We start from the raw sequence: 69,751 nt of genomic DNA, 5'->3' as shown, positions 1-69,751 counted from the left end.
AGTGCTATGTAAATATTACAAATCCTCACAGGGAGCTGACCTGGGGAAGACAGCTCTCTGATGATTAAACCCCAGTGACAATACGACTGCATTCCTACATCTGTCACAATACTACCTGCTGATACATAATGAGCCACGCTAAAAGAACTTGCTCTTGCTGCTCTTCAGTGCAGATAAAATGTCTATTTGTAGAATGTAATTAATCTCTTCTTCAGAATCAGGAACCTTAGTGTCCTTGGTAACAACATGCCAGTGACTCAGAGAGCGTCTCTGGCTTTTCCTTCTGATTTTGGAGCGAGTTACTGAAAGTGACCCCAAATTCTTGCACTGCAAAGGAGCACAAGTGGAAAAGCCAACAGTATCTGGAGGCAGGGATAGATTTTACCCACCTTTCTGGTCTCTGCAGGGTTGCTTTGGGAGCTTAGGGAGGTCCTTGAACTTGTTTCAGCCATGTTCCCTATGATGAGACAAGGTCTGTCCCAAGATCTGGTCCCCAACCCATTGAGAACAAATTCCCTTTTACCGCGGGGTATAGCAGGGCAGAGAATAAACTGTCAGAAGTGCAGGGGCACAATCACAGGATGAAGCTGCTCCCTCTTTTGCCTGGATTCCCCAGCAATAAGTGCTGTGTACTCTGTGTGTATGTGTGACCATGCCTGCTGCCCCTGATTGCTTTCAAGCCTGCAGGCTTATTTCAGCCAAGTTTGGCAGGGTATGGAAGTTCAAAAACATCAATTCCCCACCAGGTAGCAAACATGCAAAGCCATGAGCACCAATGTGGCAGAAGGATGCAGGGAAATGCTGCTGGCAGATTCCTGGTCCCTCTGAGGGTTGTGCTTGGGCATGGCCTGCTCCTCCAGCCCACCCCAGGCTGGATGAGATTTGTGCTAAAAAGGCAAAGTTGCTCCAAAGCAGCCAGGGGCCATATCTGCTTTCTATGAATTTCAGTGGGAAGAACCAGTGCTAGATGTTGCTCACTGACCCAGTTCCAAAGCCCAGGGGAAGCATGGGCCGTGATACGGGGACAGCTGTGTGGAGAGTGGGTGATGGAAGACTTGCATGATTTATTTATTTCCTGGGAAATAAAAAGGAACAAGAAAAGAATTGCTGGATAAAATCAGCATATTCCAGGCTAAACCGTGCTGCAGCAATTCCATGTGGGACTGGAGCTGAGCTGCTTGGTCCCCTGTAAGGGAGATTCATTCCTGCTGCTGCACGATGCTCTGCAGAGCCAGGGGGACGTGGGGAAAAGGAGGGTTTGATGTTACTCAGGGCTCTGCTCTTCAGTGCAAAAATGCCCTTTTCTGGAGCAAGTTTTCTGGAGCACTTCCCTTTAGACAGGGGCTTCAATCAGCACCACTGCCCACAGCTCACCCCATCTCTCTGTCCCCAGGCACTCCGAGGGAGAGGAGGAGATCAGGAGAGAGGCTGGCTCTGACCCTCATGGCTCGTAACAGCGCTTTGGAGCACAGGCCAGGTGGGATGCAGCAGTTATCTGGGATGATGCAGCTCCGAGGAAACTGGGGGAAGGACATGCAAAAAGCCTGCTTTTCACCTTCAAGTATTTTAATGGTGATTTTTTTTTTAATGTTTGACCAGGATTTATTGGTTTTCCTGCCTATTGGTGAGGCTGTGAAGTCTCAAGAAAAGTGTCTTGGTCTGGAGAAAGAAAAAACCTGGAATGGCTGGATTGGAAGGGAAAACCCCATTTTCCCATTACTTTCAATAGCATTTCAGTTCCCAGGTGAGGGCACACACAGACATTTCTGTCTGGCTGCCTGGATGCCAGGAGTATCTCATAGAGACAGAAAAAGCAGGAGAACCAGGGTGATCCAGCTGGGATGGGGTGCAAGGGGTGGGTGCAGGTTGCCCAGAGAGGATGTGGATGCCACAGCCCTGCAGGTGTTGATGGATGGGTTGGATGGGGCTTTGAGGAATCTGGTCTAGTAGAAGAGGGTTGGAACAAGATGGTCTTTAAGGTCCCTTCCAACCTCAGCCACACTGTGATTCTATGTGGGATTTGGGACTGATGTGTCTTTGTGTCCTGCTCAGTGACCCCAGGGCTCAAGGGCTGGCTCTGGGGTGTCCATGTGCAGCTCCCAGCAAAGGCTGGGTCACTCACACACCACTGTCTTGGCTGTGGGAAGGAATCTTTGCATCAAGGGTGAGGGGACACTGGATTGGGCTATGGGGAGAAACTGGGGCCAGAGCTGTCTTTCTTAATCCCCTCCTGGGCACTGCTGAATGCCCAGGGCAGCTCAGGGACTCACTATGCCCTGCAGGCAGCTCCCCCAAGGCTTCTAACCTCAACTCTCAACAAACAATTAATCACAATTCACCAATTAACCATGACTCCTTCTCGTCCTGCAGCTCCCCTGCACTCTGCAGCCAGCACCGAGCACATCCCAGCCTCGGCACCTGCTGAAGCCCTCAGAAAACAACCCGTGACAGCAACAAACCCACATCACCCAGCTGTCCTCCCGCAGCTCAGGAAGGGCCAGCCTCTGGGCTAAATGCTGGGCCAGGAAGGAAATTTGTCTGTCTGAGGCTGAGCTCTGGGTCGTGGCCAGCAGCCCCAGCTGCGGGCACAGAGCGATCGGGGATCCTGCTCCCAGCCACGGGGTTCTCACGTGCTCTGCAGCTTTCCCATGGATATAAATCCATTAATAAAAGATCAGTGTGCACACAGCTCACTGTAGATGACAGCATTAGAGGCACATTGGCTTCTCCTAAGCACCAGTCTCGTGCTGGGTTTATTTGCTCCGTTTGTGGCAGGGGAAGAGTTGCTTTCGGCATTCAGAGATGACTTGTGTCTGGGAGAAGTAGCAGGGTGAGTTATATTTTTGGTTCTATTTAGCCACAAGAATTTGGGTTTAGAATAAAGAGAAATATTCCTGTTTGCTGCCAAACTGAGGCAGACGATTTCTTGTGCAAGCCTTCGTTTGTTTGAGGACTTGGTGTCCTGCTGTAAAAATAAATGCTCTGATGGGAAAAGTCTATCAGGTTGTGCTGATCAGTCATTGGGAGCAGTGGGCTCGCAAACATCAGCTTCAACCTAGCTGGAAAAGCAGCTCCCAAAGCTTTTGCAAATAGATATTAGACAGAAGGAGACAGGTCTTTGGTTTTTTGGTGAGTGAAGTAGTCAGAGCTGAATCATGGGCACAGCTGTGCTGGCCTCGCCATGGCTGGCATGAATTTTCAGTGCCAAATACACCCAGTGTGCACCCAAACCAGGCTGGTTGCTCCTTCTGAGAGCCAACCACCTCTGACAGCCACAGCAATGGGGGAAGGAGAGAGGCTGATGGTGGGGAAGAAACCTGGGATGTGTCTCCTGCCCAGGATGTTCTGGTTGATGTCAGCACCCTCTCCCCATCCTGCAGCTGTAGGGTCCCCTCCCTGCCTCAGGGGTAAGGCCAGACACACGGACAAGAGCTCCCAGCAGCTTGGTTCTCCATACTGAGAATTTCACAAATGTCTATAGCGTTTTCCTAATAGAGTTTTTCCCCGGTAAGATTATAAATTAAGCTTCTTCAACCTCAACTCCTGTTAAACATTTTTCTTTCTTCTTTTTGGCAAAAGAAGTATTATGATCAGGAGGGATAAAAATGGTTTTACCTGGAGCTACCTTCATTTTACAGCAGATTAAAGGCAAGATACAGAGTCAATAATGCCAGGAAGGGGGGTCAGGGGATGAATACAATGCAGTGCTGAAGGCAGCACAGAAAAGATTGGAATCTGAAAAGACAAAAGCTTACCAGGATTGAACCTCAAAAGCAGAATCAGCTCTTCTGATTATATGAATCACCTGGATTCCCCTGACATGCTGGTATTGCTGTAGAATGGCTTTTATGTATTGATTTAGGGGAAAATAAAGGTCAAGGGCTTAGCTGCAGAAATGCTGTTCAGTCTGGGTGGGCAGAAATGAGCAACAAGGAGGATCTGCAAGGTCAGAAACAGGACGGAGAGAAGCCCCAAGAACGATGGGTACGTGCTGGGGCTATGAGACCCCCAAAGACTGGAGCACAGCCTCACTGAGGGGAGCCCACTGGAGCCCTGATCTGCAGGGTCAGCCCAGGCACAGTCATTCTGGGTTTAGTGAAAATCCAGATTTCAGTCTGGACCTTTCCATCAATAACTCTGAGCTCATCTGGACTAGCACTCAAAACTCCCAGAAAGGACAACGTGGGCCCAGATGGAAATGGTGCCTGCAAATGTCACAGTGCTGCTGGGACAGGGTCACTGCCCTGCAAACCTGGGTGTGCAAACAGCGCTTGCTAAATCAGCTGCAGGGCAGTGTTGTAGATTTGGGGGGATAAAGGTTTCCTGAGCCATGGAAGGCCAGCCCTCCTCCTGGGGACCTCTGAGAGGGTGGATTTCGTGAGAAATGTTCTTTATTTACTCAGCCAGCCACAGCCAGCAGCTGAGCTCAGAGCGGGTGAGTGCCTGTAGCCAGCGGCTGCGCAAGGCTTGCTGGCCATGGCGAGCTGTTTGCTGTTTGCACTGAGATTTGGGATGGTCCCGCAAGGCCTTTGGTGGGTGGGAGTGGGAATTTGCTTAATTCCTTCATTGTGTCCTCTCTGCTGGCCAAAACCACCCTCCACTTCATGAGAAACACAGAAAGGGTGGTGGCAGCCCTCACAGGTCAGGAATGGTGTCACCAGTGTTTTTCCAAGGGATGCTGATGGACATGGTCCCCGCATCGTGGTCCCACTGTTGTGACCCCACTGAGGAGAAGCTGTTTGTTTGAGGAGGAAGGAAGGATTGTGACATCTCTGCTCTTCTTCTTTCCATCTCTGTCCCCACTAAAATACAGTTTGGGAAAAACTAAAAGGGGAAATGAAAGGTTGAGTGGACTACTCCAGCTGGGGGGTGGAGGTGGTGTGGGACCAGCAGTCCCACACAGTCTGGAGGAGGGGGTGAGGCTGTGGGGCCTTGCTGGGCCCCGCTCCCCGGGGTTTATCGGACTGTCTGTTTTCATCATTTCTCTCTGAGAAGGGAAGTGGACCACACAGCAGCAGAAAGTCTGGAAATCTGTGAGAGAGGCTGTTCCCAGCACCTTTCCCTCTGCTGTTGCCCCTGTATACAGTTGGCTATGGAGGATGTATGGCTCTGTATTGCTCCAACTCAGTGACATAATGCCTCAGAATTCAATTCCTTCCCAATTAAATTCCTAATCACAGCCAGCATGTGCACTTTCCCAGCTCTGACCTTCTTGTCTCAGTTGCATACGTGGTCTCTCTGACAAACCAAGCGGACCAGGACTGGGGTCATCTCATCTCAACTGCCCTGTCTGCTCCATCCCCTCCACATCAGACCCTTCTGTCTCTCCTCTGCTCCCACTCCTGAGGCATCCTAAGACTGTGTGTGGCCTATAACTTATCCTTTTCACAAAAAAAAAAAAAAAAAAAAAGTCAACCAAAAAACGACAGTAGAAGCAAGTAGAGGAAATTGGTTCAAGTTTCTTAACTATCTCATGGAACAAAAATGCTTCATGAGGCTGTTCAGGGAAAGAGAGGGTCAAATGTCCCTCATTAATGCTGATTTACTAAGAGGGCTGGGAAGTGGAAGGGGGAGACAGTCCAGCTGCCTGTCTCAGTGCACAGGGGTCCTGCTCTGGGATCCAGGCTGGGATGGGTGGGCTGGACCCCCAACACAAGACTGGAGTGGTGGGATTACCAGCAGAAGGTACAGTGGGGTGCAGGCTGCTGTGCACCCACACCCAGGGAAGACCCAGCCCACACTCGCATGGTACTGAGGCAGCACAGCTCCCTCGGCTCATGTAGAAGTTTGGAAATTTCATGGCTTTCTGAGGAAAAGAACAGAAGTTGAGTCCATTCAACTCCCAATTAAAACTCCAGAGGAAGTGCAGAGAGGCAGGATGTAATTACCCGTGCTGGAATCCCAGTTTGGAACAGGAGGCAGAGCTCTCCGGATCAAATTAATCCCTGGTGTAACTCTGCCGAAGTTACACCAGGGCTATAATTGGCCTGAAACATTTTAACTATCTCATTTAATGTTATTCATGCTCTGCTGGAGATGAGAATGTTTATCCTAAATGAGGGATTCTAATGCTCTAAAGCAATAATAGAGTGTGAGGCTTATGTGGTTTCTCATTTACAAGGATGCTGGGGAGGCCAGATTGCCACAGAAGATGCAGTAAATCTGGATTCCCCAAATCTTTAGCAATTTCCACAGCTCCCATGGTGGCTGGCTGTGCCATTGGCCTTCCTGCAGTGTGTTCACCCTCCCCACACCCAGGCTACTTTTCCATCTCTTGGAGATACTGGGGGCTTGTACCCCATACCCAGACAAGGGCAGGAGATGTAAAGTGATATGAGAGGGAATGGAAAGCACTGAGAGAGGCCTTCCAAGATTAAAGCTTCTATAAATCAGCAGCAGTGAGATTTTCCAGGGACAGACTGATTCCTGTGATGCTAAAAGAGGGGATTTCCATCAATGAGGGCGTCTCCCTGAGTCACTCCAGGGAAGCAGCCTCCAGGCTCCTGCAGAAGGAGCAGGGTCAGTGCTGCAGGTAGCTCAGCAAGCACACAGAGCTGGACACCCCACAGACAGTGTTTCCAGCTGCCAGCCCTGGGTTATCCACCAGGATGATCCCAGGATTGTTTGAGCTCCCACGCCAGAAGAGACTTGAGCATGTCCCCTGCAGTGAGAGACAGCAAGCACAGCCCTGCCACCCTCCATGAGGAGCATCCCCCAGGATCCACGACCTATGGTGGCGATGCCATCAGTCAGCCAAGCACACATCCTGCCTCTTGCAAAGCAAAGCCTGCAGGTTACATTCCTCCTTTTTCCCAGCTGTGCTCTGGCTGGTGCCCCCCTGCCAGGGATGCCATTGGGCCCCAAATCTCTGCTGTGTGCCCTGAGTCCCCCCTGACCCAGCCCTGGCAAGTACCACTCGCAGTGGGATCTGCACCACCATTACCAGGCTTTTGGAGATTGCAATTATCTGTCTTTAAATCACACTTCTAATCCCCAAGTTGCTTTTGAGTCAGACCCCTGGTCTTTCCCTCTGCTCTCATGCCAGTGGAAACCACAGAAAAGGCAGATCTGTTTGTTCTGAAGCAATTTTTCAATGCCCTGTAGCTTAGAAGCTCAAGCATTACAATTCATTCCGGCTCCTTTCTGCTCCTCAGAGGATATTAGATCCTTCTTTTGATACTTCCTCACTCTTTGTAGATGTTACCCTAGTTTTAATTTTCAGGGCTTCAAGACTGTTTTTAACAGTGCTGAGCTTTCAAGTTGCTTCCTTCAAACTTTCTCCAGCCATGCTTTCTCAGAGCCTAAATAGCTTTGATTATTCCCAGATGTTTTTGGTTTGTTAACCCCAGAATAGTATTGTGTAACAGCTTGGAAAGAAGACTGGCAGCAGGGGTCCTGAGTTCTCTTTCCTTGTTCACCAAATCACTTCCCAAGCAGGACATCTATGGGATTTCACCTACAGAAGGAATATCATTAGCTGCAAAACTGAAGGTGGCTGAAATCCTCCTGCTGCTAAGGCTAACCCTCTGAAGGCATGGCTCATTTTTTTCAGCCAGTTCCTCCTTATCCTCTGTGCTGAGATTTCCAAGCAGGATGACATGTTGGGCAGCAAATCTACAGAAAAGCCTTTGAGCAGGCATTCCTGAGGCTGCCAGGCTGCACTTAATGGGAAATTGCTCATCTCCAGGCCAGGCTGGGCTCAGGCTGTGGCCACCCCTACTCGCCAGCCACCCGGCTCTGCTCTGCTGGGGCCAAGTTTTCCTTGGCCGGGGAGGATGCGTGCGTATGTCCTGACAGGCCAGAGAGTGGGGAGTGAGGAGTTTTACACGACTGGCTGTGCTCCTAACAAACCTCTGCAGCCCTCCTGACCCCAGCAACCCTGCCGCTCCCATGTTTGAGCCATTGCATTGCTAAACACTCATAAAAAACATCCCCATTCCCATTAGAAGAGAGCCAGGGTGTATCTGATCTGGCAAGAGATTCTTCTCAACCATCCATAAATCTTCCCAAGGTCACCCCAAATTCCCCATATTTCTTGGTGCCTCCACCCACTCTGCTGGATCCTTGCAATTCCCTTTCTCAGCCCCGTGCTCAGCTCAGTGAAGCCCAAGGCTCCTGGGAAGGATGTGAATACATCCCATGGCATCTGCATCCCATATGCAGAGGACCACACCTAGGCAGGGCAAGGAGCAGCAAAAGAAAGAGGAAAACAAGAAGAGAAAAAGAATAAAAGCATTAAGAGAGAATATTTTTTTAGCTGAGGGACAAACCAACCTACCCTGGCATGTCCCCATGACAGTGGTGTGGTACCCAGCCTTGCCACCTTGTACCAGCTGCAGCTGGAAAAGCAGGTGAGAGACAAACCACCACTATTCAGCCCTGGGACAGCCAAACTGACCTGCTGTAGGAAGACCCTGCCCCAAGGAAGACACCCATGCCTCTGCCTGGGATGCTGAGTGTCTCAAAAACCCATTTCCATCCCAGCTGGGCACAGCTTGTGCTGAGTAGATGTGCCTCAGGCCAGCCCCGTGTGAGCTGGTGGGACCAGGGCTGCACCCAGAGCTGCTCAGGAGAGCAGGGAGGAGGGAGGAGGATCAGCAAGACAAGCTGTGAGTGAAGAGTGTCAGTGCTTGGAAAGTGCAACCAATTTGCTTTTAGTACAGTTCATGCCTCTCCAACAGTGCCTAGAATAACAAATTCCTTCCATCCTCCAAGCCTGAATGCTGGAGGAAGCTGCTGAGAAACTTAATTGATTAGCTGGATGCGTGCACAGAAAAAAATTGCTCAGCATCAAGGAAATCACTGTCTTGACAGTTAATGCAGATGCTGGTGGAAGATTAGAAAGACCAGCTGCAGCTTTTTATCACATAACCCCTTCTTTTAGTCTGGGAACAAGGCAATATGTGTTTTGATGGGATGACCCATTTTGCAGTGGTGCTGAGGGGCTGGAGTATCAGGGCTGTGTCCCCAAACTGCACCCACCCAGGGCTCACTGGACCCATTACCAGTCCTGGCATCTTCAGCTGCTGGAAGGGCAAGGAGACAAGCTTTGGGCTCCTCTCACCCCCACTCTCCAGCCCCAGAGGTTCCTATCAACCCTGGCAGCCTCTGAGCAGCAGGAAGAGATGCCCTGAGAGCAATTTCAGCATCAAGGGTGCAGAGGACAGAGCTGAGCACAGCTGGAGGAGCTGAGTTTCCAGGTGCCTCACAGCATCCTCTCTAGCCCTTGCAGAACATCTCCCCGTCTCAGTCCCTGCCGAGGCTTGTTGCTTTGCTCTCAGCATCTCCAGCTCTACCCCGCCTGCCACAAGGTCACCACACAGGATTGCTTTCTCCATTTGGCAAAAGAAAACAGGAAGCCAAAGGCCTGCAGGGGCTGTGAACTTGCCTGTCATGTTCTCTGACAGTACCAAAACCTTTTGCTGCTTGTGTTTTTCCCAAACTGTCGCTGCTTGTCACACCCCTTGTTTAAACCTCTGATCTTGAAAGCTTTCCTGAGCCCTCAGCAAAACAAATGGAGAGAGCATGGTCTGTTCTCCACAGGGATCAGACACCACCTCAAAAGCAATGAGACTGACAGTGTCAAAGCATCCCAGAGCAGCAACAGGCAGAGCCAAGCGTGCATGCCTGTGCTCCAGGGCTGCCAGAGGTGGGAGGAAGCAGCCTGCTAACCCCAGCTTCTTCCTCTCCCTCAAGCTACTCAGCTCCTGAGGTATTTGGCTCAGGGAAGGATAAAAGAGGAATGAAAGGGCTCAGCCCTCCTGTTTGCTCTCTGCTGAGCAGAACTGCTCTCCTGTCCCCCGTTTCCCCTGTTGCTGCTATTTGACCTGAGCAGCCCAGAGGCATCTTAGTCACGGTGCATTCCTAGCACAGCATCGGTTTTCTGGAGCAAAATGGGAACAGCTGCCAAGAAACAAATCTTCCTCTGACGCCTGGCACTTTTCATGGGTGGAACAAAACTTCTTGAAACCCCAGGGGAAAAACCACCAGATCTCAGCCACAGTAAACTTCATCCCACTCCAGCCCATCCCCTTCAGGGATTTTGCAGCATGAGGGGGCTCAGACAGAGACTAATGAACATTGTGATCACATCCGTACAGCACCACTTTGAGAGCTTTGAGTGAAAGAGGAGGTGAAGAGAGATCTGCTCTTTAGCTGAAAGCAGTGCTGTGGGGAGCAGTGCACTCTGGCTGAACCCCCCAGCATTCAAGTCCAGCTGTGTCCGATGTCCTCCTACCTGCCCAGGTCTGTTGTCACTATTGTAACCGGGCAGGGTAGAGGCAGGCAGGTGGTGCTGATATGGAGCACATTAAGTTCACACTTGGCTTGCTGTGAAAGAGTTTTTGAGGCTTGTCAGGGCTAAGAGAAGTTTGTCCCCAAGTGCTGTGAGGAAATCTGGTGCTATCAGAGTCAGCCTGACGAGGAGGGAAGCACACAAGGGGTTGCATGGGCTGAGTGTGGATTGCATGTGGAGGTATTTGTGTCCATGGGATTTCTGTGTGCTCAAATAGCAGAGCTCCCAGATGAACACAACCCTTTCCCCATGAAGGTTAGTATCTCTCCCAGGTGTTAACCAGATGTGGGATAGAGCCTGCAATAGTCTCCCTGCCATGCTCACCAATTTCTTCACAGATTGCTGTGGTTTGGCAGGGTTGGGAGCAGGGAGATAGTCAGAGATAGAGAATTTTAGAAGAAAATGGAGAAGTGTCTCTGGAGGCCTGGAACCTGCTGAGACATACAAGCAGCCTCAAAGCACATGGCTTCTTGCCCCTTTCAGCTGAAGGAACAGCACTTGGTCTGTGTTCGCTCACATGTTGAATGTGATAGATGGAATAAGGACAGAAATATTGGCAAGTCAGTTTCTTGGAGGGCTTATGCCAGCTGACACCTGCTCCTTGCTGATAACAGAGTTCCACCCTCAGTCATGGTGCAGAAGGCAGCCTTCATACAATATGAAGGCAATATGTTTTTCTTGTTCACTCTGATTGAGACTGAGGCTTATCTTGAAATCATCCACTGCAGTTAGTGCTTAGCAGTCTCAGTCTGACAGAAATGGGTCTGATGGAGGTTCAGCTTCACCTTCTCAGTGATCATTTTAGCAGAATATGCAGGAGCAGGCTCAGTTAGCAGCACCTCTAGTTCACTCAGATCAGGGCAGCTTCTCTGACCATGAGGATTTTTAGGCATGGAGCATGTAGAGTTCACAGCTAGGACAGGTACAGCGCTGATCTGCTAAAGCCTAAGGCAGCAACACCAGGTTAGCCCCACTTGAGATGCATTAAGGTTTCCTGTGAAGGTAACATGAAGTTCACATTGCAACACGCATCACCTCCCTGCTCACTGAGGTTCCCGGGAGATTGCCAGGAGTGCTTCAGAGAGACTGGAGCTGCTCATTGCAGGCAAGTCAAGACAGTGCTTTAGCTTGTAAGCTGGAGATGACAGAGAAGCCCAATCCTTGAAAAATCAAGAATTCCTTTGTGAACCAGGCTTTCAGGCCAGGTTTACACAACAAGCCAGTTCCAACAAGCCTAGACTGCAGCTTCTCCTTCTGTTTCTTGGCTAGCCCAGGCCGTTCTGCTACAACAACACAAGCAAAGTCCACTGTCACAAACACCATCTGCTGAAGAGGAGGAAGGTTTCACACTGTGTCAGTCTCTTTTATCTCAGTGTAGGCTCTGCACAGGAGCTGGCTGAAGTTAGAAAAGCAAAGGAGACCCCAGCAACAGCTTTTCCTGGTGCTGTCTGTGGGCAGTTACTGATTTGAGTAGAAGAGGACTCCAGGGAGGCAGGACAGCACACAAGCAGCTGGTGCATCACATCACTCTTCAGGCTTTGGTTAAAAATAGCATCAGAGTTTCCCCCCCAAACTACATGAAGTCCCAGGCAACAGGAGCAGCCCTGCTCAAGAGCTAAGCCAGCGCAGCTGAGCTCAGTCTTTTTGTTTTGGATCAGGTCACTTCAGAAACAGAAGCAGCAAGAGCCAGGCTGGGACAGGCTGTATGAGGAACCATCATTTACATCCTCCTCCCATATCTACAGAGGAACAGCCACCCACACCTCAGCAGCAGCAAGGCTTCTTTAGCCACCCAACAGGTACTTGAGCTTCTCTGGAAACAGCATCTTCAGATCACAGCCCAGCAGCATTGTCAGACTGAACAGCTGAGGCAGGAATGTCATTCTAGAGGCTGTAGGGCAAATACGGGAGATCAGAGCACATTTCTGTAGCACTACAGGTTGCACACCCTGGACAAAGCAACTCAGAGCAGAGAGCAGCCACCCAGCCCTGGGTGCTGAGGGTAACTATACCCCACAGCTGGGCATGGGGCTGAGCAGGATTGGGCCAGAAGGACACCAGGGCAACACAACACTGACCAGGAGCACAAAGTCCTTCCCTGGCTGGACAGAAGCAGAGCAGGTAGGACTGGGCAGAAGCAAGCCTTAACTGGGTGCTGCGGACAAGCCGAGACCTCAGGCAAGTTTGTGGGGAGTACAATCCTCCTCTGCTCCCCAGAGACCTGTTTCTCATATGTCTTCCTCATGGATGACTCCTCTTTTTCCCAGTCCAAAGCCTCCCTCATGCTGAGCAGGATGCCCTCCTTTCCCTGAGAGCCCACACAGATGATGGTCCTGCTCCAGGACCAATGCTCCAGGGTTTGGGATCTGGGACCCAGGGCAGCAGATCTGCAGGGAGGCTGCAGAACAGACATGGATCTCCAGCAGCCCACAATGCCCAGTGCTTCAGATCAACTCCCTCTCATCCTGGAGCCAAACAAGGATGCAGCTCCAGCTCTTCAACAGCAAAAACCTGAATTAGTTGAAGTCATGGTGCCAGCTGTGTATTTAAACAGGAATTTCATAGTGCTTCTGCTGTGGTAATGCAGCAGGTGCTGGCAGTGCTGCTAAGACAGATGAGGAAGGAAGGGCAGTGGGCTGGACCTGGGAGAGGTGCTCAGGGAACAGGGGGGCTCCTGATTCCTGCCTTGCTCACATGTGGGAAAGGTACCCCAGCAGTCAGCCAGCTCATAGCACCTTACTACTTTGAGCTCCCTGGCTCCTGCTGAGCTTTGGCCACCACAAATCTTAGGTCTGGGAAGGAAAACATCACTGGGAGCAAGTACTCACAGCCACGGACTCCTGGCTGAGGTGCCCTGGCCATGAACTGGGATCCTATGGCATGAGGCCCTGACCAAACACAGACATCAAAGGTGGGGCTCATGCCAAATTGCAGCCTCTTGAAAGAAGATGTTTGAGAAGTGATTATGAATTTGGAGTCTCCCAAAGCGGCCTAGCAGCTGGATCTTCAGGATGAGTAAAACCCTGCCAAAAATTAAGATCTGTTTTTGCAAAGCTGAAACAGCAAACTTGTTTGTCTTTCCTCCTTCCCCTCACAACCACGTTGTTTTAAACATTTACAGAGACCTTTATACTGTTTAAATAATGATTGGGGTGGAAGGGGGTTGTTTCCAGTTTTTTTGCCAGCTGCTCCAAGTCAGCAGCACTTCACATGCAACTTCTGGAAAACCAGGTGCTGCTGTTTGTGACAGTACCACCCACGCTGTCCTGGCTCCCCCTGCCTCACCTTGCCTGCCCCACAGCTACTCCAGCAGAAGGGACCCCCGTGACCCCCCTAAACCTCAGTCCTGACCCCCCCTAGAAGAAGGGGTTACCCTGAGACCTGCTGCAGCAGTTCCCTCCTCTGCAGTGTGCTGGGTGCAGCGCCTGGTTTGTGGGATAAAGGGGCGTACGTCCAGCTCCCCATACACACCCCAAGCCCCCAGCAGCGCTTCCGAGGCAGCCACGGCGGGGCTTTCTCCCGCTGACCTTGGGAGGAGAGGTGGAGGAGGATGCCGGAGCAGCTGAGCGCTCCCGTAGCCGAGCACAAGCGCTACGGAAGATTAGCCGTCTCCCGCGGAGCGTGTTCTCCCGCCCACCTCCCTCAGCAGCGAGGAGGTGACAGCTGAGGAAAGAGAGGAGAGCACTCGAGAAGTGCAGGGGGGAGACGGCTAAAGACAGACCGACCTTGCAGCAACAGCACCGCAGCAGTGTGCTGGTAGCTTGATCAGAAAGAAAGGCATGTGAGCCTCTCTCTTGTAGGCAGGTCTCCAGGAATCTGGGGGTTGTGTTGGGCCAACTGAACTTTATTTGCAACCTGTGGGGAAAGGGAGCGAGGAAGGCTGTCCAGGAGAGCTGGAGGCTTTCTGCAGGATGTTTGGATTGAGTGAAAGGACAGAGAAGTGAATATGAGACATGCTGTGGAAGCAGGATGTGGGATAGAGAAAATGTTTATACAGTCAGACTCAGGCTAATCCATGGGAGGCTTTAGAGACCATAAAAGCCATCTGCAAGTGGATAGATCACATTCTGGAGGAAAACAATGGTTTAAAACAACACTACTCTCTTTGATCTACTCTGAAGAAATCACACTTGTGAGCCTGAAGACAAGGCTAGGATAAGCAGATCCATGAGTTCTGCCCTTACAGTGAGGGTTGACGGCAAAGGCCATTTATGGTCTCTTCCTGTACAGGAACTTGGGGCCACCAAACAAAACCATCAGGAGCCAGACATAGAGCAAACAAAAGGAAGCTGGTCCTCTCCTCCCCACGGGAGGGAATGGTTGTTACAGATTCACTGAGCAAGTTCGTGGGAAACAAAGTTACTGAAATCTCTGTTCCAGAGAAGAGAAGAGAAGAGAAGAGAAGAGAAGAGAAGAGAAGAGAAGAGAAGAGAAGAGAAGAGAAGAGAAGAGAAGAGAAGAGAAGAGAAGAGAAGAGAAGAGAAGAGAAGAGAAGAGAAGAGAAGAGAAGAGAAGAGAAGAGTCATTAGCAGGGGCAGTGAACTCACCTCTAGCTCTCAGAATCTGCACCCCTCAAGTGGTTGGTGGCTGGAAAGGTGCTGGGAGATGTATTGTAAGTAATCACTGCTCCTGCATTCCCTAAGCATTCATTTTGGACATCTCTTGGAAAAATGACATGAGTCTGGGTGGCCCTTGGTCTGATGCCCTGCAGCAGGGCTCCTTCAAGCAGATGTTACTGGGAAACTGCTCAAGAAATCCTTTTACAGGCAGCAGGAGGAATAACCACTGTCCTTTAACCAGCTGCCCTCTGTCATCTTGAAAAGCCTCAGCTTACCTTCAGACTTGGTCAAATTAGGCATTTGGCCTGCTTTCCCTGCACAAGGGCAAGAAAAATTAACCAAAAGGTCCTGAAATAATGTGACCTTTCATCATTTAAACATGTTTTTTTTTCCCATTAAGCAATGAAAGCAGCAGAGATGCTATTCTCAAAAGAACCTCAAAACAATTATCTCCTTCCTCTGGAATAAATGGTGGGAAGCAAGAGGTGAGCTGGAGATATGGCATTTGCAATTCTCCTTTTTCCATCTGCACAGGAAGAAATGTTGATTTGCATTATGTTCTGACACAACTGCTTGACCTCAGTGCAGTTTATGCTAATTACTTGCAAGAAAATGCTTGTTTGCTCCATGCATGCCCAGCATATTTCTGGTATCTGAGCCTGATAGATGAAATATTGCTCCCAGCACAGTGCAGATGGGGATGGCTGAACCAATGGCTGGTTGGCCAAGGTAATCCAAGCAAACACAAACACTGCAATAAAAGAGGGCCTGAGAAGTTTCCCATTCATATTGCCTGGGTATTTTTATACCAACTCACTCCCTTTCTGCTTACCGTGCTGTAATTGCTCAGGCTGACACAGAAAATAGGGAGAGGATCCATCTCTTTGCCCAAAGCAAGGACAACTCTCCTTCCCTTGCTCATCTAACTTGGCCTAAAAGGAAATCTCTCTCCTGGTCTCAGTAGCTTTACAATGTTAAAGTTTTCCTGCTAGCTTTGGGAGCATTTGTGTAGCTGTACACATCTTCTATCTCCAGGTATGCTCAGAGGGTGTCTGTTTCAATTAAACATGCTCATCCATGAAGAAACTGGATTCCTGCTGCTACTGTTCAACAAATGCATCAGTCTGGCCCCAGGATTTATCTGTGCATGCACTGCCATTGGAACATTTTGTGTGTGTTCTCTGCTCTGGTTGCTTCTCCAAGGAGCTGGGAACAGAATCTGGCTGGCTCTGACAAGATGGTCACTTTGCCTGGCTGGGACACAGACCTGAAGGATCAAAAGTGTTGATCAGCTTGTCTCCATCCCACTGACACAATCTTCTCAAGATCCATTCTGTGCTGCACTCAAAAAACAGTACCTTTAGACTGGCTTTATTGTACTGTGCTCAAAACTCAGTTGAGAAACAGGGGAAGAAGCAGGAGGAACAGCTGAGTGAACGGAGCTGCAATTCCTTCTGCACCATCAGGAGAAAGGGGAACATTTTCTTTTCTCAACCTGCAGAATCCATGCCAGAGAAGCCACCCCTTGTTTGCACAGATATTCTGTAAGCATAAAGCTCTTGTTATTCAGTGCACAGGCCTCCAGTTACAGCAGAGCATTCCTGAGCCTGCTGAAGTTCTACATAAGCACACGAGACATGCTGAGAAATGGGCTTAGGTTTAAACGTGTATTTAATATTAAATGAAGGCTTAAGAGCTTTGCTGCCTGGAGCAGGGAAGGATGTTTTGTTTGCAGCGTGCCTTGTCCTGTGTGGGAAGACATTGCTTGTCTGCTGCTGAGCTCCAAAGAGCCTTTCTGCCATTTCAGGGGGCTGATTTGAAGCAACTGACACCAGGATTTAGGACCTTGTGGCAGGCTTTTTTTTTTTTTTTCTAATAGTACAAATCTTTTGTCTCTGAAGTCTGGCACTTGAAATAACAGCAAGCAATCTCCACCCAAAAGGACTGTTTTTTGTTGGGCACCCAGCATTTCTGACAGAAACAAGCATCAATCCCTGCACCTCAGCATTTCCTCGTGCTCTGTACATTGAAGCCTGGCAGGGGGCTGGGGTCTGCCGGGGGGGAACTGCCTTTTAATGGGTTCAAACACCCTGACTGCTTCCCCCTGGCCATATGTCAAAGATAACCACAGCAAAGCGTCTCTGAACCCCCAGATGTTTTTTTTCTCCAGGCTTTGTGGAGCCCTGTCTGCAGGGTGGGACCAGGGCAGGCAGAGGGGAAATCGGGAGGAAATCAAATTACTGTCAATAAGCATGGAGAGTTTCTCCCTGGAGGGATTTACAGGCAGCTAAGAGAAGAAATTGGTGGAAAACTGAGAGATGACTTTGTCCTTCAATCTGAGCATGGGATCAAAGCCCAGCCGAAGATGGAGTGGTTCTGTCATTGATTTCCATTTGTTTTTCCATCCTTCCCTCCTCTGTCAGATACTGATCTCTCATATGATTTGTGGGAGGAAGCAATCCCCTCCAAATCCTCTGCAGCAGCCCCCAAAAGTTCATGTGTAGAAGATCTACGTGCCCTTTTCATAGCTTTTCTAACTTGTTCAACCTTTCAGAGACTGGAGCAAGAAAATACCATAACTGAGGGAGATTGGCCACAGGAAATCTATCCAAATTATGTCCAAACTGCCCTTGGGAGCAGCACTGCAGCTGCCCGAGGAAGGAGAGTGTGCTCAAACACAAGCCTCAGACCAGGCTGTAACTTCCTTCACATCTCGGAAGGTTCACAGACCCTCAGAAAAGCCACCACATCCTGGTGACCTCGGGGATGCTCGGCCTTATCCTGCAGCTCCCAGTGAAGGTTCCATGCTGGAGATCTGTGGGACATGGTCGCCCTCTAAAGGGAAGAGCTGAGAAAATTCAATTAATTCCCATACGGGCAAAGTTGCAGAGAATTAGGAAAGCATGGGCATGGGCGAGGCAATGGCTTTCCCTCTTCACCCAGCGTCTTTGTTCTGACTCCAAGACATCCTTGGAACCATTATCCGTGCACTGCAAACATGAATTATTACTGCACACTTAGCTCATGCTGTTCTCTTGAGTTTTAATTGTTGAGTCCATTCATTACTTGGTACCTGGCAGAGCTTATCCTTTTATAGGCACACACGGGCTCTGTGGGCTGAGCGGCTTCCACCCAAAAATCCAGATAGTGGCAAATCCCTCAGCACATCCAAGTTACATCTTCTCTCCTTCTGGGATCTGACCTCTGCTTAAAGGGGATTTTAGTTGTTTTGTTTTTTAAAACTTGCCTCCCTTGGGGCCTTGAAGGGCTAATTCTAGTTGATTTAGATGGGTTATATTTGCTTATTTAGGAAGCTGAAAGCATCCAGGCAGATCGCCAGCCAAATCTTCACAGAGCAAAGGCTGCTTCAACGAAGGCTGTGTTAATTACTGCTGTTCTCTACCATCATCTGCCCTCCTACCAGGCCAAACACTCCTTCCACAGGCTCCTGTGGGCCAGGGAGACTCTTGTGTCCTCATGGCAGAGCCCAGGACTCTCTGCAGGCGGCTCTTCCCAGCATTTGGGGTTTCTGCATCCAGGGGGGCACAGAGGGCTGGGGAACACCACAGCCAGCTGCTGGTGTTGGAAGCAGCTTATTTACAACAGCACCCTTGTATCTCTCTGCAGCTTTCTTGCACTTTTGTTTTTAAAGCCTCCTGCAGCCCGTTGACTTTTTGAAAGAAGCTTGAAGAAGTAGCACAGGCCGTTCTGGAGAGCAAAGGCCACGTGGGGATTTGGCAACTGTCCATGAGCACACCTCTGATCCAAACACCCCAGGGGACCGCGAATCCTGCGCTTCCCAGACGTTTCAGGGGTGACGTTGGCACTCAGAGTTGGCTGCTTTCAGGTTGGTTTCTTGGCCTTCCATTCCCATTCACTCCAGCTCTTTACCACAAGGATGGATAAGCCTTCGGGGCAAGAAAGTAGACATCAGCAGTTCTTATGTTTCTTCTCCTTGTTTCTGTTTGCATTTTGTTGACTTCATACACAAGCTAAATAGAATCCTCCATGGTTTCATATGTAAGTTATAATTTCATTTATATTTTCATATGTAAGCTAAATAGGATCCTGTGGATGTCACATCAGGTTTTAACAGCAAAGGACAATCACAGCACATCCTGGAGGCATCACACATTCAAAGTGTGGTACATATATTTACAAACTAATCTTTGACTAATCCCCGATTTCCAGCTAATTAGCCCCTTCCCCCATGAGTTAATGCATGTTCAGCCTTTTGAAGCATTCTGCCTACTAAGAACAATTACACGTGTTTCCCTAATGAACAGGGTACATGAATAATTAATAAATAATTAGTAAATACCATTAAAGAGTGGGATGAGGGAGGCAGGAGCGCTCTTTACTCCTGAGGGACGGGACTACACTTCCCGTCAGCCCCCGCGCTCATCGGGGGCCGAACTACAGTTCCCATGCGCCCTCATGGAGCAGGACTACAGTTCCCATGAGCCCCCGCGGCCGCCCCGCTCCCCGCTGTTTCTGAAAGAGCATGGTGGCGGAGCTGCGTGTGGTGAGTGGGCCCGGCCGCCATCGGCCGCCATCCGCGGGCACGGCGGCCTCGAGGGGCGCGGGGACGGGCGGACGGTGTGCGGGGAACTCCCGTGCGCTGCCGGGACCGCCCGCAGGGCTGCGGCGAGGGCTCGAGGGCTGCATGGTGGGGCGTGATAGTGGCCGCCTCGCCCGCCATGGTGGATGGAGAGAGCAAGGCCGGGGGCTCTGGGCCCCGCGGGCTCCGGCCCTGCCGGGAGGGGCTGCGCCAGGAACCGCGGGCTGGCCCGAGCCGTGCTCAGCGTTTTATGGGCAGCGGGTGCGGCGCTGGCGGGGCTGTCTCCCAGCACCCCGAGGCGGGCGTTCAGCGGGCCGAGACCCCGCGCACCGGTGGGGCCGGGGAGCCACGTGTACCCGCAGGCGTAGGGCTACCCTGGTGAGGAGCGCGGCAGCCACGAGGGCAAGAACGGATTTGCGATTTGGGATGGTCCTCTACTCTTCAGCTGTTCTGAAAGCTGAGCTAGTGATGATAAAAGTTATCCCTGTCTGAATTTGATCTTTCCTCTGTGGAAGCGGAACTCTGAGGCTCAGTGTTAGAGACACAAAGGTAAAGGAATGATTTATTACCTGAACTAACTCTGTCCCCTTTCTCGGTTTCAGAGCATGACACCGTGTCAAGAAGGGGTGAAAACACTCCCCTGGCTGGGGAGCTGATTTACCCACAGTGCACCTTCACAATGGTGAGAAACAGCAGCATCTGTCTTGGCATAGTCTGGGGGTTTTCCTCCTCTTGAGGGGTTATGGAAGAAAAACTCGCTCTGCTGTCTCAAATTATACCCTCCTGCATTCCTGGGGCTCCTGGGAGGGGATATGAAAGCCAAACGGCTTGATGAATGTAATTAAGCCAATAAAGGCTGTAGCTTTGTCACAGCTGCCACCCCAGTGCGCTGCCCTTTGCTGCCATGGAGCACAAGCTGAAAAGCAGCACGGATTGAATGGGAATTTTACTGGTGTTGGTGCCCAGCAGAGCACCTGCTTGTCAGCGTGGTCAGAGATGAGCCAGAGTAGAAGGATTAGAGGTAGGAGGGATTGGATGACAGCCTATTATGGAGACATTTGACACAGCTCATCTCATAACTGTGTCTGTCACAGAAATAGACCTAGTGACAGAATAATTGCTCTGTTTGCCTGCCTGGAGGTGTTCTGGGACAGTTTCAAACTTGCATCAGGTTGCTGGGGCTGGGGAGGTGCAGCTCACCTGCCCCAAAGGGTCGTCCTGTGGAGGACACGCCCTGAGGAATCTTTCACCTGAGGGGATGTGGCTGTCCCAGGTCTGATAAATGCATTTCTTAAGATAAACCCATAGACAAATTATACCATGGATGGATGTGCAGGGAGCGAGTTGGGCTGGGAGGTTTCTGGAAGATGAGAAGAATGTCAGGTTGGAACAGCTTAAAAGGGTCCAAACCACCGATGTCTCAGAGCTGGTGGGGTTTTTCCCTAAGCAAGGATTTAAATAGCATCCACTTCTCAAAGTTTCTTGTCTGTGAATGAGACAGCCCCCTGGCAAACATGCTCCTCTGTGTCTTGAGGGACAGGTTTCTGCTCTGCTAAGTTTGTGAGACAAAAGTTGCTTATCTTCAAATGGAGAATTTCTGTCTAATTCTTGCTCTGTGATCCAGTGCTGGGGTTTTTTTCAGGTGGGGTGAGGAAAAGACGACCAACTTTACTTAAAGTACTTTTGCTAACAGTGTTCATTGTAACTTTGTACTTAGGAGGAAATGGCCCTGCAGAATCCTGGGGCTGCTGTTGCCCAAAGACAGCTTTGGCCAGAGGGCAGCTGCTATGTTTGGCTTCAGGCTGGTAAGAGAATTTAATTCTTCAGTATTGTGTGTTGTTTGTTTTTAATTCATTAATTACATGCCAGGCCTGTGGGCACATTGAGTCACCTGGTGAGCCTAATTTCTGAAGGTTTACCAGGAAAAATCCCAGGGAGAGCAGCTTTGTATCTGTACTGTGTGTGGTTCTGGGGAACATGAGGGGTGGGACAGACACTGAGCCTGTGATGTGCTGTTATCCCTGTCTGACACTCAGCTTGAGGAGGAAAATGTCCACTGAGGCTCAGGTACTTCCCTTAGTGGATCCCCTGCCCCTCACTCCACAGGTGTGAGTGGCACCAGCATGACAGAATCTGTCCCCTGTCCTGCCACCCTGTGCTGTGTGACAGCAGCCAGGTGCAGACACAGCTGGAGAGCTGCTGTTGTCATAGCACAGTTTAGAGCTGCAAAGAGTTTTCAAGTTCCTAGTGCAAACAGTGACAGGTTGAAGGGCAGATAAGAAATGCATTTTTTCTCTTCCTTGATGTACAGTCACTGAACACACAGGCTGGAACAGCACTTTGTCTTGGGCAGCTGACAGCTGCCTTCTGCTAAATGATTTTATGCTTTATTGAGCAGAATTTCGTTTTGTTTGCAGAAGGTCAGTAACAGCTTCTGACAGGCTGGCAGAGCTGGTGACAGGGAGTGTCCTCAGGATTGTGAAAGGGGACGGAATGGCACACAAATCAGGCACCTTGGGTGCTCTGACAGCACAGCTGTCTCCCAGGCAGGATCAGGCACTACGACAAGCACCTGGAGCTTTCGGCTTCCAAGGTATAACAGGGAAAAGAAAGTGGAGAGGCAGCCTGATGATAAATGGGAAAAGAGCTACTCAGTGCTTTGAGATCAGAAGGGCAGGAATTGTTTCAGAATGGACTTTTTTGGAAAACAGTTACAGCCTTGGTTTGTGGTTTCTCACAGATCTAGAAGGAAGATTGTTCTGGACGGGATGTCACAAATGACTGCTGATATGTCATGTGAAATGGCCACCTGTGTGTAGCCACAGGCTCCTCCACACTGCTCAGTGCTTGCTGCAGCCACACCATGGGTAAGGGACCACTAAAACCAAAAAGGATTTGGGTACTAGTGCCATTGGCCTGGGTGGGAGCAAGGTTTTGTCTCCTGAGACCTGTACTCCAGGTTAAATAGTGCAAATCAGGAACTTTTCAGCTGCTCTGATACTGTTGGTTTTTTTTTTTTTTTTTTTTTTGTCACCAGGACCTAATCTACAGTTGGCTGGTGGAAAAAGTGCTTCTCTGCTTTCTTCTGTTCCAGAATAAAATAAGTTGTGGCAAATCTTATGAGTCAAAGTTGGGGTTTATTTGGTTATTTCTGTAAAGGCTGGAGTCCATGCTCTTAAAGGTGTTTCCTAACTGTAATGATTCTGATTCTTCTTGGACAGGAATGGTTTTGTGTAGGTATGAAGGATTTTGGATTAAAACCCTTCCTGAAATGGCAGTTGTGAGCTTGCCCTTCATAGCAAACCTGATAACACAAAGACTTCAGTGTCTGCAGATTCTGTCCCAGAAGTAATTCATGGGAACAGTGTGACAGAACTAACTTATGGCTAAGGTCTGGTGCCAAATGGTTCTTGTGGTGTGCTTGGGAGTACAGCCATGAATAAGTCCTTAAAATGGAGTTAACTCCAGCTCCAGGCTCCACCCTTGGCTGGGAATGTCCCTTTTTAAGAGGGGAAAGCAAGGTGCACGTTGTGGTTCCCAATGTTTAGTTCCTGATATGCCTGTGAACTGGATTATTCCAGGCAGGATTGCAGCACTGTGACACCACCATCGTGATCATCTTGCCCTGAGTGTCATGGTGCTGCTGATGTCACCTGAGGCTTGGCCACAGCTGGTTTGAGGAGGTTTCAGAGTGTCTTGGCCAGGAGATGTGAGGATTAGGCTCATTCGTGTCAGGAAAGGTTTTGCTGAGTGTTTGGGAACACAAAACAGGCCTGACAGGCTGCTGTGGTACCAGTGTAAGGTGGCTCTGATGGGAACAAAGGTTAACTTGAGACGTGGGAACACAAGATGGGCCCCAAGCTAGAGATTACATCTGGAACAGGCTTGGAGCCTAACCTGCCTCTGTGAACCAGCTGGAAGCAGCCTGCTGAGAGCTTCAGGGGGTTTGGAGGTTCCCTGGCTCAGGGCCAGGGTATCTTTTGCCATCTCTGTACACCAACCTCATACAGTAAATAGCATTCCAAGTGGAAAAGGGCTGTGCTCAGAGCTAAGTCTTCAGTCTCCATAATTTAAACTGGTTTCCATCCCTATCTGCCTCTGGAGCTGTTCCCCAGTTCAAATCTCTACTCCCTGATACTGCTTCTCTGCTGTAGGAGGTAAAGGGGGGAGTCTCACCCCAACCAGTTCATCAAAACAACAGAAACATGTTAAAGAAAACAATCATTCAACATTTATGTAATTAGACAAAGTGGGAAAGTGTCTTGGATTACACTGCTCTGTCTCCAGCCCCCACCAGCTGCAGAAGCCTCTCCCAGTGGGTCTCCCTGAGCAGTGCTGGTGTATGAGGAACATCTGAAAGGTTCAGGATCCTCCCCTCCCTTGGGGTTTAGGGAAGGAAATTAAAAGAGTGACCATCACTTTGACCCACCTGGTGTGGGGCTGCCTCTCAGAGCACCACAGAGTCCCTGTGCAAGAAAAGGCTGACAAAGCCAGTGCCACACACACATGGCTGAGGCCAGTGCCACCTCTGGGCTGCTCAGAGCCTGGACATGTTCCTGGAGTCCTGGCTGAGCTGCCTTGACCCTCCTTGTAGCTGATGGCTTTTGAGCCCCTTACTTGCCAGAAAACAGCAGACCTCAAGAAGGGGACAGTGACAGGGCCCACTGTGTCTGTCCTTCTGTCTGTGCCACTGACCAGGGAGGCAAACAGATCCTTCTGGAATGGATCACATCTACACACAGCTGGCTGGAGCTGTGACTTTCTGCTGTCTTTCTGGAGAGAAGTGTTCTCCAGACATGTCACCTCTTGTCACCTGAGCTCCAGTGCAAGGATTTATCCTGCCTGCTGTGGTCCCACCATGGTGATGAGCATTTAAGGTGAAGGACATTTTCCAGCATCCTCTTCCAGCATCACCCTGCCCCTCCTGTTCTCCACTGCTGCCCCAAAGCCACATCCATGGGGCTGGCAGGGCACAGCCATGTGCTGTGCTGCTTCTGGCTGCCCCAAAGGCCACGTTCAATCACGCTGATCCCTGAGGAAAGCAGCATTCCTCCACCAGCTTCAGCTTCCCCGTTATCCTCACATCACTGCTGGCTGTGGTGCAGCAAGCCTGCTCCGTGGGCTGGCTGGCCAGCTGGGAAGAGCCCTCAGGAGGGAGAAGGTGACCCTCAGGAGAAAGGAGAAGAGCCACAAGAGTCCTTGGACTTGCCCCTGTGGGCAGCCTCCTGGCCTCAGCGCTGGTAGAGGGTGATGATCCCTGCACGGTGCAGGCTCCTCCACAGCGCTGCCTCCAGCATCATGTCGTGGTTGGCATAAAACACCAGAGGTTTCTTCTCCACCTCGTAGTAGTGGTCTGAGAACTGCTCGTAGTTGGCCGTGATGAACCCGTAGGCACTGACCTGTGGGGAAGGAGGTGGGGCAGACAGAGGACAGGCTTCACTCGGGTGGTCCATCAGGACTCGGTGGACTTGGGTGGACTCCCTTCAGGGACAGGGGACATGTAGGACAGCCACCAGGATACACTAGAACCCCACAGCAGCCAAAGGGGGGGATTCCCTTCTCCCCAGGGGAACAGTGGCCCTGTGGCCCCTTACCTGGTCGCAGGTGTGGAGCGCGGTGAGGAGCATGAGGGCGCCGGTGCTGGGCATGTACAGGGAGCCGTACTGGGTGTTGAGGAGCTCTGACCGCAGGAACCTGACGGGACACGCTGGCTGTGGGGTTGGCACAGCCCTGCAGCCCCCAGACCCACACCCACCCAGGCCTCTCCAGTGACACCAGTGCTCAGTAAGGCAGGAGCACTGAGTGAAACACAGGGCTCAGGTGGGTTCTCTGATGGCTGTTCTCATTTGCTCAGAGGTAAAAGGCACCTCTCTGCTGTTTGGAGCCACCCCAGCCTGGGCACCTGCTTTCATGAAAGACAGGAAAAGACCATCCCGTTGGGACCTACCTTTGCTCCTGTTAGAGTGGGACAAAATGTAATTTGTTTTGGGGAATGGGAGCAAGGTGAGCACAGGGAGACATAGGAGGGGATGTGAGCTGTGCTGCAGTGAACAGGAATGATAGGGGAGAGATGCCTCTGCCTTGTGTGCAAACAGCAGGGCAGGGCTGGTTCCAGTGTCTGGGGGAGACTGGGACTGCTCTTTGATGCTGGGCAGCTACTGGTCTGTACTGGAATGAGCAGAGAGGGGAGGGAGGTGGTCTGAGCCCAGCCCAGAGCAGAGACAGACAGCAGCCACAGTGCTCATCACCCTCACCTTGCTGTCAGGTACTGCAAGAAATCAGGATGCAGCAGCTTGAACTTCTCTGCAGATGTCTCCAGTCCAAAATACTTCTGTGGGCTGTAGCAAGGTAAGGAGAAGGGCAGAACTTTGTCATGGGAGTCCTGGAACTCCCTGGGGGTTTATCCCAGGAGGGACAGATGTAGGGTGAGGACAGGCGAGTCATGCCTGCATCATTGGGGTGCTGGGAGGATCTTGGGGAGCTACTCACTTGTCCCCCTTGTCCGAGCCCTCGGGCACTGGGCTGCCCTGGATGGCCGATTTCAGCATGACGTAGTCACGGACATCCGAGGGGATGAAGATGTACTTCAGGTCCTGCAGCAGGGACACAGACAAGGCACTTGGAGGGAGGTTTAGGGACACAGCCTACGCTTGCAGGCGAGGACTGATGGGTTCCCGAGATGGGGAGAAGGTCTCAGAAGCAAGCTCAGCCTGAAGGGACAATTTGATTCAAGTCCCCAACAAGCCCTCAAGTCTCACCTTGCCCTGGGGTATCTGGGTGAAGCCATACTCCTCGTAGGAGATGAGGGAGTTCTTCATGGTGTTCACTGTGAAGCCGTAGAAGGAAACCTTGGTGCCGACGTCCTCCTCGAAGCCCTTGATCACGGCACCATTGAGCCTGCAGGAAAAGCAGAGGACACGTGTCCAGGGCTGGCATCTCCCAGCAGCCCCATGGCTCCATCCTGCCTGGGATTCACCCTCACCTGAAGACCAGGTCGTGGCTGTCGATGGCCTTGCCCTGCCGCGAGCCGTTGAGGATGCCACCATTGCCCACCACGGCACAGCGGACACAGCCCCCGGGGAAGGCGGCCCTGTCGAAGAGGTGCCGGTTGGCCGAGGCGTTGAGGAGCTGGAGGGTGCTGCCCACCACTGGAATGGAGCAGGATGTGACCAGTCAGCAGGGAGAAGGTGTGTGCCAACCCATGTGAGCACGTGCAACAGCACGCACAGAGCTGGCACAGCACAGCCAGGAGCAGCACACAAGAAAACTCACACCACCCGCGTGCAGGAGAGGGCTGCAGGTGGCATATGAGGGCACCAGATAGGCCCCCCTCTGCCAGCTTGGTGTCACCTCCTCGTACCTCTTATCTCCCCATGCTCCTGACCCTGCTACAGTGACCGCCCAAGGCTGTGCAAGGCACAGGGATGCATCCAGATATCTCCAGCCCCAGCCCTGCAGATGCTGCTGCCCGTGCTGGCCACATCCCCTCCTGACAATGTCTCTGCAACTGCCACTGGTTCTCTCCTGCTCACCATTCCCAGCACTTCCCAGCCCAGGGATTGAAGCTGGCAGCTGCCAGGGAAAACAGAGAGTGGGTTTGGGGTGGGAAGGGAAACAATCTCCATGCACAACAATGGAGCTGGTTGTCCGAGCTCATCCAGCCCCAGTCAATAATCACGGACACACTGGAGCTTTTATTCAGGGAAAATGTCACAAGATGCAGCAAGAGCCGCACCCTGTGCCCTGGGAGGTGGGGTGGGAAGAGATCAATGTTCCTGGCTCCTCTGCAGGGCTCCTTGCCTGTCCCACATTTCCAGTCCCTTCTTCTGGGCTCCCAGTCCCCTCAAGCTGCCCCACATCCCAGCTGGGTCTGTACCTGCGAGGGACAAGCCTTGCCAGCCATAGGGGACATGTCGTGTCTTCAGCCTGTTCCAGGTCTCCAGGGTGAAGTGCTGGTCCCACATCAGCACGGGGGTGTTGAAGCGGAAGATCTCCCGAAACCTGGGGTCTGCCTTTGCTCGGGCCATTACAGAGTGGAGGCAGGGGCTGGGCTGGGAGGGAGGAAGGAGGATCCCTGCTCAGTCTGCAGCCTGGGTCTGCCTTCCCTGTGACACCTCCACCCCTCAGCAGGCACCAAGGTGAGAACAAACCCAGGGACAGAAATGCTCCTTGTCCATCTCTGCTGGGTCACCCAGGCAGGGCATTGCCTCGTGCCTGGGTTTTGTGCTGCAAAACAGTCTTTGGCACCCAGCTCAGTGGGACTGGCAGAACCAGGGCTTACAGAGGCACCCGAGGGCATGAAAGATTCAGCACCTTCAGGTGTGGGCAACCAGTTAAAGGGCTCTGCTCTGTGAGAACAGAACAGTAACGCCTCCCCTCAGGGCCTGGGTCCATCCCCATGAGTCTTCATGGACTGCTGGCCCAGGAGTCACGGGGTTGGATGGGGGTGGTGATGCTGGCTCCAGCCTCCACACAGGGGAATGGCAGCACGGAGGCCTGGGGAGAATCACTTGTGTGGATGGACAAGGTTGCTCCTCTGTAAACCCCTTCCAGAGGATGCTGCTCTTCCTCAGCCTCCCCACACAGCCCTTCAACCAACAAAACCCAGCACAGAGGGGCACCATGGACATTACTGTGCTGTGCTAATGATTACCTGCTTTCTGCTGGGCTCCGGCTCCTCCAGCTCGGCAGAGGGCTTGAAGGAATTCCCACTGGGATGGGGGAAACATATGGCAGAGTTAAAAATCCCTTGCTTGGGAACTGGGGAAGCCCACAGTGGGCAGAGGCCTCCCAGCTCCTGCCAGGATGGCTGAACATCTTCCCTCCTTACCTCTCCCAGCTGCCTCCGAGAGCCCACCTGCGGCTGCTGGCTCCATGCGGTGTCCCTGAGGGAGCCAGGACCAGTGGCCCTGGCTGCAGCAAGCTGGGAGAAGACAAGTGAGGGCTCAGCTGAGGAGGTGACACTGAGCACCCTGACATCCCCCCACCTGTGAGAGCTACAGGACAGCACCACGACCCCTCCATTTATCTCTTCACCGCTGCCTGTGCCCACCCACGCCCACCTGCAAGTGGAGAGACGAGGATTTACAAAATACAGAGTTTGTGCAGCCACCATCTCCTGGTGGGTCCCACCTCCAGGACTCCCATAAACCAAAAACAACACCCAGCCCAGGCTGCAGCCTTGGGGGAATTCTGCTGAGACCTCCCTGGGTCTTCCCACCATCCCACCACTCCTGAGTCCAAAGAGGACCGGGCTGGAATAAACTGGACAGGCTGGCAGGACACATTTAGTTGTTCTACTGGAGAAGCACTCAGCATCTGGGGTCTGGAGGTTCTTGGGGTGCATGGGACACCCTCTACCATGGGGGTGGCTGAGGCATGCCCTGATCCTTCATTAGTAGCAGGGGCTGCCCACCCTGAGCAACTTGGGGTGCCCTGAGCCCCACGGGGCCAGGCTGAGCTGACCCAGCCCCTGGGGGGGCACTGGGGCTGGGGGTGGGCAGGCAAGCAGGAGGTGGGAGCCCACCGGAGGGGAACAGGGGAACCATTCATCCCCACACAGAAAGGCCCTTCAGAGCCCCCGGCCCCGCCGCCAGCCCGGGCGGCAGGTGCTGCTGCCAGAAGGGGGGTATTGTGGAGGAGACAAGGGCTCCTTGTTACAGGATCTCTGCCTGGGAGCCTGGGGACAGGTAAAGGCAGGTGGGGAGCGGAGCCTCACCCCCCCTGGCCCTGCTGGCACGACGTGTCCTGGCACAGGAGCACAGCGGGCGTTGGGTTTCTGTCCCTGCCACAGCCCCTGCCAACACCAGCAGCATCCACAGCCCTGCCCAGGAGCACATCCAAACCCATCTGCCACCCAAACCCTGCTCTATGCCACTCTGGAGGCATGGCATGACATGGGGGGACAGCCCAGCACCCTGCCTGGGGTCTGGAACTGGGGGCTGGAGCATCGCCCCAGGCGTGGATGGAAAAGTAGCGCCAAGCAGGTTTTATTCCCAGCACCTTCCTTGCACCATCCCAGCGCTGCCAGCACTGGGCAGGGGATGCTGAGAGTGCAGCAGGCTGAGCTCCAACAGTGGAGCTGGCTCTGGTGAAGCACTGAAGTCTCTGCGTGCAAAGCCACTGGGTTGGCCACCCACCCACTTTCTGGCCACAGAGGTGCAGCCCTCACCAAACCCCGAGGCTGTTACCCTCACCCTCCATTTCCAGGCTTGAGCTGCATCCAAGCAGCCTCTCCCAGCCCCACCACCTCTCCAGCCCTTCCCACCATGTTCACAAGCCCATCTCTGCACATCTCTGCCCACCCAGTCCCTCCCCAGCTCTCCAAGCTCTCCCGCTCCTGTTTCTTCCCTTTCCCTTCCCCGGCTCACCCAGTGCCTGCAGCACAAGGCAGAGCCCTGGGCAGGGGCAGTGGCAGGGGGCTGCACTACTTTCTGAGCTGCCAGGGATCTGTGGGAGCCCCAGGGGGCTCAGCCTGGCTGTGCCCAGGATGGAGGGAGGTGGGCACAGGCAGCCTGGAAGCTTGGCTCCTGCTGACCTTCCATGGGAGCTGGGCCCCAACCCCACCCATGGCCGGACACAGTGGGTGGCACCTGCTCATCATTTCTTCCAGGCTTTGTGCTGAGCTGATAAATCAGTGCCAGCACCTCCCTGCACTTGCTTGCCAGCTGTGGGTGCTGGAGCCAGCTCTCCAGCATTGCTGCTGCCCAAACCCTGCTGGGAAGGGCGTGGGGCAGCTGGCCCCCCACCAGACAGCATCTCAGTGGCGTGACGGGGAGCCAAGCGCTTTGACGTCACCTGCCAGGATATGTTGAAGCACCTCGTGCTGCTTGGTTGACTCAGAAGATGACAATCCTGCCCAGGACCACAGATGCACAATGGGGCTGCAGGAAGGAGTGGCTGTGGCTGCCCGGGCACTGGCGGTGGCAGCAGAGCCAGCCAAGCCTGGGCGCGCTCCCTCACCATCGTGACATTCACAAATATGACGTTTCTGGTCCAAGGCCATCCCTCCTTTCCGGAAGATAACTCTGTGTGTGAGTGTTGTGAGCACACACTCCAGCCTTATCTTCAGCAAATACTCCCAGGGCCCCAAAGAAACATTTGAGGGAGCCAAAACAGCAACAAGGACCCGCTCTTGCTCTATCTCACCCTGAAGGGCTGAGCTCCAGAAGCATCTTTCCCTGGTGTAGAGCAGAGTGGCACAGCGAGGCCAGGCAGAGCTCTGTGCTCATCCCATCTGCCCTAAGAATAAAGCCACGAGTGCAGCCAGCAGCTCACCAGTGGGGTTTGGGAGAGATGGATGGGCAGGGAGTGGGACAGGGCTGTGCCCAGCTGAACCCCAGGGGATTTCACTCCCTCCATCCCATCTCTGCAGGGAACAGGCATTTAACCACTTCCCTAGGGCCACTAGCTTTGTGTGGAACTGCAGGGGGACGTGGCATTTCTGTGGGGATCAAGTCCTGGGGTGACCTGGTGCTGGCAGCAGCCACTATCCATCAGAGATCAGCTTCCTCCTGATGCCCTTCATCCTCCTGTACCTGTGCATGGAGACACTGCTCACACAAACCTCCTGCTGAAATCGAGTCACCTGCACCCACAGGTGAGGACTCTGACCCTCCTGTCCCCACTGGCAGAGCAGGAAAGGAGTGCTCTGCGATGGCACCTCAGCCTTGTGAAATGGCCAGCCCAGTTGCAGCTCTGGACTCAGCCGGCAGGGCAACACCAATTCCTGCAGGGACATAGCTCTGTTGGGATGAGCAGCACTCATGCAGTGCCATGTTTGTAAAGACAGGAAATCGAAGCAAACAGACAGCACTCTGCTTTGGGTTTAGCTCTAGGGGTTGAATTAAAGCCAAGAGGAGAGTCCAGGAGGCCTTTGGAGCCCAGGTCAGAGAGTCCAGGAGGCCTTTGGAGCACAGGTCAGCCCTGTGTTACCTCACCCTGGGCCCCTCGCTGGGGCTGGACAAGCTGACCCTTGGTCCCATCTGTCAGGGGCTGGAGCCTGGGCTGGCTTTCCAAGGAAGGTGACCTGGAGCTGCAGCAGGTCCAGGCAGGGTTAGCCCGACATGTGGTGGGGGGAGCCTGCTCCCTGCTTCCATCCCGTGGGTTTTCTCCACACCCTGCTCTCGCTGGGCCATAGACCCTGTGTCAGGGCACGGCTGCTTTCCATTCCCAGCTCCAGCGTGGGCCATGGGCATGTTCTGCTGCCCTCATGGGCCTCAGTTTCCCCTTTTGGGGACATCAAGCTGTTTGTGGGGAGCTGCTCACACCCCAGCTGTGACTGGCCCGAGCAGTTCTTGGTAATGCTGCCGCTGGCATCACTGCACACCCGGCACGGCGAGGATGGAAAGAGCCAACAGCCAGCCCGAGCTCCTGCAGATACTCCTGATCCACCAGCCCGACAGGAGAGGGGACCTCTGCCTTTGGCACGGTGGGATCGGGCAAGGAGAGCTCCCAGCTGGGGAAGAGAGAAGGTCTGAAGCCCAGGGCAGCTGAGCCGGCTGCATCCTCAGCAAATCCCGCTGCAAATCTCACCTCGTGCAGGACCGGCTCCGGTCCCCACAGCATCCCCCGTTCCAGTTGGGCTCTGTCACACCGATGGCACCCAAAAGCACCCAGGAGGAGGTGGGGGACACCCACAGCGCTCTCCTGGCCCAGCACCTGATGCTCGCAGGGGACAGGGCAGCTGGTCCCGCAGCCCAAGCGCTGTGCGGGATCCTTCCCCCGCCCGCTCATCCGCACTCGGCGGGGCTCCCCGGGGCACCCCAGCATCCCCTCCCGCTGGGCACGGGGGAGGCTCAGGAAGGGGCTTCGGGAGCTTTGGAGGATGCAGGGAAGGCAGACAAAGGGGGAGTTGCAAATTGCTGGAGTTCGGAAAACGCTGCAGCCCTGAGTTCGCGAGCGGTGTGAGCAGTCCGGGGGATCTGAGACCCGGGCAGCCGTGCCCTGCCTCTGCAAGGGTGCAGCTCCATGGGGGCCAAACCTCCCCCAGGACAATCAGCGGGCTCCGATCCCGCACCAGCCCGGCGGGAACACGCGGCGGCTCTGGCGGGCAGCCGGAGCGGGTTTGATCCCCACCCTCAGCCGTCCCTGCACTCAGCAAAGGTTTCTTTGCACTGCGATGCGCTGAACCCTTGGAGGGGTTCCACCCAACGCAGGGACCCTTGGAGACCCTCCATGGCCTTGGGGTCCCGCTCTGGGCAGCGCTGGGCTCGGCTGGTGGCCGTGGGCAGGAGCCGGTGCCCAGGACTCCTCAGGGCGGGGGCAGAGCCTGCTGCCAGCCTATTTTCCAAACCGGCCGGGGGCAGAGCTGGGATCCCCAGCCCTAAGGAGCTCACACCGGCACCCCGATTTCCCCTCCCCATCCCAGCGCACGGGATTTACAGATCCCTGCTTCCCACCCCTCTCCCAACCCCGGCCCCCTCACCTGGCTATGATCCTCTGGCTGGTGGGCGCCTCCACCGTAGCGTGGTAGTGACTGTAGAGGAGCAGGGAGGATGTTAAACCTGCCAGGAGCAGAAGGCAAAGCCTTTTCCAGTGAGGGGACCCCATCCTGGGCAATTCAGCCACTGGAGCCGTGCAGGCGAGCGGGAGCCAGCAGCCAGCCCCGGGCACACAAACTTCCCGGCCCCCCTGCTCTCCCAGCCCGGTGGGCGCGGACACAGCTGTGGGCTGGCTCCGTCCTGCCCCGGGTGCCCAGCTGCACTTTAGAGCAGGCTGGGATATTCCTCCGGAGCGGTGGGAGGGAGGGTGTAAGCCGGAGGGAGGAGGCACCAGGCTGACTGGTTCAGACTTGCTGAGAAAAAAAGCACTTTTGAGCTGCTTTTTCTCCGAGCTGGCGATTAAACATTTACCCAGACCAGAAGGGAACTGAGATTTTCTTTTTATTTATTTTTTTTAACCTCCTTTTCATGCCACCCTCGCACGGCTCATGAGCAGGGTTCCCCTTTTTGTAACTTTCTGGTCCGACTCAAACACGTGCGTGTTTGGGCTGCACCCACACGGACGCCCGGCGGCCCCACGGTGCCACCCCCGAGCATGTCCGCGGGCGCCTGCCGCGGACATTCTTATTATTATTCTTGTTTTGTGCTCCTCAGAAACTGTGGGCTCTGAAGTTGGGACCTTGGGGTGCCCGACAGCAGCACCCAGTCACAGCCACCCGGTGAACCCGCCAGGAGGGTGCAAATGTCGGGGAAAATGGGGAACACTGATGGGGTGCTGCCACTAAAGAGGAGGGGGGACACGGTTGGGGTGCTGCCCCCGGGTCCCCGGCCACGTTCTGGCTAAATGGATCACCTGCATTTGCAGCAAACAAAACCTTTCGGGGCTTTGTGGCAAGCTCGACAAAGAGTTTGGGTTGGAGGAAAGGAGAAATGGGTTTGGGGGAAAATTTGCATGAATTATTTTGGTATTTTCGGAGAGGATGTGCTCCAGTTTCTTTTTTGAAAGAATATCTTGGTGTTATTTTAGTTCAACTCTGAAAGAACCAGCCTGTGAACTGAAGGATATGCATACCAAGATGTTTGTTGCAGTGGGGGAAGGGACTCAGCAGGCAAACAAGCCTTTTCAGTTGAACTGTAGGGATTTTGGGGGGTTGGATTTTTAGGAAGTCACCAGACTCGAGGAGAAGCACTTGGTGAGCCCTGCTCCATCCAAACCCTTTGCCTGTGGCTCCCTGAGCACTCATGTGTTGTTCCAGGCTGTCACACACCTCCAGCCCCCCACAAATACCCTCTTTCATTATTCAGCCCCAAAACCTGGGCCCATACCCTATCCCTGCCCCTGACTCCCACTGTGCCTACATTTTCCCCAACACTCCTTTATCCCCTCAGATCCAACCGCTCCCTACTTCCTTTCCAGCCTGCCCAGACAGGTTCAAAGGAAGATAAAAGCAAAACACATTTTAACAGGAGTTTGCTTCAATCTCCACTTGCTTCCATTACTACACATCCCTCCATTGCCAGCCCTGGTCCTCTGGGAATTTTGGCTGTGTGGGGATGGCAACGTGTTGGGATCCACAAAGTGGCCAGGCTGTGGTGTGAACATGGGAACAGCTCTGTGCCTGAGGCTGGCAGTGGTGTCACTGCTGGCCTTGTCCCCCTGGGAGAGTGGACACTGGATCTGGGACACCACAAAGGGATAGGGGCCAGGCTGGTTTCAAAGCAAACTTGCAGGGAGCTCTCCCTGCTGCTGTGCAGGTGAGCTGTGGCAGGAAGATTGGCTGGGCACGGGTTGTCTCAGGGAAGGAGAGAACAGCTGGAAGGACAGGACAGACCATGACCACTTGGACACACAGGGATGAAATCAAGCTCAAAACCCAGCTGGAGCTAAAGCTGTGGAAGGACGGGCAGGAAGAGGGGGTCACACATACCCCAGTAGCAAAAGGCAGCTCAGAGAAATGGGGATGCATCGATGGAGGGATTTGATGCTTTTTGCCTCTACCACTAAAAGCTGCTCCCAGCCCTCAGGGCTTTTTCTGGAAAACTCAGAGCCAGCAGAGCATGGTTGAGTCTGGGGTCCTGCTCAGAGGTCCCCCAGCCTGGAGCTGTCCCCACCCTGTGTGACTCGGGGTCTGCCTTGCTCGCTCTGAGCTGCTGGATGCGCTCCCTGCGATCCGGTGCCTTGGCTCACGTGCTCTTGACTCTGGCCCTTCGTTAACCGCAGCTAATTATTACCAACTGCTCGAGTAAGTCACAAGGGACATAGCAAGGCTTGGCTCCAGATGGATGACCAATGGTCCAGGGGAAGTGACCTGGGGAAAGTCAGGAATTTGCCATTTGGAAACATTTATGGCCCAATCATGCAAATGCTGGTGGAGTGGCAGCTTCAAGGGCTGGAGGAGCTGGTTGCTTCACATGTCACTGTTTCCATGATAGATGGTTTTCTACTGTTGGTTTTATTTTCAGCGGGGTGAAAATGAGATGCACAGTTCTTCATCTGCTCTACTTGTTTTGTGCTACAATGCATTTTGGACTATGCCCCAAAATTAAGTGGTGCTTAATTTAGAAGTTAAATAAGTGTGAAAAACCTTTTATGATGGTAGTTGCCAAATAAAGATTAGAAAAAGAATATAAAAGAAATTACAATGGAAACCAGCAAGTATCATTTTTAGCCTGGGCTTTTTATCCCAGTGATTACTTCTTGGAAACCGAACCCAGTCCCTCCCCGTGGCTAGAGAGCACAAGAGGAGAATAAACATATTTTGCACCAGCTGGCTGCCAGCCACAGGTTGGTGGAGGAAAATGTCGTGGTCTTTGCCATGATGAACCGTGCAGGTGGGAGAATGAGATCTCCAAAAATCTCCTGGAGGATTTATACATCCAAATTCATTCAGCACGGGTCAGAGGTGCATTTAAGAAAGTGCCAAAAGCCTGCTCATAGAGCGGGTCCCTGAAAAGCAGAGCCTGGCCGCCGGAGCGGGTGGCTGTGTCACCCCCCGAGAACGCGGGGCCATATGGCTGCCTGCGGAGGCACGGCCATGGCAGCATGAAAAATTCATCAGCAGATGTCCCGGGAGGCTGACGCATGGCCCCTGCCTGCTGGGGCGGGGAGGGCAGCGGGAGCAGCTCGGCCACAGCTCCCCTTGCCAGGCTCCCTGCCCGGGGCAAACGGGGTCAGGCACGGCGCCCGCTGAGGGTGCTGCCTGACACTCTCTGCTGGGCTTTGTGGTGGATTTGCAGGTGTTGCTACAACCAAAGGAGAAGTGACCACGCGGAGGATGCCTGGAGATGGGGGTGACAGCAGGGCACTGGCTGCAGGACCAGAGAGGCTCAGGGCTGTGCTCTGCCCTTCTGCCCACACCCCCAGGCTGCAGGGGGGAAAGGGGACCGGGGGTGCAGCAAAACTGCTCAGAGAAGGGCAACGAAGCTGGTGAAGGGTATGGAACACAAATGAGGAGAAGCTGAGGGAGCTGGAGTTGTTTAGCCTGGAGAAAAGGAGGCTTTATCACTCTCTACAAGTCCCTGACAGGAGGGTGTAGCCAGCTGGGGATCGGTCTCTTCTCCCTGGCAACCAGTGACAGGATGAGAGGACATAGTCCTGTGCCAGGGGAGGTCTAGGTTGGACATTAGGAGGAATTTCTTCTCAGAAAGGGTTGTCAGGCATTGGAATGGGCTGCCCAGGGAGGCAGTGGAGTCACTGTCCCTGAAGGTGTTTAAGGAAAGGCTGGATGTGACACTCAGTGCCACGGTCTAGTTGACAAGGGGGTGTTCAGTCAAAGGTTGGAATCAATGATGTCAGAGGCCTTTTCCAACCAAAGGGATTCTGTGACTCCAGGATCTTTGTGCCAGTGTGGCAGGATGTGGCACCCTAGAGTCCCCTCCTGCTCTTGCCCAAAGCAGGAAGGTTCCTGGGGTAAGCCATAGGCAGGTCGGGACCTCACGAGCAGTGGCAGGATGTGGCTTTGGCTGGCTCATGTTGGCTCGCTCCCCTTGGCCCTGCTGGCCCAGCCCGGCTCTTATCTCAAGTGTCTGTGCATGGCAGAGCCCTTGGTCAGCCCTGGACCGCTGACCAGGGCCCAGATAAGCCAAACACACAGTTCAAAGGCCATCTCCTCTCCACTGGCATGAGGCAACCTGGGAGGATCTGAGCTATGCCTTGGAGGGGTGCGGAGCTGGGAAACACCTCTGAGAAATTAGGGTGATGATGCAAACCACTGCCTTCCCCCTTCTTCCAAGATACCTTGGATCAAAATGTCATCTCTGGACAAAGCAAAGCAGATGTTGCCTGATCCTGCCCTGCTTTTAGCAGAGCAGCCAGTCCCTGGGGTCTGCTAAAAGCCACATGTCCCTGGGGCCAGGCCAGGCTCTGTCCCCAAAGCTGGGGAGAGGGGACACCATGTTTGAGTGTGGGTGGGCGACCCAGCCCCTTGTCCACCCACATGTGTGGTCCCATCTGACACTGCATGGCTGCCATGGGAGGGATGGAGGGAGCCTTGGGATGTCCCCAGGACTCAGAAAGTGTCTTTCCAGAATTTACCACCCCAAGGGCTGGCCAGGCCAAGCTGGGAAAGCCCTGCAGCACCCAAGGTCGTGTTGCTCAGCCTGGCAGAGGAGCCCTGCTGCACCCCCTGGAGCTGTTTACCTGCAGGGCCCTGCTCCAGCACCTGGAGGTGAGGGCTCCTGGCAGGTCAGCTGGTGCTTTTTGCACAACAAAGCCATGGGCTGCTCCTTTATCTTGTTCTCCCTCCCCTATTATCAATAGTTTTTCTGGTCCAACTGGATTTACCTGCTACCACATCCTCAAGAAAGGGAGAAGGTCCACACAGAGGAGAGGGAAAACTTCCCACCCTCTGCCCCCAGGGCCTGCCCCAAACCTCTCAGCAACTGAGGAATGTTAACAGCACCTCCTAAGTCCCCAGCACAGAGCTTTTTGTGCTGACCTCGAGCAGGCACACAGCTCTCCCATAGCATCACATCAGCCACAGAAGCTCGAGAGTAGCACATCCAGAGGGAGCAACTCCATGCTGGGAAGCTGGGTGCTGTTACCCAGCTCTGGCTGCTCTGTGCCTCTGTTCCCTGCCTGAGAAGGAAAGAGACAGGAGTGACAATATGGATGTGCCACCATGGCATGAGGCTGCCTTGGAGCCATGTGTGGCACACACAGTGGCTCCCTCCAGCTGGGTTTGGCACTGGCTGCCCCCTTTAGAAGGTACCTCAAACCCCAGGACATGGTGCAGAGCCCACCTTGTCCCTGCTTCTGCTAAGGCCAAACCCAGAGAGAATCCAGAGATCAGGGCTGCACTGACCAGGAGCAGGGACGAGATGGGCTCTGCACCACTCACTTGTCCCCAAAATGCATCCCTGTCCCCCAGCAAGTCCATGTCTGCTTCCTCCTGCTTCATCCACAGTCAAGGAGCTGTGAACACACAGCAGGACAGGGTGGTCTCTGCTTCTGCTATACAGGTGAGCAGTCACACTGAAAGAGGGAAGAGGTGCAAATGAAGCAATAAATTTGAAGCTCTGCCAGGAAGGTGACACCAGGACAACAACTGGGTGACAAGTGGTTTTGGTTTCTACAATCTGGTGGAGAATATTTAAAGGCTGTTAACTCTTGAGGAACCCCGGGAGGAGTCTGGCACAGCTGTAATTAACAGTTCATGGTAGTCACCAAGAGCTTTTGAAAAAAGCAGGGCTGACAAAACAGCAACTTCTGGACATGCTGAGGCACATGGTTTATTTATCCCCCAAATCAAATGTCTCTGTTTAAACCCTGCAGCCCCCAGAGCTCCTGGCTGGCAGTGGGGAATCCACTGGTCGCTGGCACTGGGCATTGTGTCCGTGCAGGAGGAGGAGTTGCTGCATCTGAGCATCCCTCAGGATGTCAGACCTGATCCCACCATCAGCCCCTCTGCTCGTGCTGCCTTCAGCTCCGTGCCATGCTGCAGGAGCAGAGGCCACACCTTTGCACACACCCTGTGACTGCAAGGTACCAAACCTCTGCTCCGTGTGTCCCCTCGCACCCCAGGGAGCCCCCGGGCAGTAAATGGCAGGGAGCTGCAGGGCTGTGCCCGGCACCGGGACACGGTGGCACATCTGGATGTGCCAGACCCGGCACAAAGACAGATCCCTGAACAGGAGCTGCCACCTGGTGGCACAGGGGCAATCTTGATGTCGTGCCAACCACGGAGACCTGGATTTCGGGGTGGCACTGGCTCTGCCCAGCGGCACTGAGCAGGCTGGGGCTGCCACTGCACAGCCCAGCAGTGCTGCTTCCACCCTGGGACACTCACTCTGCTGGCTGCTTGCCCAGTCCTGAATCCTGCCTCTTGCCAAGGCTGCTCCAGCTGTAGCTGCTCTCTGCAGGCTTTGTTCCATTTGTTTGTGCCAGGCTGGAAGTTGGCTGGGAAATGCCACCTCCAACCCCGCTCAACTTCCTGTGGCCACTCTGGACCCGATGCCACAAGATCAGGTGGCTCTGGTGAGGCACAGCTGGATTTGTGCCCCAGGGGATGTGTCCCAGTGTGTGCCACACCTCAGCCAGCCCACAGTGGGACGGGATGCCTTGGTGCAGAGGGACAGGAGCAAAGTGAGGAGGTGAGGGGGACCATCAGGTCAGAGTTGCTTTCCTGGGATCAGGAAGGATGTGGCTTTGAGCTTGCTGGGAAACTTCAGGCCACAGCAAAGGCTCTTCTCCAGCCAAAATTATCCCTGATAACATCAAACTCAGCTGTGCTGAGAGAAAAGCCTGGAGGGAACAGGATCTGGGGAAACCCTCCTGGGAAGTTTCCTTCCCTTGCCTCTGGGAAGTCTCGACACTAGGGAAAAGCGTGGGCTGGGGGCTGTCAGCCCATCCCAAAGCCCCCTCACCCACTGGGGAACCCTTGACTCAGCCCCTTCCTGCTTCCCAAAGGACAGAGGAACAAAAGAGGAGGAGGGGGAAGGGAAAGGTCTAAGAGAAACTTCTTCCAACTTCTCGGGAAGAGAAAAGCCCTATTCAGGCAGGAAGAATACCCGGTGGAGCCGGTCACTAAGCAACCCACAGCAATGTGGTATGGCCTGAGGGACAGGCAAGGAACAAAACTGCCTCATTGCCCACCCACAGCCCATCAGGGAGAGCCTGCAGGGCCTGGGGACAGGGGACACCACCAGGGCTACCTGGGGACAGAGTGCACAGCCACCAGGAGCGGCTGAGGCATCCAGCAGGTCCAGAGCTCCTGGGTGCAGGAGTTTCTCCTCAGGCAGCTCTGGATGGTGACCAGCCTCACTCAGGCTTCCCTATTTGCTGCTCAGGAAGGATTTCTGGTCTGCTCCAAAGCCCGTGGCTCCCTCTGGGCCTGGCATTCCCACAGGGCTGCATCATTCCCAACAGAGGCACCGTGCATTTCGGACACCTCCCTTCTCCCACAGACACCGCGGGCTCGTATGGGCAGAGCAGCCAGGCACAGGCTACACCCTCTCAGAGAAGCTGAATTCTGCATTTAGATTCTCAATGTGGGCGGTTGTCCTTCACAAACAAGCTCAGTGAGACATGAGAAACTGCCTGGCCTCTCTGCAGCACAAGGAAAAAGGGAAAAAGGAAATCAAGCCTGACAAACCCTGCTGACAATCCCGGCTGAAATGCCTTCCTTGGAGCCCAGAAAGACCCTGGAGACACTGCTGCCCCCAACAAAAATGCTGCAGAAATGGAAAAACACTCACAACCAAAGCAGGTCCAGTGAGTGTGCAGCTGGTTAACCCCAGGGACATGCTCTGGACCTGCTGGGACACTGGAGGTGGCTTTTTGCCCGCACAGTGTCACGGGGGAAACATCCAGCCCTTCATGCATTTTTCTTGAATATCTGATACACTTGGAGAGAAGTTGCTGGGACAAGGGCAAACTTGCCAGGTGTTCACCCACTTCCTCAGGGAGGTGTTTGGCTGGTGCTGATCCCTGTCCTGCAAGGTGAACAGGTGGGGGATGCTCAGGGATGTCCACACAAGTTGCAGAGCTTCTCCAGGTGGAGGTAATCTCATTATCCCTCAGTCCTGTACTTTCCTGGCTTTGCCATCTGCTGCATCTATCCCTGGACTTTGGAGAGCTTCCACCTCTCCTCCCAAGAGGTTGAACACAGCATCCTGGGCACAGCTGGGAGCCAGGCATGATGAAGTCCAGCTACACAAGGACTTGGCACATCAGGTCCATGCCACAAAATTTCACATTTTGTCAGCCAGGGAAGCCCTGGGGCAAGGAGCACCAGGTACAGAAGGTCTGGCACACCATAGAGAGCAGCTGCCTGCCCTTGAGTTGATGGCAGTGCTCCTCTAGAAGTGTCATAGCAAGGTCACACTGGGTAGCAGAAGTGAAACTCATTCTCTCTCAAATTAGTCACTGGATGTGTCCAGTCCATCCCAGTGCAGCACCCCCCACCCTTCCTCCAAGAAATTGAGTCAACCTGAAACAGAATCTGTGTTTCCACCTCCATCCATTCCAGCTCCTCAAGGAGTTTGTTTAGACAATACCCAGTTCCAAAATGGGCATTGCTAATGGAGAGGATCCACCCAGAAGAGAAGTGACCCCAGCCTGAGCAGCATCTCCTTGCAAAGAGAGAAAACCTGAATTACACAAAGGACCATATCCACCCTGGATCTGCTCTCTTAATACCCATGCCTACAACAACCAACAAGAGTCCTGCAGCACAGCCAGATGGGATTTGTTGGCAGGCTGCATTTGCTTGTTGGTCTTTGGGTCTGCAGCATTCACACATTTGTTGGAGTGTTGTGAAATAACAGAGGTGCTGAAGGAAGGAAATGTCTTTGTGGGGATGAAATGTGCCTGGCAGTCCAGCGCTAACCTTGGCTCTGGTGCTCCTCTTCTGTTCCCAGGGAGGTGTTGTTGAGATTTCCCAGGCAATGGCCCTTGCTGCAGTCAGGTTCTCAGGTAAAGTTTCATGATATTCTCATCATGAAGCCTTTTCCACACCTGCTTCTCCAGGTTGAAGTCATGGTTAATGTAGAAAATCAGCTTTTTCCAGACCTTGTCATAGTAGTGATCGGAGTACTTCTCGTGCCCCTCTGTGATGTAGCCATAGGCACTGACCTGGGAAAGATGCAGGGCTCACTGGGCAGGGCTACCAGGTGAAATACAGGACACAGCTCCCAAACAGGGAGTGAGCACAGGACAGAGGTGCCAGCTGGGGCTTCTCTGGTGACCCTTTGTGGGGGTCCAAAAGGACCAGACTGTGAGCACTGGCTCCAGAGATCCTGCTGTCCCCTCACTGCCTCCCTGGGAGATCATGTGCTCTAGGTCACAGCAGCCTTCACCACCTCTACGAGAGCTATTTTGGGGCTGTTTCTCATCTTCAGTCTGCTCCTCCACACCTGACATGAGCCCATATACTCTCGAGGCAGACAGCAACCACCCCTGCTCTCCTCTGTCCCCTGCTCCCACTTCCAGACAGTTCTGTGTGCAAGAATCACTGTACCCTTACCTGGTCACAGAGATGGAGGGCAGTCAGCAGCATGAAGGCCCCTGTTGTGGGTCTGTACAGCCTCCAGTAGTGCTTTTTCAAATGTTTAGACTTTAAAAACCTGCAGCAGGAGAGAGGAAGGCACTGAGGAGTTGCTGGCTGTGATGTTTCAAGCAGGGCACACCTTGTTCCCCTGTGGCTCATGTAGCATCTTCCCTCCTTGCAGCAGCTTGGGGCCATATGAGGCATTTCAGAGAAGCCACGAGTGTGCCCAGAACTTTCTACCACCTGCACTGCAACCTAAGCCCAGCTCTGCCCCAGCTTTGTGGAAGTGGTAGTGGGGGTAAAGAGGGGATGGATTAAAGGATCTCGTAGGTTAAAGCCCACTACTCTTAAATCTGCCCTTTGCTCTGCAGTGCAGAGGTGGCTTTGAGGCCCCCCGGTATATCCTGCTCCCCATCCACATCTAGGAGTGAAATGAGACATAGGGAAGGTGCAGAGGAGTGTCACAAAACCTGCCAGGAGCTGCACTGTGTTATGCCAGGAGTAGGTAGGAAAGTAGGAGTAAACACTGGGAAAAAATAGCATGGAGTCCTCTTGGCCTTGGAAAGGCCCCAAGTCAGAGGGGGGATGGCAGAGCGGGCAGGGAGTGCTGGCCATCTGGCTCCAGGGAAGGCAGCAGCTCTCAAGGAGACTGAAGGGTAAAGGCAGCCAAAGCAGGGCACTACAGGAGCTCCTGCTCCTCCGTCTCTTGGTCATGTGTGGCCCTTGATGGGCAGATCTCATGGTGACCAGCAGGCTTGTGGAAAGGGTTGGAAAGGCACAGAAGAGCAGCAGCCAGGCCAGGCAAAGGGGATGCTGAAGAAGAGTCTGTCATGCTTGAGGGCACAACCAACCTCCCGAGTCTAGAAGGAATCTCTGGAGAGAAGGTCTGTTACAGAGCCTTCCTCCAAGGTGCCAAGCAACGGGGAACATGAAAGGCTGGTCCTGAACTAGAGATCAACTGTTCTGGCACTTCAGCAAAATTCTTCCTACACCTAAAGTTGCAATTGGCCCTGGGTCTCTTTTGGGTGCAGAAAACCAAACTGTCTGATGGCTGTTGCTTCTCCAGCTCACAGGTTCTGGATGTGTACCCACCACTAGCATCCCACTGCAGCACCAGAGTGTTTCAGCTGAGCTCATGCTGCTGGTGTGGCTGAACTGTGGTTATAGGGGAGGGAGCTGGGAGGAGAGGCCAGAGACAGAGAGAGATGGTGCTGGCCAGGAAAAACAAGCCTGTTAGAGCACACAACCCGCAGCTTACCTGTTTTTCATGTATCTGAGGAAATCAGGGTGAACCACCAGGTATTTGTCCATTGTGAAATCTTTATCGAATTTCTGCCGTGGCTTCTGCCTAAGGACAGGAATGGGGAGACTCAAGACATGTTCCTACACCTCATCACAGCTGGAAAGGATCAACCCTGATGCACTTGATGGTAAGAGAAGAACCAGAAACACTGTTGTGATAAACTGTGGTAACTTATTTGTTCATCAAAAGAATTGGAATATTAAAGGAGGAAAAATAAAAATTAAAGTATAAGGGACTAGCCTTATACTAGCTCGTAGCAACTGCTACAAACCGCAAGGCTATAGATATATTGCAAAACCGTAAGATTACAAGTATGATTAATCACCATATAGGGAGCTTTTTGTAGTTTTTTTCAGACACAGGCTAAGAATGTCGGGGGATGGCCGGAGCTGATTATGAAATCAGCGACCACCAGGCAACGGCCACCGGACTAGACAACGTAGGAGTGCTCCGGGTACGCCCATGACTGTCCGGAACCGATTGTGAAACCAACGATCACCTGCCTCGACACAACGCAGACACGATGCAGAGGGATGCTCAAGCTACGCCCACCGCTATCGCAAGAGACGCGAATGAAGAAACCTCCAAGAAACTATAAAAGAGACTGAATAAGGGGGGTGGGGTGTGGGGCACTGCAGTGTGGGACACTGCAGGAGGGGCGGTTAGGAGACCCCTACCCACCCAGCGCTGTTTTGCTTGCTACTGCTTGCTGTAATTAATAAAATTCTAATTGACCTTAAAAAGGCTGAATCAAATTATTCGCCTCAATTTATCACACTGTGAAGATATTCTGTAACATTTCCCACATTATGACAAAGCCTCCATAGCCTGTGTGCATTGCAGAGGAAGAGATCAGGGAGGAGAGGGAACAAAAGGAGACAGGAATATCAAAAGCATGTGTTTGTATAGGCAAAAATTAGTGAAACCAGGCCTTCATCCATGAGCAGGCCACACCAGACCAGCCAGCAGCATGGGTTCATCCCCAAAAGCCACAAAGCTTTCTCTAAGCTCTGGCCACACACCACTGAATTCAGCTACCTCTGCAAAGGAGGTGTATGGACTAGAGCAGTGCTCAGAGCTGTGGAGGAAATGAGAGATTTCTCTCTGCAAGTCTGCCAGGGGAGGGAGGCTTTACCCTGGCCTGGTCCTCCATAGGGCTGAGCACTGGGAGAGGAGAAGAACACAACAGAGAGCTTGTCACTGGAGGGGTAGAGGGGGCTATGGTTTGTTTTACCTGCCGATGTTCAAGAACCCTTTCCTGATGTTCTTGTTGAACAGAAGAGCCTTCAGCCACTCATAGTCTCTTGCTCCCTCCAGGAAGTGAATGTATCTGATGTGCTAAGAAAACAAGGGAGCATTAGTGAACAGCACTTTGAAAAAAATGCAAGCAGACATCTTGGCTCACTGAGTTTCTTGGACACACTTCAGTCTGCAGCTCTCAATCAGCCCACAGCAGCAGAATGGAGATAAAATCTGATGTGCAGCTCCTCCTACCTGCCACAAGGCTGTGGATGTGACAGTCTGGTCAGAGAGAGAGAAAGCCAAATAAACTTTCCCAGGAATTGTTCTGGTGAGTTTTGAGAAGGGTGAGAGAATGAACTAAAACTAAAACAATCTTGCAGCTGTTTGAACAGTTGTTTTCTCATAAGATGTTTACGAAAGGGTGTCTTCTTAATTAGCCAATGGTGTAATGGGGTGTTAATTAAGTGGCCAATCAAGTCCACCTGTATCAGAATGGTGTATAAAAAGGAATGGATTTCTAATAAACCTGAATTAGCCCGCTGAATAGAGTTAATGTGTTGCCTTCACTCCCATTCCTGACTGAACGGTGACACAAGGCTGGGGTGGGATTGACACAGCTTGCCACTGCAAACACTCACAATGAGCCAATGCAGTGCAGGTTCCCTCACTGAGGGTAATGCTAAAGCCCCTCAGCCCCTTTGCTCCTCGTGGCAAGAGCAGAACTGAAGCACACAGACAAACAGCATCCTGTTAAAGCTGTGCATGCACGCAGCAGGGACCTCACTCACTTTATCCCATGGGATGTTGCTGAATCCTCTGTGTCCCAAGATCTGAAGAGAGGAAACCAGGGAGTAGGCTGTGAATCCATAAAAGGAGGTTTTTGTTCCCACATCTTTTTCATAACCCTTGATAACAGCCCCGCTCACCCTGGCAAAGGAAATCAAACAGAGGAGCAGAGTTAGGTGACCACTGAAACCCCTCCCATGCACATTTCTAATAGGAAAAGACAGTGTTAGCCTGGAGGAAGGGTAGACTAGGCCCATTCTGATTGGCACCCTGATCTGCAGGAGAGCCCCTGATGTGGGGATGGCTCTCTGTGGCTCATTTGTGACCACAGGCACTGGATATTTAGTAACTTTCCAATTATTTTTGGACTTTTTATCTCCTGCCATCCATCATTTTGGCACTTGGGAATGAGTGGAATATTAGAAGAGATGAAGTGATCCAGCCACAGTCAGGGGCTAGCCACAGTAAGCCAGCTGTGCATCTTCTGAGAAGGAAGGCAGCCTTACCTGAAGACATAGTCATGGGAGTCAATCTCCTGGCCCATCCCAGAGTTATTCAGTATTCCTCCATTCCCCACAACAGCACAGCTGATGCATGTGGGCACGCTGCTGTCATGGCTGGCCAGGAGCAGCTGCTGGTGTGGCTTTGGGGGCAGCAGGGATATGACCTCCTTTACCACTGTGAAGCAAACACAGTGGTGAGTTGTCAAGAGCCTTTGGGATGGACACAGTGAAACCACCAGAGTTTCCATCATGAGATCCTCCTAGACTGATGCCTTTGATGGGGAGATGCTGCAAACCTCCAGCTACTCAGCATAAGGTTCCTGTTAAGAGGCTGAAAGTCCCATCCTGACAAGCCCTGAGGGACTCACGTGAATAATTCAGGTCCATGAAGCCGTAGGGGGGTATAAAATGCTCCAGGCGGTTCCATTCACTGTCATTGAAGTATCTCTTGTCTATGAAGAGTGTGATGTTGGGCAGGAAAAGATCCCGCAGCCAGTCAGACTTGGCAGCCCTGGCCCTCACTGATTCAGAGCAGGTCTTGAAAAGCAAAAAGGAAACAGTAATGACTGATGAGCAGAGGTGATAAACCTGACTGAGTGCCAGTGCTTGTGTGCCTGTCTGTGGCAGGACCAAAGGGACACACAGAAACTCCAGTGGTACCATTTCCCTCATGATCCCCATCACCAGGAACATGAAGCACAATTTTAGCACTACATCCATAACCAGCTGGTGAAATGGCACCCACAAGGGAGCCAGGATGACTCCAAGTCTCTGAGACTTTCCTCTTCAGAACAACAGGCCTGTCATGCTTAAATGGTCCACTGGCTTTGGGCCTCATTAGCTGATGCAAATTAACATTTGTAATAGGTCTAACCTAAATGCATCAAATAAGGCTGTAAGCACTAGGAATATGCTGCAATAATATATACATGCTATAATGAGCAGTCCCTGTTGGCAACACACCTCACAAGGTCCTAAAAGTCCACCCGAGGAAACACTGACGAACAAATGAAATCAGATCAGCATTGCCACTCCCTTTAAGGATAAGAAAAAATGTGCAACAACTTGTTCAATGTCATAAATAAATCAGTGAAATGTGCAGCTGAGAAGGGAATCCAAGCCAGCTTATCCTACAAGGGAGGTCTCACTGCAGCTGGCAAGAGTGAGGCTTTGTGTGCAGATGGAAAGCAAACAGCTCCACTACACTGAATTTTCTGCTGAGTCAATTTGGGCTATACTTTCTTAGACACCTTCCTCAAAGACCTACTGAAAGACAAAATAGAGATCAAATGGACCCTCGTGCCCAACTCAAATCCCCTGCATTGCCAAAGCCTTGCTGAGTGCTCCGTGGCTGAGTTGGGATCTCTGCAGTGGATGAGGATGACAGCCCTGTCACAGCCTGAGGAGACAGCCCTCATTCTGCCTGTCACCACAGGAGCACACTGAGGACAACATTGCCAAAGGGTTTCATGGTGGCATCATTTCACTCACAGCATATTTCATGTCCAGAAACAGGGACATTCCCGTCCTGCTCAAGCAGGTACTGTCCAAGGCTTGGTACTTCTTGTGCCTCAGAGTTAGACTGGATTGGTACCAGGGGAACAAGGGAAAACTCTGATCATGTAGGAAATTAAGGAGGGGAGAGTGTTCCTAATGACTCCCTCTCTCTGCAAAATTACAGATCAGGTTTGGGAGTGAGACACAACATGTGAGAAGGTGACCCACCAGTTCCAAGCCTTCCAGAAACAGGGGTGCCAGGGAAAACTGCTCTGGGTAAGCTTTACAAAGACTTACCAGCATAGGTGCCAGGGAAAACTGCTCTGGATAAGCTTTACAAAGACTTACCAGCATAGGACGGGGGACAGAGACAGTATGAGACACCACAACCTGCCCCAGCTGCTTGCTGAGAACTTTGCTGGAGTTTACTACTTTCCTAAAGGCCCTGTTCCTGGCCATCAGTAATTAAGAGATGCTCAAATTTAATTAAACTGAGTCTTCATGTGAATGCAGATGTTGGATATAGAGGTCTTCCTGTCTGGGTCCCACCAGCATCTGCACCCAACAGTGAGTGACCTACCATCTCTGAAATCCTCCCCAGCTGCAAAGGGCACAGATGCCCAGGGGCCAGCAGACAAGGAGGTCAATGGGGAGGCACCATTCTTGGTGACCACCTGCACCATCCACCTACCGAGGGTGGGGATGAGTTATCCAGCAGGTACTCGTCCTCGAAATCCCACTGTGGCTCAGATGTGAAGTTAGCAGAGCTCAGTTTCCTCTTCTGTGTCACGGCAGCAGCCTGAGGAGCAGGTCTTACAGTTTTCATTGATGCAGGAGGTGCTTTGGGTTTTGCTTGGTCTTCGGATGTGTTGTTCTCATGTGCTTCCTTCACCACAGAGGATGGTTTCACTGTTGCCTTCTCCTTGCCTCCCTTCTCCCTGGGAAGTGGTTTCACTGTTGTCTTTTCCTTGGCTTCTTCCACCCATGGAGCTGGCCTCATTGTTGTTTCCTCCTTGTTTTCCTGCATCATAGGCGTTGTTTTCACTGCTGTGTTCTCAATTCCCTCCAACTGGGGTGGTGGTTTCACAGCCATTTTCTCCTTGGCTTCCTTAACACTCAAAACTGGTTTCATGGTTTCCTTCTGCTCCTCCTTTCCATTCCATCTTGGTGTCTTCTCCACCATATCATCGAGGCTTGTCATGTGTCCTCCCAAAGTCACCTTTGAAATGCTCCTGGACTTCCCATTATCAGAATAGTTTAAACCCTGTTGCTCTTGGGAGTCCACTTGTTGTGTCTCTGGGGCATGTTGGAAAACGTTCAATTTCCTGAATGCAATCAAAGGAAAAGCAGATACATCACACACACTTAACACTGAACGCCCCTCAGCTCATTTCTAGTGCTCTTGACTCTGAGCATCTCTCTCTGCTTTCAAGCAATTTCATTTTAAACTTTGCCAAAACATTATTCAACTTCCTACACCATTCTAGCCTGAATACTGCTTATCTCCCCACTAGGCAAATCCCAGAGTTACACATTCTCTCCTCAGCACTTGGCACATGAAACATTCACACTGGCACTATCAGCCAACCAGTACAGCCCTGCTTTGCCACGCACTGGGCAGGACCCCTGGCAACGTCCCTGGAGCACTGCGGGGTTGGTTTGCAGATCCTGGGCTCAGGACATGGCCCCCACCATGGAGGCAGCCATCTGCCTCTCTCCTCTGCCAGCAGAGCCCTGTGCTTCAGCAACAGAGCATGAAGATCTTCCAGAATTCAGGAAGGGAAGTCTAAGAAGAAGTGAAACTCACTTCTTTACCCTACATCACCTCTTGAGCTTTTGGGGCCAGAGGGCACTTCTTTCTCTCCTTCTCCACCTTGATCAGGTAGTGCAAGGGCATCACACAGCACTCATCAGGCACCGTGTGTGAAGGAAGACACCTTCACTGTGTGTGAAGCTATTAAAATGCAAAATCTCTACATTTTTAGCACTTGCCTCTAATATTGCAGCTGCCCTGTTGCCTGATTCAGAGGCACAGGCAGATACAAGGTTATCACAGGAGGACACATCTGCCGACAGCAGAAGAGCCACGTGCAAAAGACTGTGCTGAAACCCAGGAAAAAAATCAAGGCAGAAGTGGCGGAGTTTTGTCCTAAATGTTCCCTCTTCTCTGCACATGGCTGGAGGGTAGAAGAGGAAAAAGGAAGGTGAAAAATATCTGCAGCTGAGCTTTTCTGTACAGCAAAGCTTTTCAGGATAAAGCATGGCTGTGGCAGTCTGATCCCACACTCATGTTTGGCCTGTGCATGACGCACTTGTTTCGGAACGCTGTGGATTGCTTCCGAAGTGATAAATGGGACAAAGAGCACTTCTGCAGATAACAGGCTGCAGATAGCAGCTCAGTTGCTGCTGAAATTTGATGGATGTCATACCACTCTGAAAGTGTTCAGGAAATGATCAACTAAGGAGGCTTTTAAACATTGTTTCATATCAGATAAATATATGAACCTTTGCAAGGCTAAAAAAGAGAGCTTGTAGCAAATGGCCTATCAGCTCTGCCTCTCTCATAATCATTAGCCAGTTTCAACCAAGTGTGCAGCATGTGATTTCTATCATAGTGCTTCATGTATAAACTTACTGTTTACTGCCCAATAAGAGGAAAGATTTTATATGGACACTCTAAATAAAGAGAAATTTGGTAAGGTAGCTCAGGCAGATCTTAAATCCCTTGGTGAATTTCTGTTGTATTTTTAAGATGATGTTTAAAACTTTGAAATAAAGTGCAGAGAACAAATGAAACAGGAGTTTCAATATGAGAAACCATCCCCCACTCCAGGCTTTCCCTATGTGCTGTCTTGCAGGGCAGATTCCACCTCAGTCTGTTACACTTCAAATGCTGTGCCAGAGACCAAAATGTAAAACTATGGACTCTTCACATCCCAAACCTTGCTCCCTGCAGTCAGGCCCACATGGCCAGGCACTTGTGCTTACACAGGACCCTGCTCTCCTGACCAGCATTTTAAATCCAGACAAATTGTCAAAGCAGCTCGGTGAATTTCAGGCTCTAGAGTCCAGCTGGCAAACAACTGCAAAAGCTCAATGACATTTTCTGTCATTTTCCTCCCCTTTTACAAAGCCCAAGGACAAATAGAGGATAAAGCCATGAAAATGCTGCTTTGTGTATTCTACGTGACATACAAGGTACAGAAATAGAACTGCAACACAGACAACCACACAGAGCTCATACCTTGTTGTATTTTACTTAAATTGTATAAATACAGGCATTTCCATTCTCTGAAACTACAATAGAAGGAAATTGCTTCAAGCAGGTAAATATAGAGAGCCACTTCTTCTTCCAGCTCTGACACTGATGGGCTCTGGGATCAAGGAGAACTCCACTTCTCTACACCTCCTCCTTCTCTCCTTTCCCTCCTACCTCCTTTGTGCAGGTTTCAACCTCTCCAAATTGACAGCTGTCCTCAAAGCGTGGTCTCAAGCTGCTAGAACTGAGCTGAACTCAAGTCATCTCCAGAAGAGCTGCAGATGTTCCCAGCCTCAGTCCTCCTGCCTGCCCCCATAGCACCAGCCTAGACATTCAGCTGAGAACCAACCCAACCCAGGCAAGCCATATGAGCTTCCTGGGAGAGCTGGGACCAGGTGAGGGTGGTGGGGAGGCTGGGGAGTGGTGTTTCCTATACACAGCACCAACACATCCAGGAGCCATACCTGAACTGGGAAAGGCTCAGGCGTCTGCAAGGGCTCATGCCATGTCTCCTGCCAGTGATGCTGGAGATATTTCATTGCAATTCCCTCCACACCCATTCCTGTAGGATTTACTTGACCATTTATATAAAATAGATATCAAGATATCATGTCTACATGACACTGGTGTCCCAGTATCCAGCATATTTTGGGTTAGGAATCAGCTGCTGAACTTGCCATAAATTCAAAGCCGTCCCACCAAATTCACTGTCCACCAATGCAGTCTGGATTAGGGCTGACTAAGGTCCTTCTGGGAGCCAACAGGAAATGCAAGTACTGTGTAGTGACAAAGTATGAAAACACAGAGGATTAGTGAACCAAAAGCTGCTTTAGACAGCTAAAAAAGGAAGCCCTGGAAAATAGTGAACTAAGAGAAGCAGGTTTTTGACTGTGGATCTTCCAACACCATGCTCTGCTAAAGAAAACTGGTCACCTAATTCAGATCAGAAGTGCAAGTTTCAGGGTAAAAAAACCAGGGAGACAGAGAGAGAAAGTGAGCACAAGCACCCACACCAGACAATGCATGCCACAAAGGAACAGGTCCCTTACCTGAAAATCTTTGTCTTGGCCAAGTCAAACAAGGAGCTGGAATTGCCAATGAAGAGGTAGAACTGTGTTACAACAATGAGGCAAATCAGGGCTTTGGCAATTTTCGGGAGCCTTATCCTGCAGCAGCGCATGGTGAGGTGGCAGAGGCGCTCGCCAGGCACTGCCTCACCAAGGAGTGTGGAAGGACTGGGCTGGTCTTCCCTCTGGATTTCCCTACAACAGTGTGCACACCCTGTCTCCCAGCATTCCCAGACACTGCACACAGATCCAATTTCTCAGGCAAGGCATCCATTCTGTACTGTTTCTGTTTATCACCAGAAGCTTATTTAACAAAGACCAGGGAAATTAAAGATTTTTATTGCAAACAATTGAACTTTCCTGTATTTTTCTTAATGACATTGGTCTGCCCTAAAATGGAAACTCTTTATCTCTAACCTGGAAGAAGAGTCACTGGGAATGCATGTGAACTTTGGAAGTTGCCATAGTTACAATCCAGAAAACTTTCAGACCACCACCTGCCCAAGGTTTTAGATATAACCATAAACATATATTCTTCATGCAGTAATTGCTTGCAGCTCTGATCCGGAAGCAATCCCTGCCCCCTAAATACTGATGGCTAGATACAGATCCATTTTACTTTGTGGCTGGGAGGCAACCCAACAAATCAAAGGAAGACTTGGTGCAAATCCACCACAGAAAAGAGGAGTTTGTGTTATGAAAATCGATCTTTGGCAGTCCAGAGTATATCACCCCACCAGCAGAGGGAAAGATTTGCAAAGATGGACACCACAGCCAGAGAAATGTTCACGTCTACCAGGGATGTAGTTTTACAGAAAAGGGCTATTTTAACTTTCTAAGTTGTTAAACATTAACCATGAAAGTTGAAGGGACAATGGACATATTGCTTCTTATGCCTAGGCTGCTTTTGCACAGCTCTCATAAAAAATGAATCTCAGATATAAAAAAAGCTTTTGCTGACAGTATCTCAAATCTCAAAACACTCACACTGTTACTGAATACCCAGAGAACTGAAGGTGCCTCTTTTATGTCACAGCAAAGCCAGTCAACAGGTTTCACAACTACAAGACTTTTTTTGTTAATAGGGGTCCCAAAGGGAAATTCTGGAGGCAGGAAACATTTTCCTTCGATCTCCTCCATGTAACATTACTGCAAAACCAAGAGCCACAAGGGATAGAAAATTCCTACAAGCAGAAAAATATGGATTTCTTTGCTTTTCAGGATCTGCGCTGGTGATTGTGGAGAACTTGTCTGTAGCACTGTCTGTTCAGGAGGGATTGTGCTTGGGGGAATATCCAAATCTCTGGCAAGCACATTAGCCAAAAGCAGGCTTGGTATATGCAAAACAGGGCTTTTCACCTTCTTGGTGTAAGAAAAGAAAACCTATTCCCCCCCCCCCCCCAACCACCATCAGAGAATGGACTTTCCTTGGAGCATCATTTCCTCAGCACCCACCCCCACTGCTGATCTCAGTCTGTCAGAACGGAGGCACCAGGCTGGTTTGCTCAAACATGAGGTCAGATTGGGAAATGGGGATGTATTGGAACTCTCCAGGGGTGACCTGGTAAAAACTGAGGTCAAGAGCAGAGCTGGTCTCTTAAACAGCTCTATAAGAAGTAAGATTTATGGGATCCACAGGGCTCCCAGCCCATGGGCAGGAAGGTACAAAACAAAGACTGCACAATGCACAGGGCCTGGCCTCTCAGGGGCAACAGCATCCTTTTCCAAATACATGTTTCTCTGCAGCCCTACCTGCAATCCCACCTGCAATCCCAGGAGATGCTGCTTCATTTGTGGTGTAGAGACTCCAAGCCCAGTGCTGCTGGTGTGTCCAGTCTCAGCATCAACGCTCACAGCAGAAGTTCTTCCATTCTTCAGTGCTGTAAAAACAAGATGACTTTTTAATTTAAGCAAACTGCTCCTGGGATCATTAAGTGAAGATGGTTTTCTGTCAGCCCTTTTTGATCTCCAATATCCATTTAATTCCATGTCCACTTCACTAATCCTTAGTTACATCCTGGACATATAAAAGGCAGATTTGCCTGGAGTGGTGTTTGGGTTTTTTTTTTGGTGGTGGTGGTTTTTTTTTTTTTGTTTGTTTGGGTTTTTTTTATTCATAAACAAACTTGATTGCCATTAAATCCTATACTGTGTGTGTTGAGGGTGTCAGCTGGCAAGCTGGCATTTGAATTGTGCCATAAACTTATCTGTGTGCACGTTCTTCACTGGGCTGTGTACCAAATCTTGTTTACTTGCCTGTGCCTTGTGTGCTTTCCACTCTCCCATGTCTCTGGTCTACAGAACAGAACATCACAAGATGTGCTCAAGAACAGAACTGTTCTACAGATCAATCCGTCTTAGCTGCAGGATAAATTTGTCTTTCAGTGATGTCTACAACCTACCAAAACCAATGTTTGGCTGGAAGCCAGTGGAATAAAGCTGCTAAAGAAGCTGGGGGTGTTTGGACATGTTCACAGTATTATTTGATGATGTAAGAACTGAGTTATAAGTGGGGGAGAAAAAGAATTACATTGTCTGCAGCATGCAGCTACTCAGTGGTCATGCCTCAGGGCTAGCAAAGGCTTGGCTTGGCAACCTTAGGTTCTTGTTTTCCCCTCCCTTTCAGCAGTCATCTTCAGAAGCAAATGCTTTCATGCATTTGAATCTGGAGGGAATCTGGAGGGGAAGAAATTACAAGAGCAAACTCTGCACAGCTGTTTGTCTTGCTTTTACCAAATGAAACTAATAGCCCAGAAACTCCCAAGCTTGCCATAATTCCACACTCACTGGCCATTTTCCAGCTAGTTCCTTCCCTTCTGCACCAAACCTTCTCTCAAAAACTAAACAAGCACCCAGAGACAACAGTATTTGTTGAAGCAAAGCCCCCACATCTTACACAGTGTCACTTTCAAGAATGCCCAGAGTTCTGTCACAGAGCAAAGCCCCAGTAAACTGTGCCAGGAGTGAGGGAAAGCTTTGTGAGCCAACTGGTCTCTGTTCTCCATGGGCTGAAATGTTCCAGAAGGGAAAGGCACAGTGGTTTTGATGGTGGAATGAGCAAGTGGCTGCTCAGTATCCACAGAGCAGAGCTGCAGAGACTGCAAACCCTGTCAGGTTTTCATTAGTGCTGATTTGTGTACTTGGTGTCCAGCCCAGCCAGCTCATGCCCCTATAAAGAAACTGCCTTGGATCTGTGTAGGGCCAGCAGATGACATGGGTCCAACCTAGATGATTTCCGCCTCTCCCACTTGGTATTATTGGGATTATGGGCAGGTTCCTCCAGCCAGTGCCCACAGCCCATGGAATGTCCTTGCCTGGAGCAATCTCTGGGAGATGGGGGGTAAGTGCTCTGAATCTGGCCTTATTACAGGCTCTGGTTGCTGGAACTTGTTTTAGTTCTTTCTGTAAGCATAGTGAGGACTTGGCTTTTGAGCAGTTCCCTATTGCCACAGCTCTGGGTGATAATTAACCTCCCTGAACAGAGTGGAGCAGACCAAGTCTGCCATCACACAACTTTTCTGCTCCTTGAGATCTTCACATTCACCCCATCCCACTGAAATGCTCTGCTCCCAGCATTCCTTCCTCAGACACACAATGCTGAGAAGACTGGTGAGCCTCCTCATTGGTGAGAATTTAAAAAAACACAGAAAAATACACTCCCAGCAACAATGACTGGAAAGATCATCTGGAGTTACACAGGCTGGAAAGAACCAGGGATCCTTTATCCAAATGCCTCCCTCAGCAGCCTTTTGTCTGTGCCATCCCAGCAGGAAGCCTAGCACATTGCCCCAGAGCTGACAGACAGAGAGACAAACTGACACCACTTCTGGGCTAAGATGGGTTGTGGAGTTTTATCCCCCCTTTTAAAATCAGTTTGATGGAAAGGAAGAAAAAATTCTGTTCCTTGACTGGGAATATCTCACAGAGCTGGTCTTCCAAGGAGCAGGGCAGCACTGCAGACAGGTGAAGAGGTAATTTATTAAACTCACGGCTAGTTGGCCTCCCATCAGAAAAGAAGCTTCTCCAGCTCCTATCCCTGACAGCTGCCAGGAATAAGAGCATTCCAAGACTCTCCACTGCTCCAGAGAAAGAAACACAAGAATCACAAAGCCCAAATTCCTCTCCATACCCCTGGCAAAAAAAAAAAAAAAATGTAGGCATATTATCTCAGCACGTCACATCTGGAAGCAAAACTCAGGCTATGCAGATATATGAATTACAGAATCACATCTCCATGGGGATCCACTAATTTTAGAGCCAGAAGTGAAATATTTCTTGGTAAAGGTCTTTCCCATACTCTTCCCACTGCCTTAACATCAGAAACCATTGCTCTTGACATCTCTGGCAGGACAAATATGCCATTTGGCATCCCTTGGGGTGAAAAGTGCTGCAGGGAATGCAAGATGTAAGCCTGCTTCTTGAGTGGTATAAATAATCCTGTTCCTGTCTTACACTTGGGAAAATGTGGCCTCATAGTGCTTTCCTCTCTGTTCTCAGCTGACAGGAGCATCAGAGAAGTGCAGTCACATTTTTAGCTGCAGGAGTGGGACAGCCACAGGGTCCAGTGAGGAGCTGCTGAAAATCAGATGCTTCTCTTCCCTTCTCTCCCTTTTGTGTATTGTCTTCTCTGTAATAGTTTTTCTCCTGCTTTATTTAGATACATACCTGGTGCTACTTATCTCCAGCCTTCTCCTGTTAACTTGACAGAGCCTCTTGTTAGCCATGGAGAAAAGGGAAACCTTTGCCATAGCAGATACACACCTATCAACCTCCTACTTGGAAAAGCCCGGGCAAAGTAATTGCTGGGCAGGAGAGCAGCACTATACTGTTGTAGTGGAAATTGAGATCCTGGTGCTCAGGAAGGGCCACACATTCTCTCCTGATTCCCTGGGAGCTCTTTAGTATCTGTTCAATCCAGGTTTGTCTCAAAGATTCCAGGAAGGACACTTCTGTTGCAGTCTCAGCCAGAGCCAAGAGGATGAGCCAGCCTGTTTCTACGAATGATGTGCAATGACATTCATCGTCTCCTCCATGAGCTGTACTTCCAAAACATGTGCCATGGAGAAGTCAGGCAGAACAAACACTGAGTGGGGTTCTTCCCAGCTCTGCAGCTTGCATCTCAAGCCTTGGGTCTCCATTTGCAATTATCATCTGAGGATGATCAGGCCTACAACAGAAACACTGCTCACACACCATGTCAAATGTGGGTGCTGTCCAGCCCTTGTATTAATCTCTGTTAACCTGCCATTACCAACCCCATGATTCCAAGCAGATGTCAGCTAGGTCCTGTCTATCCTTCAGTGCCTGAGCTTTCCCTCCCTCTCCCTAAGCAATCTCCACCACTGCTTCACACTCTGCTGATCCCCTTTGCTCCACCCCACATGGAAGCTTGCTCAGTATCTAAGTTCATATTTACGCCCTGATATTGTAACCATAAGTAAAAACAAGCTCAGTTAACTAAAATAACATCTTAAATGCATAAAACAATCAAGAGCAAGAAGACACATTGCTCTGTATTAAAATGAGAACTATGAAAAGTTACTCTGCTGGTTGTTCAACTGTGTATGCTATCTGTGAAACCATATGGTAAAGTGCTCTGAGAATCACTGAGAAATAACAAGCCTTTGGTTTGACAAACTTTGTGTAATTTATCCTAAAGCACTTGCAAATTACCTTACTGTGGGTCTTTCAGTTGATGTTGAAAGTCCTGGCTGCCAGGAGGATGAGGAGCCATCCTACAGCACCACACACTTTTCCAGACAGGAGATCTCTGAAAAAAATAGAAAGGAGACAGAGCAGTAAAGGCAGTTAATCACGTGAGAATTTAACCAGGACGGTGCCAACAGTTCTGCTTTTGCCCAAAACTACATGGGTATCTTTTTGCTTTCAGCTTTATCAGTCAGCTTTTATCTTTTGTTGGCTCCACCGTAACATCCTCGGAGCCCTGATGGCTGAAGCCACCAGGCTCCAGCAGCCCACAGGTCAAACGTGGGTTATTTATTTTGCCACAGTCAAAACATTTCACCATTGTTCAGGAGACCAATCTATTAAAAAAACATTGAAGTGTCAAGTACCCTACAAACACATTAAAATAACTGCAGTGTTTGATGGAAGGACGTTCATATACAATTTTATTTGAGAATTAGCTTTACCTGACATCTACAAAATGCACATTTGTCTCTTCCTCTTTAAAGATAAATAGGTGGCATCTTTCTTGTGGAATTTCACGTGGTTTGCTATCTCATCTAACTAGGAATAAAAACTTCCTGTCTTGTCACGTGGTTAGTCTTTGGGTTTTGTGTTATCCTATGAAACAATTTATTGTCTAGGGATTGCAGCTGAATTGAAGGTCAGTTTTCCTAGAAACCCACTTCCTTGAGTTGTTTACTATTCCCTGTACAATACTGCATTCAAGCCAGCTTTGTGCTTCTGTTAATACCAGAATTTGATAAGATCTGGCCTTACAGCTTCAAGTAAACCAGAAGCCTGCAGTTCCATTTACCAGTGCATGCTTCATGAAAAAGGACTTGATGGTCACCAACACTGCCAGGGCTTCCTGCAGGCCAAACTGAGACACATTCATGCCTGCAGACACTTGGTCACCAGTTTTATTAACCTGGTTTGACTTGGAGCAGAGCCAAGGTGATAAAATTTTGTTTCAACACTGCAACTGGCAGGTGGAATTCATACCTGGAGAAGAGATGAGCAGATCACCCTTACACCATCCCTTCCTACATGCACCCAAACGTGACTGTAAATAACCAGTAAGTAACTGTGGACACTCAGTACCCCAGCCAACTTTTTCTCCAAAAGTAGGTACATATGGATAATTTTGTCTTATTTTGCGCTCACAAAGAAAGAAAAAGATCTCCTGTCCTCTGGAAGGTTTGTTTAAAGAAAGAAGGTTTGTACAAGGGGTCTTGGATAATGCCACCTGCTGATGACCCCAGGGTTGCTGGGACAGAGCCCTGCCATTCCCATCACCACATGCTCTCCTACCTTGTTGGTTTTCCTAGCTTTTACAGAGACGGGGCAAGTGAGAGGCATTTTAAAAGATTTTATTCCATTATCAGTCTCGATAAAGGCTGAGACATAAGAGATGTAAAACTCAACGCCATTCCATCAGAAGCCAACCTATTTCCTGGTTACAATACCTTAGAAATGTTTTTCAGCCTATTGGCTTCTGCCCCACAAGGCTGCTGTTACTTCTAACACCAATCACCTGTATTTTTACCCCATGTGTTCCTGCTACAACGCATCTTTCACAGTTCTAATTCTCTAAAATATCTGGTCTTTTTGCAAAGCCATATTTTGGAACATTCTCTCCCTCAACAATGTCCTTTCTATTCCATAGCCTTCCTAAGTCAGCACACCTTATCTCAGTGTTTGCACACAGATGTACAAGACTATGTGAGCTTTCTGTCAGATTTTGAGAATTCTTTACAAATCCGTTTCTCACGCTACCTCACAACAACATGGTGGCTGAGTCCTGGGCCCCCACATCCCAACCCCAAGGGTCTGCATGTCTGTGCCCCCAAAGACACTGCAACAATCACTTTTCCTCAGCTGAGTCAGCCACTGTGAGTGCAGAGAGCAGGATAAAGCCCACACCATTTTGAGGCTCTCTGCCTCATTTCTTGTTACAGAAAGGTGAGTGGGGACACCAGCCCCACCATCACAGGCTTGTCAGTACAAATATCACCTAACTGTCATGCCCGATGGAGATCACTCCCGGGTGCAGTATATCCATGTACAAACAAGGATAATCCAGTGTTTAGGAAGAAACCAGTTGCCACAAAAGGTCACAGGAGGAGCTGGCTGGCTGGCAAAGACAGACTTCTGTTATGAAGCAGCCTGAGAATGGAGGGGCCATCCAAGACAGCACTGCTGCTGGACACCTACATAAAGAATACAGGTACTGGATGCAGGTTCAACATCATCTCTGCCTGGGCACTCAAACATTTTATGAACAGGCTGCTCTAGTGTGGATCCCCCACAAGGTCACATGCTCCCATATGGGCTCCTCTCACCACAGGTCCACAGGTCCCTGCCAGGACGCTGCTCCAGCTCAGGTTTCCCAGGAGTTCACAGCCTTCTTTCAGGCATCCCTCTGCTCCAGTGTGGGCTCCTGCAGGAGCTGCAGGTGGATCTGCACCCACATGAACCTCCGTGGGCTGCAGAGGCACAGCTGCTTCACCATGCTCTGCACCACAGGCTGCAGGGGAACCTCACTCTGGTGCCTGGAGCGCGTCCTCCCCCTCCTTCTCCACTGACCTTGCTGTCTGCAGGCTTGTTTCTCTCACATATTCTGACCCCTCTCTTCTCTGAGTGAAATTACCTCTGTGCAATAATGTTTTATTCCTTAAATATGTCATCAGAGAGGTGCTACTGCCATCACTGATTGGTTGGCACTGGGCAGCGGCAGGTCCACCCTGCAGCCAGCTGGTGCTGGCTCTGCTGGACATGGAAGAAACTTCTGGCAGCTTCTCACAGAAGCCACCCCTGTAGCCACCCTGCTACCAAAACCTGGCCATGCAAACCCAATACAACCCACAAGAATCATCAAGTGCAACTGGACAGGACAGCTCCAGAAATCCCACCCTGTGCCTGAAATCATTGTCCAAACACTGCTTGAGCTCTGGCAGCCTTGGGACTGTGAGCACTTCCCTGAGGAGCCATTTCCCACCTCAGATGTGCTGCCAGCAGTTTTTAAAAAGCAAAGGAGGTGTGTAGGATAGAGTGCATCTCCTCAGGAAATTTAGGGAACCATCCCATCAACCAATCAAAGCACTGCCAATTTAACAGTGCCTCTGTGGGGCTACTGAAACTGTCAAGGTCTACAAACAAAATGAGGCCCAACACTCTTGGCTGTTCATGGGCAGCTTGAAAACAGGGAGAAGATAACCTTCCCCCTAAAAACAAGTTTTCAGAATGCCTCTGCTCCTATCTCAAGGTCACTGGGTTCAGACACAGTGGCACTCCCCTTCTTCACTAAGGTCATACAGCCACAAGGACAGGAGATGAGGCACAAGAATCCTTTACTACAGGACAAAAACACAGCCCACAGAGGAGAAAGAATTGGCAAACCCAACCTAAAGTTTTCATGTTGTGCTGCCTGAAATAGAAGTCTTCTTGCTCATGCCAGAAGTCAAACTTCACCACTACAAAGTTGATTTAAGTGTGTGGGTGTGAAAATTTCAGCGTAGTGTGTACAGAGGAAAGCTGGGGTTTCTATTTTCTCCATTTGGTTTCTTCTGGTGTTTCTACTGCTGCCATGCAGTAACTCATCCACAGGCTTCATATCACAGTGGAAAAACAAACAGAACAAAGAGCATGGAAGAGGAGTGGACAATATCTGGTCAGACCCTTCAAAACTGAAGTTCATAAGCACACAGAGAGGAGAGCTTCTGACAAAAAGCCAAAACAAACAGAAAATTCAGAAATCAGCAGGTGTGAGTCTCCCTCCCAGCTATTCTGACCACATCTTGGAAGTATCCAGAAACTGTAAGTCTTCCATTTTAGCTCTTTTAGTAAAGAGTCAGATGCTGGGACAAGCCTGAGCAGTCAGTCATTCCATCTCCTTGCAAATCTGTTTTCCTAGGCAGTCTGGTTTATCCCTCCAGTCCCATCTTCACTACGTGCCTCTTCCCACCAAAGGTCACAGTCATCTCCATTAGCTGCTGGGCTGTTTCTCCTCCAAAGTTAAGCAGCTGGATTTCTCAGTGGTCCTTGCTGACATGAAAGGACACGCTCCACATAAACAGAGTAGCAGCTAAAGGGAATTCAGAGTGACAGGAGGAATTAAAAAGATCCTGTGCTTCAGTGGGGAGCCACTACTGTGTTCCAGCAGGTTACAGTAAGATGAGAATGTAAAGCATGAATCTGATGCTGTTTTTCATCTGAAGTCAGGACTTGCTTCACGTATGAACCATTGGCATCTCGGAGTCAGACACTCCCTCTGCTGACCTCTGCTTTGCCCCACGCTGGGAGCTGCCAGTCTCTGGTTAGGCACACCCTGCACACATCCTGGACACCAGCTCTTGCTTAGCTCACCACAGCTGCTGCAGGGACCCGGCACGGACGCCAGGCTGGCCAGGGACACCAGACACAGCTCTGAGCTGTCACACAGGGGGTTCTACCTGTACCCCATGGACTTGCAGCGGTCATCAGAAACAGCTACAGCCAGCAGGCTGCAGCTTTCTCTGCAATGCTCTGCTACCAAAATTTGGGGTATCTGCAAAGGAAGAAGCTGACAGCCAGTTCTCTGATGCTGGAAGGCACTATGAAGTCAAAGCACCACCTTTCAGGAGAGTTACTGAGCCAGTGAGACCTTCCTTACTTACTACAAACCAAACACTTCCACCACTCCTTTACCACCTTCCCATTTCCATGAAAAAAGCATTTTGAGTTAATTTGTACCTCCATCAATTAGGAGGAGTAGAACTGAGTCACAGGCAGTCACAAAACAGTATCTTACACCACACAGGCTGCTGGTTTTCTCTCTGATAAAAGGGTTATAGGGGCATTGCCAAAGAAGACAAATGACAGAGGCAATGATCCACAACGTCCTCTCCTCTGTAAGGATTGTAGTTATATCTTTATGACAGAGTTATAAAACAAAACAATAAAGTTCTAAGACCATTAGGAAAAGGTCACACACATTACAGTAGGAAATACCTATTTCAGATCTTATCTGGAGCTATGAAGACAAACAACATTCAAACATCAGAGTCCTGGCCTCTGGAACTTTGGCTTCCTCAGAGGCATGTGCCTTCTCTTCCCCCACAGTGAAGTTTAATCAAGACTGAAAGCTTTTTTTCCCCCTGTGACTCCAGGCCAGCTCAGTGCACTCCCTGGAGCCAACAAATCCTCATCCCACAGGTGAAACAGAGCTTAACTCTTGGTGGCTGGGGGGTCGAGGGAAGTTTTAAATAAGATGCTAAAAAAACCTCCTGGTCCTGACCAGGAGGAATTGCTCAGAAAATATGAGTTTTCTCATCAGTAGTCATTAGCTAAGTTTAGCCAGTCTCAGGAATGCTGGAGAACAGCTGGATCACAACATACGGGATTTGTGAGAGATTTACAAATAGAAAAGGACTGAGCACATCCTTAACCGTCCCCGGAGCGAACAGCACCTGAAATGTTCCGTCGGAGCTCTGCGGGCCCTCTCTGCTGTTTGTACAACACAACAGCACCATCCAGAGGATAAACACTTGCAGGCTCCACGTTCCCTTTCCCAACATTTGCAGGATATGAGCTTTATTCCAACTGGGAGCACTGCAGGGCTGCGTTCAAGTTACCCTTGGGTAAGCAAAAAGAAAACCTCCTTCACTGCAGGAGGGCAGTAATAAAGATCTCCAGAAAGAATCCCACTTTCCACTGCCAGGCAGCACTGTCTCTCTCCAAGTGCTCCTTCCTGCAGAGCTGCAATCCCTTCACCAGTGCAGAGGAGGAAAAACTGACTGCCCTGTGAGGACTCATCATCCCTGCCCTTGATTTCTCACAGGCACAGCCCTTGGTGGTGCAGTGAGTCCCCAGGTGAATTTCCCTGTGTAATTAAATTAGACACAATAGGTCATGTACACAGAGCCAAGGATCTCTAATTCTTGAGGTTCAGAAGATGCCTCGGGAAGGTGAGGAACCCACTGTTCCCATGCATCCACCAGAATCCAAAGATTATTTGGGTTTGATCCCATAACATTTATGTGTCCCCAGGGGGCACTGGGGGAGGCTCACAGCCTCCCTGCCACGCCTGGCCCAGTCCCACTGCCGATTTTGGACATGTGCTGGGGCTGTTTGTGCTTCCCCAGGGTGACTCAGCTGCCTGGCTCATCTCTCCCTGCAGCAGCATCCCTAACGACTTGCTTCAACGCCTGAAGAGTCACAATCCCCACAGCAGCTTTGGCAGCAGCTTTTCATGGAAAACAAAATCAATTATCCCCTTCCTTTGAGACAAATTAAGATGAAACAAACTATGAAATATTTCCACTTTGTGTTTATTGTTCCCAGTGCAATTTAGCATTCCCAACAGCTGAGCACACCGTGACTCAGGACAGCACAAACCTCAATGGCTGCATTCCTGACCTACTTTGGGAATTAAGAAAGAATTTCAGACAGGAGAATTTCCCCTTTAGATTAAAAAAAAAAAAAAAAAAAAAAAAAAAAAAAAAAAAAAAAAAAAGTGTCTTACAGCTATTCCAGAAGTATTGGCTGGGAGCCAGTGACTGGATGAGCTGAATAAGATCTATTCAAAATTTTAAATAAAAGAAACAACAAAACAAACTATAGAGTCTTCCATGTTTTGCTCTGCCCCTGTCCTAGCACAAAGTCAGATTCAAATCCATGGCACTGGCACTGCATCCCCATCTCCTGAGCCTATTTTTGGGACTTTTTATCATCTATTGCTTCTCCCAGAACTTGTAACCTCTGCTGCTTCATTTGATATTTAGAGAGGACTCACAAGAAAAATGATTCCTAGGACATGTCAAAATCCCTATGAACACTCACTTTTGTGAGAAAAACTTTAGTCATATCATGGAGAAAGAATTAAAAAACCAAAATACCACTCAGCTGCCACAACCAAAAGGTAGAAGACACCACTGTACGTTTTTCACCACCTCTGAGGTTGTGTTGGTCAGAAAACTTCCAGAGAAATGCAGGCAGAAAAGGCTGCAGTGCTGAGGGGGTTACTTTTTATACAGTCCTTATATCAAAATGTGATTCACCAACAAAAGCAAAGGCAGTAAAGGTGAAGCTGCTTTCTTAAAATAGGAGCTGCTTGTGCCCCACACTCACTGTTAATTACTGCCCAAATTCCCCATAGGCACCAGGTAAAAGAACTTTCAGAACAACTTATTTCACCTTCCAGGGGAAATGATATATCTAAACCAGATTGTTACCCTCGTGATTTTTTGAACTTTGTTCCTTTGTTCTTATGGGGATAAATCCCAACTATTTAAAATTAATTCCCTACCTGGCAACAGTTAAGAGACATGAGGGACTGGAAGGGTGAGGCAGGAAGGAAATAATGGGGTGTTTTTAGTGTTCTAACTTCAAAGTTAGAACTCTGGAAACTCCTGCTTGCTTTCCTCTGGCAGATATTAGTGAAGAATTTTGCCTTTGGTTCATTCTGAGAAATACCCCTGAGGAATTTATTTGAAATATTTGACATAGTTTGCAAAAAATCCCAGAATGCCCCTGAACAGCACAGGAGGCAATACAAGGTGGAAAATAACCTTGTAGGTGCAAAAAGCAGAGCGTTCATGGTGTGTGAGGGGCCACACTCTTTCCCATCTGTAAGCATTCTCATTTTTTTCCAAGAAAAGGACAGTGCAAACCCACCTCTTCTCATTCAGAGACTTTAACAGCAAGGATGTGCTGGGACAAGCCCAACTCCTTGAACACCAGCTCCAGAGGGGGAAACACCTGCAGTCACATCATGGAGCACAAGGGTCACCAATTCCAGCAGCAACCCCTGCAAAAAGCTCATTTTAACAATCTGTAAAGAAATCTCAGATCCCTATCAGAGCTACCTGCACGGCCAGAAGGGAATTCCCATTTTTATCTTCCCCTGCCTTTGCCTCCCTCACCTATTAAAGTTCCTTTATCAACTCATTCCAGATTTTTTTTTAAAACCTGGATCTCTGATGGATGTGGATGATGTCTTCAAGCTGAATTATCTGTCCCCAGGCTGGATTTTCTCACCTTTTGTAAACATAGCTGATGTCATCAGGTAACCTCTGGTAACTTCTACATCAGAAGATGGTCAGTGAAGAAAAGGCAAACTTTTGCTTCTTGTCCTCTAAGAGTCACCCAAAGAAAGCAAGCATTGAGTAAAATTACATCACCCAAATAACCATGCATTAGGTAGGCAGCAAATATGAATTGGGTGGGTGGGTTCACATGGATTTTACTGCATAGAAGAGGGATCTTTCTGCCCCTTGATTTGTGGAGTCCCCCACCTCACACCCTGTGCACAACAAACAGTGTCTCCTGATATCCATGTTGGATTATCTGTCCCCAGACTGAATTTTCTCACTTTTTGAAAATCTAACTGATGCCATCAGACAACTTCTACAACAGGAATTTCTTAATGAACAAAAGAACTTTTGTGTTCCGTGATCAACCACCCAAGTGGAAAATCCAGCCTGGGGACAGATAATTCAGCTTGAAGACGTCATCCACATCCATCAGAGATCCAGGTTTTTAAAAAAAATCTGGAATGAGTTGATAAAGGAACTTTAATAGGTGAGGGAAGCAAAGGCAGGGGAAGATAAAAATGAGAATTCCCTTCTGGCCGTGCAGGTAGCTCTGATAGGGATCTGAGATTTCTTTACAGATTGTTAAAATGAGCTTTTTGCAGGGGTTGCTGCTGGAATTGGTGACCCTTGTGCTCCATGATGTGACAGCAGATGTTTCCCCCTCTGGAGCTGGTGTCAGTTCAGGGAGTTGGGCTTGTCCCAGCACATCCTTGCTGTTAAATATGTATTAGACAGGTGAATTCATGTGAATGTTACTATATAAGAGAGGTGACTTTTTTTTCTTGGGCAGTTTGATTTGTGGAAACCTCCCCCATGCCTGTGCACAGAATAAACAATGCAGAATAAACAATGTGTCCCTGCTCAGGCAGACTCTGTGCCCGTGATCAGTGATGCCTTGTGAAGGCTGGCCTAGAGCAGAGGCTGGACAGAGCTAAAGAATAAAGCAAGGATTTATTCCAAGGATCTCCTCCATGGATCCACCTTGGGCAGCACCAGAGCCCAGCCAGGGCTGCACCCAAGATGAACCAAAATGGTCCCAAAATGCACGAGCGCTCCCGGGGGCTCTCACTGGGATCAGCTCTGCTCCATTTGCACCTTGCAGTTCATTGTCCCATTCCAGCTTCAGCCCATGCAGTCCCATCCTGCTTGTTTTTCTCTCTCCAGCCCACGCTGTTTGTGCTCTTGGGCCTGAGATTTGGATCATTTGTCCTTGGTGCCCAGCTGGAGAAGGAATTGTTTTGTCTCCCTGCTCTGTGCACAGAGCTCAGCATCCCATAATATGAAGCTCAGACCCACACACTAAAGCAGCACAGAATGTGAAAAACATAAAAGCCAAGACCTGAGGCATCAAGAGAGCTCTGAAGATCAGAGCCCTCACAAGACCCAGAGTTCTGGGGATTTTTGACAGAGTTTTGAAAAAGTTCAAGACAGGACCTCTGAATTGTTTTTGATGAAGCAGTTTATTTTCTTACCTTCTACACAGGCAGGAAGGGTGAGTTTGGCTCACATTGTTACAGCATGGTTCAGAATGTCACAGGACCCTCAGTTACAAGACCTTTTAAGGAGTTATTGACCAATAAAACACTGCCAACAAGGATAGTTCTGGTTTTGACCCAATCCTTCAATATTTCCTCTTATGGACTCATACTACAGTGTAAGCTTTCTTAGCCAGTCATGTTATGGCACACAAACCCACAGCGCTGCATACTAAACTCCTTGTTTACTGCTGGAACTACTTTTATTTTTATATCTTAAATTCTAAAACTCCAAACTTTCTTCCACTTAATGTGTCTCTGCTTTAAGCTACAAATCCACATCCTCACTTGCAGCACCTGAGCTTGGGAGCCTTTTCCAAGCTCTCCAATCCAATCCTGTGTTTAATTCTGTCAGGAAAATTAACCCACAAACATCAGAGGTTTATGTGCAAAAAGGAGACAGAGAAGTCCTTTTACTTTATTCAAATAAAGGGAAAGGCCATGGGGCATTCCCCTGGGGTCTCTCCAATTTTAGGACGACGCAGCCTCTTTTTTATCCCAGTTTCCTTCTCTCTTTCCCCATTGCCTGAGGTACTTGAGAGGTTCAGACTTCCCAGAACACCTGATGCCAAAGATTTCCCTCTAATGTACAACCCTCCCTTTTCATTTTTAATTCTTATGGAATTTAGGTTTTTCCCTTAGCCAATCCCATTTATCAGCAAACCTACAGTTTGTTTGTAAAGCCAAATATCTTTTTTCCATTCATCACCCAGTGGAATCCTCCCCACTGGTTCTTTTACCTCTCCGTGCTGGTTTTATCTGCCAGCAGACGCACAGCTGGTTTGTGGGGACAAAGCCCTCATTGCTCTCAACTCCAAGCTCTGGCTCACAGGCCCAAAGGCCCGCGAGGTCCCCGCGCTCCGACCCCACCGCGCAGCGCCGCCATCGCTGTGAGTGCGGGGCCGGCCTCGCCTCAGCCAGCACCCGCGTGACGTCATCCGCAGCGACCAACGTCATCCGCAGCGCCCGACGTCACGCACCGCGCACGCGCGCTGCCGGTAACGGCCGTCCCGGCACGGCTCCAGCCAGCCCCGCCCCCGCCGCGGCGGGATACGGAGAGCGCACAGGGACAATCCGAGCCCGTTCCGCGTTGCCGTACGGGAGCCCAGTGGGGACATGTCAGGCTAATGGCGATCGTCGCTTGTTGCCATGGCAGCGGGGCCCGCGGCCGTGGGGAGCCCCCAGTGTCGCTGTCCCCTCACGGGGACCCCTCAGTGCCGTTATCCTCTCAAGGAGACCTTCCAGGACCGTTGGAAAACATAACAGTTTTAAAGTTTTTGTGTAACTTTAGTCAAGGGATTTTGTTTGCCTTTGCCCCGGGAAAAAGGATTTTAAGTCTCTTTCTAGGCTATTGTTCCACCAGGTGGGTCTGATGAACAGACTGGGAGTAGCCCAAAAGATAAAGGGTCCTCAGGGCCATCTACAACACCTACCCCAGGCTCTGCCTCCGGCAGGGTTGGAGACCTCTCCTCTGAAAAGACTGATGAGAAAATCAAGGACTGAAGATCTCATTAACATCAGAAGGGAAGAAATCCAGATCCAATAGGAGACCAAATACTAAGAACTGCTTGGGACCAATGAACACTGACCCAATTCATTCCTCTGGGTTTTGACTGTATAAAAGATCTGAAAAATCTAGTTAAAATCTAGTTAAATCCTGTGTCACAAAATGATTCTTTGCACACCCGGGCTGTGTGCAGATGAGATGATTTCTGTGGTACATCCTGGCCAGAACAACATCCTGGCCAGATAATAAAGCAATGCCTCGACTGTCCAACTTTAAAAAGGCTGTTGGAGGGTTTTTGTTTTTCCTGCAGCTTTGATGACAGTGCCACCATCCCCTCATGAGGGACCCCCAGTATCGCTGTCCACTCATGAGGGACCCCCAGTGTCACCATCCCCTCATGAGGGACCCCCAGTGTCACTGTCCCCTCATGAGGACCCCTCACTGTCATTATCCTGTCATGGGGACCCTCCAGTACTGCCATCCCCTCATGAGGGACCCCCAGTGCTGCCATCCTCTCCTGGGGACCCCGAGTGCCTTTGCCCCTGACAAGGATCCCCCAGTGCCACCATCCCCTTTTGGGGTGGGGGTGGAATTAGGTGACCTCGAGGTCACTTCAACACAAATGAGTCTGTAACGGGTTCTGTGATTCTGCAGTTATTTAGAGGACGATCCCAGAAGGGGAGATGCTGCTGCAGCAGCTGGTGACATTTCCTGTATAAATATTGATGGGTCCAGCAGGAGAAGGGCCTCAGAAGCTGCCTGGCCAAATCAGGACACACCCCATGGCTGCAGGTCCCTCCCCACCACCTCCACAGGTCCCCAAGGACGTGTCCAGCGGGATGCTCTTCATGACAGCCTTGCCAACGCACCGCTCAAAACCCATGGGGTTTACATCTTGGCACTCCTTTGTTTCACGTCTTGGGCAAAGAGAGGGTTTTTTATTTATCT

General features: G+C 50.7%; 2 protein-coding genes, 1 long non-coding RNA gene and 1 other non-coding gene across 4 annotated transcripts; 2 read left to right on the top strand and 2 right to left on the bottom strand.

Annotated features, from left to right (window-relative positions):
* The first annotated feature begins 19,321 nt into the window (after positions 1 to 19,321).
* LOC128816873 (uncharacterized) lies at positions 19,322 to 22,529 on the top strand. The gene is made up of 5 exons (XR_008440039.1): positions 19,322 to 19,378; positions 20,017 to 20,096; positions 21,132 to 21,219; positions 22,155 to 22,281; positions 22,452 to 22,529. It is a non-coding gene; the product is annotated as an uncharacterized LOC128816873 (long non-coding RNA).
* Positions 19,872 to 19,947, top strand: LOC128817054 (small nucleolar RNA R38). The gene has a single exon (XR_008440090.1). It is a non-coding gene; the product is annotated as a small nucleolar RNA R38 (small nucleolar RNA).
* A 1,093-nt stretch (positions 22,530 to 23,622) lies between the features above and the next one.
* On the bottom strand, positions 23,623 to 33,123 carry ST6GALNAC2 (ST6 N-acetylgalactosaminide alpha-2,6-sialyltransferase 2). The gene is made up of 10 exons (XM_053994838.1): positions 32,841 to 33,123; positions 28,245 to 28,337; positions 28,068 to 28,125; positions 27,291 to 27,465; positions 26,397 to 26,562; positions 26,173 to 26,311; positions 25,904 to 26,007; positions 25,669 to 25,752; positions 25,009 to 25,108; positions 23,623 to 24,813 (listed from the first exon to the last, which is right to left on the bottom strand). The coding sequence occupies exons 1-10, from the start codon at positions 32,963 to 32,965 to the stop codon at positions 24,646 to 24,648; spliced, it is 1,212 nt and encodes a 403-aa protein (XP_053850813.1). The 5' UTR covers positions 32,966 to 33,123; the 3' UTR covers positions 23,623 to 24,645.
* Positions 33,124 to 38,548: 5,425 nt separating this feature from the next.
* Positions 38,549 to 52,114, bottom strand: ST6GALNAC1 (ST6 N-acetylgalactosaminide alpha-2,6-sialyltransferase 1). The gene is made up of 9 exons (XM_053994915.1): positions 51,984 to 52,114; positions 48,367 to 49,000; positions 46,547 to 46,715; positions 46,182 to 46,353; positions 45,678 to 45,816; positions 44,882 to 44,985; positions 43,603 to 43,692; positions 42,321 to 42,420; positions 38,549 to 41,929 (listed from the first exon to the last, which is right to left on the bottom strand). Exons 1-9 carry the CDS (start codon positions 52,112 to 52,114, stop codon positions 41,759 to 41,761), a joined length of 1,710 nt encoding a protein of 569 aa, XP_053850890.1. The 3' UTR covers positions 38,549 to 41,758.
* Between the last annotated feature and the right edge of the window lie 17,637 nt (positions 52,115 to 69,751).

Source organism: Vidua macroura, chromosome 19, assembly GCF_024509145.1.
Source record: "Vidua macroura isolate BioBank_ID:100142 chromosome 19, ASM2450914v1, whole genome shotgun sequence".
In the NCBI taxonomy this organism is placed as follows: domain Eukaryota; kingdom Metazoa; phylum Chordata; class Aves; order Passeriformes; family Viduidae; genus Vidua; species Vidua macroura.
Note: the sequence above shows the minus strand (reverse complement) of the source record. Positions and strands in the feature narration are given on the sequence as shown.

Bases quoted from the DNA above. Each gene is read 5' to 3' on its own strand.
- ST6GALNAC2 (XM_053994838.1), bottom strand. From the start codon at position 32,965: ATGGGGTCCCCTCACTGGAAAAGGCTTTGCCTTCTGCTCCTGGCAGGT. The intron at 26,563-27,290 runs GTACAGACCCAG...GCTCCATTCCAG, and splicing joins GCAAGGCTTGTCCCTCGCAG to TGGTGGGCAGCACCCTCCAG. The intron at 25,109-25,668 runs GTGAGGGTGATG...GTGTCCCGTCAG, and splicing joins TTGCAGTACCTGACAGCAAG to GTTCCTGCGGTCAGAGCTCC.
- ST6GALNAC1 (XM_053994915.1), bottom strand. From the start codon at position 52,114: ATGCGCTGCTGCAGGATAAGGCTCCCGAAAATTGCCAAAGCCCTGATT. The intron at 49,001-51,983 runs GTAAGGGACCTG...GATTGCATTCAG, and splicing joins GCCAAGACAAAGATTTTCAG to GAAATTGAACGTTTTCCAAC. The intron at 46,354-46,546 runs GTGAGTCCCTCA...TTTGCTTCACAG, and splicing joins CATGGACCTGAATTATTCAC to TGGTAAAGGAGGTCATATCC.